General features: G+C 34.8%; 1 protein-coding gene and 2 long non-coding RNA genes across 19 annotated transcripts; 1 reads left to right on the top strand and 2 right to left on the bottom strand.

The window, feature by feature from the left end:
• Positions 1 to 14,855: 14,855 nt before the first annotated feature.
• LOC132622422 (uncharacterized) lies at positions 14,856 to 17,715 on the bottom strand. Its single transcript, XR_009575891.1, has 2 exons — positions 16,902 to 17,715; positions 14,856 to 15,300 (listed from the first exon to the last, which is right to left on the bottom strand). It is a non-coding gene; the product is annotated as an uncharacterized LOC132622422 (long non-coding RNA).
• A 21,190-nt stretch (positions 17,716 to 38,905) lies between these two features.
• Positions 38,906 to 47,784, top strand: LOC132623687 (uncharacterized). Of its 7 annotated transcripts, XR_009576331.1 has the most exons (10): positions 38,906 to 39,189; positions 39,714 to 39,842; positions 40,412 to 40,756; positions 40,830 to 40,892; positions 42,389 to 42,539; positions 42,916 to 43,130; positions 44,181 to 44,279; positions 44,393 to 46,427; positions 47,217 to 47,289; positions 47,429 to 47,784. It is a non-coding gene; the product is annotated as an uncharacterized LOC132623687 (long non-coding RNA). The 7 variants fall into 7 exon arrangements; XR_009576329.1 differs by lacking the exon at positions 39,714 to 39,842; XR_009576328.1 differs by lacking the exon at positions 39,714 to 39,842 and having other exon boundaries at positions 40,331 to 40,756; positions 44,191 to 44,279.
• A 573-nt stretch (positions 47,785 to 48,357) lies between these two features.
• LOC132622117 (uncharacterized) lies at positions 48,358 to 55,713 on the bottom strand. 11 transcript variants are annotated; one of them, XM_060336652.1, is made up of 6 exons: positions 55,162 to 55,713; positions 55,023 to 55,065; positions 54,779 to 54,907; positions 50,749 to 50,895; positions 49,034 to 49,068; positions 48,358 to 48,619 (listed from the first exon to the last, which is right to left on the bottom strand). In XM_060336652.1, the coding sequence occupies exons 3-6, from the start codon at positions 54,863 to 54,865 to the stop codon at positions 48,583 to 48,585; spliced, it is 306 nt and encodes a 101-aa protein (XP_060192635.1). In that variant the 5' UTR covers positions 54,866 to 54,907; positions 55,023 to 55,065; positions 55,162 to 55,713; the 3' UTR covers positions 48,358 to 48,582. The 11 variants fall into 11 exon arrangements, 1 of the variants encoding a protein (XP_060192635.1); XR_009575818.1 differs by adding an exon at positions 51,963 to 52,522 and having other exon boundaries at positions 48,385 to 48,619; positions 49,034 to 50,895; positions 55,162 to 55,693; XR_009575816.1 differs by adding an exon at positions 51,963 to 52,522 and having other exon boundaries at positions 48,385 to 49,068; positions 55,162 to 55,670.
• Positions 55,714 to 72,089: the final 16,376 nt, after the last annotated feature.

The raw sequence follows: 72,089 nt of genomic DNA, 5'->3' as shown, positions 1-72,089 counted from the left end.
TCCGCCTCATTTTTGTATAAATCCAAGCCTTGAGTTCTTCTATTTCATTATTCACAATTCCAAGCCCTAGCAACAATCCAAGACATCAAGGTAAGTCAATCCAAACCCTTCCAACTCAATTCTAACATATATTCTAATAATCTAAGCAAGAAATCATTGTTCCTAAACTAGGGTTTTCAAGAAAACCAATCTCAAGGTTCAAGAAATCAAGATTTAGGGAATCTTCTCCAAAATTCAAGTCTTTAATCCAAGATTTTGGAGCAATTAAGGTATGTATAACTTCCATCCCCATGCTCCGTTTCTTGATATCCATAAAGTTCAAATCCTAGGGCAGTAAACCCAACATATTGGTAGCCCATATTTATGTATTTATGTACATAAATTTTATATCTATATTTGTTATTGTATTCCTAATCTTCCATTACGGTTATTAGGAACCCTAGCTTAATCCATGAATCATGAATTCTTCCTCATGTGTTCTCATTATGTTTATATGAAATTTTATGATTTTATGTAACAAGTTCCAAGCATGTTTTCAAGTCAATTATATATATAACTATGAACTATTGTTATTACTCATGAATCAAGAACATGTTTGTTAGAATTTTACAAGATATTTCATGAAACCATATTACAAGATATTTCATGAAACCATGTTACAAGTTATTTCGTGAAATCATGATTACAAGTTATTTACAAGTTATTTCACGAAAATCATGGGCTTCTTAGCCAACTATATCATGTTCATATTTTTGGGAGTTGCTTAGTTAACCGAGAAGGCTCAGATAGCCAGAAACTACGTAGCCACCGTAGGATAAGGGTTGTCAGCAAGGAGGCAACACCTTCATTATGCAGTTTGGATCCTTACATGCTTATTATTACTTAAATCTCATATCCCTGGCAAGGTGTGAGTGTTCTACTGGTAGGACGCAAGTACCAGATCATGTTGTCGGTTATTCTATAGCATTCCCCACATTACAAGCAGTTTTATATACATGTATTTCCATTTATTTACTGTTTTCAAACTTTACCCACGTTTTATGCTCATGTTCAAGTTACATTCAGTTTCAGTTCATGTCCTATACCTATGTTGTGCCATGTTCTTCATTTCAGCACGTTTTACATACTAGTACTATTCACCATGTACTAACGTCCCTTTTGCCCGGGGCCTGCACTTCGTGGTGCAGATACCGATTTTTAGGAGCATACGCCTGCGCAGTAGGATCACCTCAGTTATGAGCTTATTGGTGAGCCCCACTCCTCTCGGGGTTCAACATGGAGTCTGCATTAGTATTCAGTTTATGGTAGTCCAGGGCCATGTCCTGGTAGTTAGTATTCAGACATGTTTTAGAGGTTTCATAGACAGATATTAACTCACAGAGTCAGTTATGCTTTCATGTTTGCAGACTATTACATTTTCATGATTCATTTAAATTGCATCATATAGATTATATCGTTTTGATGCCCATGTTGACAAACAAGCCATGAGGTTCGCTCTGACACATGCAAGCAAGGCCCGAGTGTCGTGTTACGCCCAGGCCATGGTTCGGGGCGTGACAAAGCTTGGTATCAGAGCCCTAGGTTCAAGTGTCTTAGGGAGTCTATGAAACCGTGTCCAGTGGGGTTACTTTTATATGTGTGTGGTGCCCACACATATAATTAGTTGACCACCAAGACATTTAGGATTGTCTCGCTTCTTTCAACTCTAGATCGTGCAATAGAGCTATGTTCTCAGAAATCACTCGGACTCGTGTGTTGTTTCCCGTTCTGCTGAATACGCCACGTCTCAATGGATGCGGAAGATGTAAATCTAATCATTATCAATGTGTTGCTTTCAGATAGAGTCATTTGGAATTACTCTAATTCGTGCCATGAAGATTAGAGCAGTAAGTAACATCGAGTTCTTAACGTATCAAATGTGTAAGCGGCAAGAAAGAAATTCGAGACCCAAGACTTGCTAAATAATGCATGGCGTGTTTATCAGGTGTTAGTACCATTTGAAAGACAAATTTCGGCATGGTAGCACACGTAGGTTATATATACCCTAGAGAGTAAGTTTATTTAGACTCTTTGACTATGGAGCTATAGTATAAGGGTGATGGTTCATATTTAAGACCCCACGAGGTAGCGTGTTATAAAGTTAACGCAACAGGCATAAATTGTCCACGGTAGTTTTGAGCAGGAAATACCCTAAGAGCCAACCACCTGTAATACTAGAAAGTCTCGACTTTTCAAGGATATATATATTTTTGCCATATGATCTATGTACATGACTAGGAAGGAACTGATGCGATAAGAAAACCACAAGTAGACGATATTGAATTTTTTTAGGGTTAGTTTTAAATTACTTAAGCTTATTCAGATCAGACCTAGAGAGTATGACGTTAGTAAGTTACTACAAGAAGCAGATATTACTATGAGATAAAAGATATGACAATTCCCTCTTAGGTCATATGATTAAGTATTTATCCCTGATGTGTATAGTATGATATAATTTTGAAAGTGTATAGGGAGTTTGGGGCTAGTTGTTACAATAGTATCATATAATTTTTAAAATGTATAGGGAGTTTGGGGTTAGTTATTCAAATTCCTTGTTTGAGGCAGATGAAATTTTCCTAAGTGTGATCCATGTCTATATTTCAGAAAGATAGTATATAACCCCAGAATATAGTCAGACAAGGAGGAAAAGTTAGAAATAATCGTATGCTTCACTTTAGTAATCAGAGAAGAATTAGAGAATATGATGCTAGCAAGTGGTTAACAGAAGCATAGTGAGTAGTTTGAATGGATACAGTGAATTAGAAATTTTCAGCAGAGTTAGTAGAAGTACGATTTGAGTTACTTAGTCGAGTTAGCACTACTAAGCGGGTAACTGTCTGAATACACCGAAGGCGCGCTAGAACCCAAAGGTTTTAAGTTAAATTCGAGGTATAGACATGGGTGAAAGGAGAAAACCATCTAAGCAGTAAGAGAGCAAGCTACAGAAGAAGAGCCTTTAAGGGTTATCAGAAAAGAGTTTTCCCCAAGACTGACAAAGCTAGTATGCCAGCTATGTACATTAGAAACCCGTTCATTTAAGTAATCCAGTTTTCGCAATAAGTAATACTTGCTTGAAGTAAGTCGAAGAAATGAGTTGTCAGTATGTTGGAGGAAATTAGCAAAACCACTAGATGACCACTTATTGCTAACTCTAGGGATCCACAGGCTTTAAACGTCAGCTTTTAAACTAAGGGGGAGATCGTGTGATAAGGTGCCAATATGGATTATGTGTTTCGTAAGTTGATAGGAGTTAAGGAGATTATGTCAGAGGATCACAGTTTCATGTAGCCAAGATAAGGTGCGTAGAATGTGATTTTTGTCATGCTGTTGAGATCAAGTACTAGGTAATTATGTTATGAGATAAAGTTCTAGATCGAATAGCGGATTTTAAGGGTATAACGGTTCCAATTCCAGAATAATTCATGCACTATGTAGTACCAATGCCCAACGTACTCTACACATGCCTAGCATACCTCTCTTATGCCCTTGTTAAAGCTTTACACTCCATATTTAAGATACAAGAATTAAGACTTCATACGATAGTAAGCTATACAAGGGAATGTTCTTTTATGTTTCTCACATCAGATTGTACTCATGTCCAAGGTTAAAGACCGCATTCATGTCTCACGTATTTATCTTGATTTATACCCATGATCACGTTCTAGCTCCTAAGTGATTTCTTATTATGATGTTGACGTTGATAAGGATCGAAGGGAAGGTAACATAATAGTTTAAAGACTAAGAATCCTATGGAATGCACACCTATTACTTGGACAAGAGGAAAATGCCCTAGGTAAATGACTTATTTTGACTTCAATGGTATACTACCTATGTTTTCACGTACTCATGTCCACGATAGACTTATTCGAGCATCCACCTAAAGAAATAGTATAAAATGATGTTGGCAGGCAATAATGAGAGTAAGTCATGATGGATGTCCTATCCATGATTCTATGTAACACATGCTTATGTCCTGTTTTACAATCATTACGACATGATCCCTTTCTCCTTTTGCTAAATATCTATGCCTCGTTATGTTCAAGGTGACTATCTACCTATGTCTTAGATGCTCGAAGAACGAAGTATCCATGCCTATAATCCATTCTTTCATGAACCTTTTTATAAAACAAAAAAAAAACAAAAAAGGGGCGTTTACTCACGGTGATAAGAGTAAGCTATGTTGAAACATGTCCTATTCTTTCGGTATATCTAAATCCTAAAGGTAATGTTTTATCCATGCCTATGTCTCTGACTCAAGAGTGAAGCCTACAAATTGTGCTCCACGCAAGTCACACTTATGTCTTAGTCATACTCCAATACTCATAAACTCAAGTCCATACGCCATGGTATGCAGGTACCTATATAAATGCCATGTTTCTCATGTACCCATGTCCCATGTCCTACTACTCACGTATTCATATTTCATGCCATATTAATCCTATTACCATGAATGTTCCATGTTATGTCCTTCCGTTTGATGTACGTATGCCACGTTTATGTTCTAAGACAAGTGCCTCCTATGATTCGAACGAATGATTCCTCGCTCTCAATCCTTTATGATCCGCGCACGATAATAAGCAAGGTATGCCAAGGTATTCCTATCTATGTTTCAGAGCAAACAAGAGTTCCCTTCCTTCACCCTATGGGGCTTATCTCAGGAGTATTCTACTCAAATTCGACGTATTTATGTCATGCCTATGCTAGACCTTTATGAATATGTAGGTAGGATAATGTTCCTATTATATGACTTAAATCTGTCTCATTCGCATCGAGTTGTGCTCACATTCAAAGCCTAAGTCGTACTCATATCTTACATGTCAATTGTGATGGTGATATACGAACATCTATGATCAAGCCTCTAACTGTTCAGATCTCATCTCCGCTCATCATACAAATCCCCTGTTGTAACAATCATGTTTCTGATATTTAGATCTCATGTTATGATATCCATGTTTACACGTATTCATATCTCATGACAGTTTAGCACTCATGTATTCATGCCAGACAGTTTTCATGTATTTATGTCCCATGTCATGCTCTTCATGCCCGGATAATCATGTAATGTTCGTGCCTATTTTTCAGTACTCATGTCATTCGTGCCTACAGATTATCTTCCAAACTCCATGTATAGTAATCATGTAATCATTCAGTTAATATCCGTGTGTCAGGCCAGCTCAGTATTCATGTTAGCCACATTCAAGATTCAGAAATCACGTTATGTCACATCATGCGTAATAAGATACCCTGTGAGTTGTGTATTGGTACATTAGTTAGCTGGCAGGCGTTTGAGAAATGTTGTGAGGGTCTGAATTATGAAGGAAGTCCTGCCATAAAATTTTCTAGATTCCGTAGTTAGCAGTGATTCTTAATCTCTATTCATAAATCAAGGACAGTTGTTTCACGATTCTCATTCAGGTAGGTACGACTCAGTTTCATGCTCCCATGTATGTTTCTATGTAATGACATATTTAGTTCTCATGGTCCATGACCATGTTCCCACGTAATCATGTTGAGATTTTATGTTTCATGTCATGTTTCTTCACATTCATGTATTCAAGCCATGTCCAGTCCCATTCTTAACCAAGACCCATCATTCGAGGACGAAGGATCCCAAGGGGGAGATATTGTAACATCCCGTAAATCCGAATTAGGTATGAATGTATAAATTTAGTATAAAGGTGATATTTTAGCTATACGAATCTATTTGGGATGAACTCAGGTGACAAACAGTCGTTTTGAAGTCAAACCAAAAAGTGAAGTTCTTAAGGCCTTCTAAATTTGTCTAAGTCTAGGACAGTCTGTACTTATGGCCTGTTTTCGGGTACTTGAGTTAGGCATTTGTGAAAACTTCCTTCTTGAAAGTTGTAGACCTTTTAAATACCTTTCCAACTGTATATTATGGGGGTCAAGGGGACATCTGTACAAAGAATTATGGCCATTTTACTGAAGGATTATAGTGCAGTCCGTTCACTGATCATGTTATACGAACCTGTTATAGGGCCCATATAATTTTATAAGGACCGTATAACTCGTCCGTACTTCAGGACGCTCCAAATCGACGTTCTGTTCAGCCATGATAAATATGGTCATATTATACGGACCGTATAACTTTATACGGACCGTATAATATGTCCATATAACCTCCGCCTCACTTTTGTATAAATCCAAGCCTTGAGTTCTTCTATTTCATTATTCACAATTCCAAGCCCTAGCAACAATCCAAGACATCAAGGTAAGTCAATCCAAACCCTTCCAACTCAATTCTAACATACATTCTAATAATCTAAGCAAGAAATCATTGTTCCTAAACTAGGGTTTTCAAGAAAACCAATCTCAAGGTTCAAGAAATCAAGATTTAGGAAATCTTCTCCAAAATTCAAGTCTTTAATCCAAGATTTTGGAGCAATTAAGGTATGTAGAACTTCCATCCATATGTGGAAATCTCTACGTTCTTCCCCATGCTCCGTTTCTTGATATCCATGAAGTTCAAATCCTAGGGCAGTAAACCCAACATATTGGTAGCCCATATTTATGTATTTATGTACATAAATTTTGTATCTATATTTGTTATTGTATTCCTAATCTTCCATTACGGTTATTAGGAACCCTAGCTTAATCCATGAATCATGAATTCTTCCTCATGTGTTCTCATTATGTTTATATGAAATTTTATGATTTTATGTAACAAGTTCCAAGCATGTTTTCAAGTCAATTATATATATAACTATGAACTATTGTTATTACTCATGAATCAAGAACATGTTTGCAAGAATTTTACAAGATATTTCATGAAACCATATTACAAGTTATTTACAAGTTATTTCAAGTTATTTCACGAAAATCATGGGCTTCTTAGCCAACTATATCATGTTCATATTTTTGGGAGTTGCTTAGTTAACCGAGAAGGCTCAGATAGCCTGAAACTACGTAGCCATCGTAGGATAAGGGTTGTCAGCAAGGAGGCAACACCTTCATTATGCAGTTTGGATCCTTACATGCTTATTATTACTTGAATCTCATATCCCTGGCAAGGTGTGAGTGTTCTGCTGGTAGGACGCAAGTACCAGATCATGTTGTCGGTTATTCTATAGCATTCCCCACATTACAAGCAGTTTTATATACATGTATTTCTATTTATTTACTGTTTTCAGACTTTACCCACGTTTTATGCTCATGTTCAAGTTACATTCAGTTTCAGTTCATGTCCTATACCTATGTTGTGTCATGTTCTTCATTTCAGCACGTTTTACATACTAGTACTATTCACCATGTACTAACGTCCCTTTTGCCCGGGGCCTGCACTTCGCGGTGCAGATACCGATTTTCAGGAGCATACACCTACGCAGTAGGATCACCTCAGTTATCAGCTTATTGGTGAGCCCCACTCCTCTCGGGGTTCAACATGGAGTCTGCATTAGTATTCAGTTTATGGTAGTCCAGGGCCATGTCCTGATAGTTAGTATTCAGACATGTTTTAGAGGTTTCATAGACAGATATTAACTCACAGAGTCAGTTATGCTTTCATGTTTGCAGACTATTACATTTTCATGATTCATTTAAATTGCATCATATAGATTATATCGTTTTGATGCCCATGTTGACAAGCAAGCCATGAGGTTCGCTCTGACACATGCAAGCAAGGCCCGAGTGTCGTATTACGCCCAGGCCATGGTTCGGGGCGTGACAATTTATTTGTACCCAAGATGTGGAAGAATGCAGAATAAGGGCTACAGGGGTCACTCTTGAAACTTTTAATGGTTCATTTACACTTAAGGTGCTATATTCTTCTACTTTATTTTGTTATTGTGTATTTGGGATTTTTTGCGAAATGAGGAAGAGATTGAAAATTCGGATCTAAAAGTGGATGCATTACTAGCATGTTCCAATAATTTGCTCTGATTTCATAAAGCTCGCTTGAATAGGGCTTACAGAGATATAGAGCAGAACAAGGGCCTGCAGCTGGAACTCCACTGGTTTATTTATACTTGAGGTATATATTCTTGTAAAATTTTCTCAAATAGCTACCTTTTAGCTGCTTCTAACAAGCCATAACTACAAGTTCATTATTTGCAATTCGTAGCTGGTTTTTCCTATATTTAGGTCCTGGACGCGTCGCATAAATATAGCCAAAATACAGACTAAATACACGGAACTGTTGAGCAAATAATGCCTCTATTTAAGGAAAAAAATCTTTTGCAAACTAAACAGAAATCTGTTTTTAATGTTCCATAAATCATGCAGATGTCATTCTCTTCCATATCTAATCACATATCTCATTCAACATCTAATCATTCACATAAAATTTGAATTCAAAAACTCTCTTCATATTTTTTCTGAAAATATAACTAAAAAAAAAAATCTCTTTTTAATGTTCCATAAATCACGCAAAGCTTGATTTGTTCATCAACTGAATTGCATAGTGACAAGTTGAGATTGTCTCCTGATGCTATGACCATCGGTTTTGTGTTCGTTATTAAAAATATTCAATGAAATTACATTATTAAAAATCAAAATGTTCGTTACAAAAAATATTAGTTATTGAGTGCAATAAGCTGATATTGAATATTATTTAGTATCTTTAATAAGATGGGAAAACTTGACTCCATAAAAAAACTTTAATCCCTAAGGGTGGCTTTTGATTCATTGTATTTTATCTGTATTATGATTGTATTTTTTAGTGTATTCTAATTTATCCATAAGATTTGAATCGTAATGAATATATTTACAATATATTTCACTTGTATTTTGTGTGTATTTTAGGAGTATTAAAATTGTTCTTTAATTTTTGAAGTATATTGTACAGAAAAATGGATTTTATGGTTCAATAATGAATTCAAGTGTACCATGAATCTATAGAGAAAATGCATAGAACTCTTCCTGGTTCATCAATAAAATATAGTGAAAACATGTAGGAAATACAAACTTGATATTGAAATGCACTTTGTAATTTTTTAGCAGTAACTATACAAGAAAAATATAAATGTAATAAAAACAGAATTCAAATCTATGATTAGACTATAAAACAAGCGGGATCATTACCAAAATACATAAAACTTCTTCTAAAATCTTCATAAAAATAATGACGCAACAGTGAAAAAAACAACTTAAAACATAAACTGTTCTGTCTACAAATCTACTCCTGAACATCTACTAAAATCACTGCATCATAATCAACGGTAGCCTTGACAGGGTATTGGTGGTTGCTCGTTATCAATAAATGCATTCAGGGTTGCCTTGTCGATTTGCGTCGTATCTCATACGGAGAAAATTTGCATCAATTTCAGCTAGAATGCGTCAAGATATACTGAAACTTTACATTAACAAAACATGAAAAAATAACAACATAACAAATTAACCACAATAAATAACAACACATTCAAGATATACTAAAAATATACTATAAATATAATGCAAATATATCAATGTCAAATGCACTGTGGTTGTCACTACAACAGTGTGTGACTGTGCTATAAAAATACACTTCAAATACACTAAATATATACTACAAAATATACTTTGATAAAAAGTAAACACAAATTCAAAATCGCATAAATTTACAAGTAACAAATTAGGTAGAAAAAATATATAATAGACAATTAAAAACACAAACTAATTGAAATAATAAAAAATAAGACAAAAATATACTTAAAATGTACGCAAAATATAGATCTGTTGAATTGAAAAAATGAAAAATTAACTGAAGTTCATCAGAAAATACGATAAAAAAATACTTAAAATGCAAGTAACAAATTAGGTAAAAAAAAATATATAAAACACAATTAAAAACACAAAAACTAATTGAAATAATAAAAAATACGACAAAAATATACTTAAAATGCATGCAAAATATAGATCTGTTGAATTGAAAAAAATGAAAAATTAACTGAAGTTCATCAGAAAATACGATAATAATATACTTAAAATGCAAGTAAAATACATATCTCGTGAAGTGAAAAATAGGGTAATTAATAAGAAAAATACCTCTCCATCATCTTCCTCATCAACAGAAGGTTTCGGCACAAACAAGTTCAACCATTGACTTTGATGAATATTAATCCTGGTCCCTTGTGATTCTGGGAATAGTTGCCTCGTCAGCATATTAGTATTATTACTATCACCAGTACTGCTTTCATCTACTTCAATATCCATGTCAGCACGATCACTCTTTAGTATGGAGAAATTGAGTGTTGAAAGAGAAAGGCATTTTTTTTTCACACAAACAAGCAGTTTAAACTTTCATAGCAGCAGAAGTCATATTTCAACACAGAAGACACCATTGAAATACAAAATAGCAGTGGATGTATCTAAAATGCAGCAACAGAACACCAAAAGGAAAATACAACCCAACAAATAAATCATACATACAGCCCTTTGCACCTTGGCAAGATCACCTTTAGGAACAACAGTTGGTGGCTGATAGTTGATACCACACTTGAATCCAGTAGGGCACCAGTCAACAAATTGGATGGTGCACTTAATTAGTCTTGATGGTAGCCACAACAGCATTCACATCCTTTGGCACAACATCACCACGGAATGGTGATGATGATGATGGGATGAACTGTTTGAGTCTTCTATGTTTTAGGCAAAAAATAAAAGAAAATCTTATATATTTTAGGTAATGGAGTTGAATTGGGACTCTAAAGGTTGAAATTAATGAATAGTTAATACAGAGTAAAAAAAGGAAGTGAACCAAATCAGTAACTGATTTGAAAAGCACGAAATTAGGGGAGGTTGGGAGTTAGAAAAGTAAATTCAGGAAAATGGAAGAGAGAGAAATGTGTGCAGCTAAAAAATAGGTGATTAAAAAAGTGGACAGCTATAAGTTGTAAAAATATAATATTATAGCTACTAAACTTAATTATTAAAAAGTATAGTTATGTTCCATAAATATGTAACATAGTAAGTTATGCCAAGTATAGCTATAAGTTCTGTGTTATTGTTTTATTAATTTTGCAGTTTGGTAGTCTTTGTAATGAGAGAAAAAAATTAGAACTATTAGAGTAAATATGTCACAAGAATGTGCCAAAAAATTGTCGTGGTTTCAGAGAACTTGCTTTGAAAGGATACTATGATAATGTTAAATTTGTCACGGCCCAAACCTCTGGCCATGACGGGCACCCGGAACTAACCTACGGAGCACCTCTGAACATGCATCTCATAACTATCTCTAGGTGAACCACAAAAATAGCTCATGGGTATCATGATCTATAAGAGCATATGTCACAAGATAACGGCACATTTCTATATAATCCTCAACAATTATGCTCATCGTCACAATCCTACAAGGCTGCCAAAATATATATAACAATATGAACTAATAAGGTTATGAAGTGTCTAACTGTACACATATATCTACGAGCCTCTACATAGAATACAAGTGACCATAAAGACCAATACGAATAGACTGCAGATCCGAAGTAAGAGGAATGTTCCTGAGAATCAGCTGATAAACATCTACGGATCTGATCCGTTTCCCTGCCTGCCTGCGGGCATGACCGCAGCGTCCACAAATAAAAAGATGTCAGTACGAATAATGTACTGAGTATGTAAGGCATGAATAGTAACATGATAAAAGCACGAAGAATAGTGTAAGATAAAAGAATCGTTTATCCCTCATGATACCTTTTAAGACATTCATCATGCTTATTTAACCTTTTCTAAAAAAAAACATTTCATATATCCACATACATACCTATATAATATTGGTACTCGGCCATAACAAGGCTCGGTAATATCCGTTCCCGGCCTTAATAGGACTCGGTAATATCGGTACCCGGTCATAATAGGGCTCGGTAATATCAGTACCCGGTCATAATAGGACTCAGTAACGTCCGTACCCAACTGCAGTGGTGCGCGCGCAATATATTTCGTACCCGACCATATAGGCTCGATGTCACACATGACTATACATAAATATTTATGTGTATATATATATATATACACACACACACACCCATATATAAGAGTACATAAATAAAAGCACATCATTATCATTATCACTATATCTTTCCTTAGAGGACAAACTATCGTAGGATGAGATCAATAGTGTTATAAGAGTATCAAGAACGATGAACTTGAATAGCATTAGAAATTAAATCATCATCATCGCTATATCTCACCTCGAAGAAACAAGTATTATGAGGTGAGATCAAAACAATGGATAAAATCAAGAAACTCATGAAACAAACTCCATAATCTGATAATAACATCCAATCCATAAGCTTTGGAATTTCTAGAATGGGATCATCACCATCATTATTATCATCATAGAACTCATCTATCATAAGAACTTTGAGAATCATGAACTTTTAGTTTTTTGGGAATAAGGATGTTATGGAAAGCATGTTTAGGTTCATAAGAAAAGAATCATGCCTTTAGAAAAAAATGGATTAGCCTTAACATACCTTGTCGTCTCCTTAACTACTCAATGCTTATCCTTCCGAGTTGTAAATTTACATTTAAGAAAATTCATACTATTGTTAGGCTTGTCATCGTATGCTTATTTTAAGCCTTCAAATTAAACCCTTTTTAGAATCTGCCGAAATTCGGGAAGCATCTCCCTTATATCTTCTACTCCCTCCAATCTTCAAAACAACTCCTAAAACACAATAAAACATCAACAATTCCATAATTAAAAGATTACATTCAAACTATACTTAATTTAATCCCAAAACTTCTTTTCATAATCAATCCGTAACAACTTCATATAACCCCTTATACACTCGTATACGACAATTCCTCAACATCATTATTATCCCTCATAACAATATTATGCTCAAAACATATTAATAATTATAACTCAAAATATCATCAAATGTATATTTGGACTTTTCCTTCCATTTTCTTCTCCTCAAATCTTAACAAAGTTACCAAAAAAACTCATAAACATGAAACTAAGATGAAATCTTACCTCAAAATTTAAGAACACTTCAATTCCATGGTTTCTCCACCTTAAAAATACTCACCCCAACATCTTCAAGAAGAGGAGACAAGTGTAGACCACACTTGGAAACCCTTAACCACTTTAATCTTCACTTTGATCCTTGGTTTGGTCTTGGAAATATGTTGGAATATGTTTGGATAAGTTTCTAGGACTTCCTAGGACTTGAGGCTATGTTAAAAATGAAATAAAAATGACCAAAATTGTCATATAGACTTGTAGGAATATATGTGCATGTTGTAGAAGTTGGAAGAATATTCTAGAGGATTTAGGATAAGTTTAAAGAGGTTTGGATATTGGATAAATGTTGTGGGAAGTTCTAGAGAGGTGTGGAGGTGAGAGATGGTGAGAAATTGATGAAAAATGATGAGTTAGAGGGGGTATTTATAGGTGTGTGGGTCGGATTAGGCTCCATTGGGCCGAATTAGTGGGCCTTAAGTGAGTTTCTAGAGAATCGCGTAGATTCGCAAACTTCTGGCAGTCCGTCTTAAAACGCTCATAACTCCCTATTCCGATGTAATATTAACGAACGGTTTGTTGCGTTGGAACCTACATTCGTCGAATCATTTTAGTATTTTAAAACACCTCAAAACTCCTGATATATCATGAGATATACCTCTCTAAAGTTGACCCAAAACTCTATCCAAAATTCTGCCAAATTTTTTTCCAAATTTTCGACAAATTTATTTTCTTCAATTTGCTTGATCACGGAATCTTTTGAAACTTTTTATGCATGATATTTATCATTAATTATACTTGATAAGGGTCATGTCCTTTGGTTCCAAGGTTGTCCTTCCCGGTTACGACTTACGAAACCATAATTCATCCTTTACTTCTTTGTTACGTACTTCCCATGGCTTGTTCCTTTCAAAAATTCACGGGACGTTTTTGATACTCCATTAATATGGTGAAATACGTGGCATGCTCATGCTCTGAAAGTGCGAGGTGTAACATCCTTCCCCCCCTTAGAAACAATTATCCTCGAATGTTGTAGCTTGCGAGCTTACAATGCTATCATTAATTTCTTGAAATGGTTATCCTCCTTTAGTTCCTGATCTCTATGCTCTTATACTATAGGATCATTAGTCTTCTTTTATATTGTTATACCCCATTTAAATGGGTTAAATTAGGTACAACATATTGGAGATTCCTATTTTTTGCTTTATTTTAGGAGTCGCCACCTAATTAATTTAATGGTGAATTAGGACACCTATTTTATTAACTAAGGTAAAGCCTAAATATACTTTTGTTAATGGTCTGCTTAAATTTCAATTCTAGGTAAGGGTTCTAGTCATCCTAAAGGAAAGGGGTTAGGCATCCTCTAGGATCCGTTAACTACGGTTTACCGGCCAAACTTAAGTTTATTAATTAAGGTTTAAATAAGGTGTTAAAAATTTAAGAAAATGATTTGTAATATTACTAAAGTGAAAATATAATAACGTTGTTTAAAATGAAACTTAGAAATATATTAAGGCTTTAAACAAAATGCTATTTAAAATAATACTTGTAAATGCTATTAAGGCTTTAAATGAGAGTAATGATGATGCTATTTAAAGTAATACTTGTAGAAAATATAATGATTTGCCTATAAATAATAACTTTTAAAGAGAAGATTTAGTAAATGTAAACTTTAGATAGAAATTATATTATATGAATATTACCATGTAGAAAAGCCTAGGCATATATTGTAATATGATGAAAGAACATGAATTTCCTCCTCTATTCATCACTTTTATTTAGCTACATTTGGCGAAGGAAAATACATGTAACTGGACGAACCTTAAGAAAATGCTTATAGAGTATACTTGAGTTTATTTTTTTTTGCGTATTAGCGTCGTCTTCAAGTTTCTAAGATTGCAAGAGTAAATCATGATTCCCTTTAACTTAAATATATAATTATGCCATTTTGGAAATTGTAAAAATAAATATTATAGATGCCATCAGTAATTTTGATATTCCAAAAAAAAAAAAGAAAATAGGTCCTATGGAATTGTTGATTATCCTATCCATTATACTAAACTAAGTTCCATACTAATCCCATTATAATTTATCTAAGTTAAGTAGGCATAAGAAATAAGATAAAGGTTAGTCAAGGCAAATCAAAATACACAACAATGAAATAAAGTAGAGAAGGAAAAAAAATGGATTGGCCCATTTCTAAGGCCACTGTGGCGAGTTGCTGCTGTTGATGGGCCACGGCCCAATATTTTTTATTCCGTCTCTTTTTTTTTGCTGCGCGGACAGAGCTGGACACGAGGGGAATCATGTTGGGCTTTTAGCCCAACTCCAAATGCGGAGGAAAACGAGTCTCTCGGACTCTAATGCGATGATCATGCATAGAACGAAAGGAAAAGAATTAGTATCTAATCGATGAAAAAGTTAAATATATAAAATATAAACTTAAGACAATTCAAGAGGTTATGTATATATGTTGTGTATATTCAAGTATACCTCATGTATACACACCCATAAGGATGTATAGAAGGTCAATATCGAAAAGCTTTTACCCCCGCCTTCCCGATGCTGCACAAGTTCCAAGGGATTTCATGAATCCCAGGCATGGCTAACACTGAGGAGGGTTCAAGCTTGATCCGTAATGACCAATCTAACCTCCCTATTAATGTATTCTCATGAATATACTTTAAAATGCATGGATAGACAACCTCACTGCCTGGGCAAGATTAAAACATTTATGAGTGTATTGAAAATATTACAACCAATCAACTATGCCAAACACAGAAATTCAATTCTGGAAACATCGAAACAGTAACAGCTAGGCTTAACATTACAGCATCTATTATTTTTTTAAAACCGATGATTTCCCGAGTATAGTCTCAACGTTATATTACAGCAACCAATAATTAACAAAGAGCAGGCACAATATCCGAAACAGCACAGTAGCATAGGGGAGTTCCTACAAGCATTAAACATGACTCCAAACAAACATGATAGCCAAGCAGATAGGCAGCACAGCAAAATTCATACTCGTGTACTTTCCAGAATTCAAACACACAACTTTAGAGCATAATAATGGCCTAAAGACACTTAAATAAAGCTATAAACAAGAAGAAATATCAGCTAGAATGAGAAGATGTCACTAAACTAAGGAAGTGTGATTATACTAAAATGAATCATTAATTAATAAGTCCATTATCTAGGCCACTTAGAGAGTGATCACAACCGGTCCGATATGCATAGTTATTTTCAGCATACTGATCTTAACAAATATTAGGCTCAACAGTGCATGGATTTTAACTCATTTTTAACCTATTTAAGATATAATTCCCAGATGTACAAGAAAGTAATCTACAAGAAGGTTATCATGCTCAGCAAGACATCCAACCAACTGTCCTAGAGGATTCATATTAGGCATGTTATGCCCTGGATAGTCAAGAATGATAAAGACCACACCGGAAACAAAGAAGCAGCATAATGGGAGATGCATACAACAGTCAAGATCACCAGTTGAAACAACAAGGATGAGAGGCCAGTGGTCTTTAGTGTACACTTAGAGAACAGAAGGTTTCACATTTTGTATCCTAATATAAAATATCGTACAGCCCCATCTAATGATGTTTTGACATGGTTCAAACGATGGCATAGCAAGTTTAATGGATTTTCGGGAGAACCAACAATTAACTGACTGATTTCATGGAAACTAACAGATTGACCAATTACTTGAACAAATGGTAAATGACCAAACTAATTAGGCATACTCATATGAACTAACACCAATCATCAGACAAACCAGTTAATCCACACCGTGGTCAGCAACCAACAACTTAACCACAATAATCAAACCTAAAGCAGATTCATTGAGACTAATCGTAAACTAACCTAAACAAACACAACCAAAACATTAAACATACAGACATACACACTAAATTGAAGGCATTGTACTAAAAGGAAGAAAGTTTACCTTCTTCGGGTGCAGCGAAGTGAGGCGCGAGCTTTCGATATACCTCGAATCACTTCGAACCCGCCGAGTTAGTATGTCCTCGAGTCCAAACAGAACCAAGTGCGGAAACAAAGAATATGATTTAGATTTTTTTATTTTTTATATCGAACCATGCTACCACCGCTAAAATAAACTAATCTTTCTAGGGAATTTTCAGGTGGCTTGAACTTGTGCTTTGTTTGGAGAGGATTTTGCGGCTGAAAAGAAAAAAAACTTGCTTCAATTTTGAGGGGAATTTCTCGGCTAAAAAGAGTTCTTAAATTTTTAGGGGGATTTTCCGATCTGTAAAACTTGTTTCAAAACGAACCCAGAGACGATTATTTATAGGAACAGATTAGGGTTTGCTGGGGGTTTGGAATTTCAAAAAAATTGGGCCCGCCTTTTTCGATTCAACGTTAGGATTTTTGTAGCCTTTGACTATCTTGATCAGAATACCCAGATAAAAGGATAAAACCATTAAAATCGGTACTTGAAAAAATGAAGAACGTGATTTGAATTCACAAATGGACGAAGTCCATTAAAACGTTTCAGATCGAAAGAACAGAGGGAGAAAAGGAGACAAACTCTTCAACGTTGACCCTGGTCGAGCATTAAATTCTTTTCCCTAAATCGACCATGCACGGTCTGTGGGAACGAAAGGGGTCTGTGGAATCGCCATTTTTGGCCGAGGAGAGAGAGAGAGAGAGACGAAGAAAGAGAAGGGAAGAGGAAAGATGGGGGGAGGCGGCCACTGCAGGTGAAAGAACCCTAGGGTTCTTTTGTTTACTGACCCGGGTCGGGTCATTGGGCTGGACCGGGTCAGTTCAAATAATGTGTTGGGTTGGGTATTAAAATGGGCTGATGAATAAATGTAGGCTGGGTAGTGAATTAAAATGTGGGCTGGTTTCACCAATTAAGCCTTAGTCCAAATACTTTTAGGATTTAATTATGGACTGAATTAACACGGACTAAAATATTACCTAATATAAAATACGTAATTATTAATGCTTAGACAATGACATTGTGATAGTCGTGCAAAATATTTTTTAAAGTTCAACAATAAATGATAGATATTATTTAATGGTGCGAAAATAAATGCAATGCGTGCGCATAAGGTGGTAAAAATGCTGAAATAATTATAATGCAAATTATAATAATATTGGTAGTGATAATAATAATAATAATAATAATAATAATAATAATAATAATAATAATAATAATAATAATAATAATAATAATAATAATAATTGATAAAGACAGTAGCGACAGTAGTAATAATAACAGCTAGTGACCGTAATAGAATAACGGAACACCGGTATTAATGAAAGTTAATAGTTATAGTAAAATATAAATAATTATTCCTTAAATTGCCAAAAATACTAAAATCTAAATAAATATTTAGGGAAGACGGGACAAAATTGGGTGTCAACACATATTCCTTTAACTCTCTATCAAACTCATCCCTTAGTTTCATATCCTCATGTCCTCATGTATGTAACCGGTGGTCAACTGATATCTAGCTATCGTCCTGTTCTCATTTTGGTAGTCTCGACTCATGATCCCGACGGCTCTCCGCCGATTTTGCGACTATTCTTAATTGTTGTACTCTTTTGCCTTGCTCCTTATTTCTCTACTAGTGGACAAACTCTATTGTTTAGATATGACACATTTCCTTACTTGCTTCTCTGGTGCTACTTTATATTATCCCTCTAGTACGAATTTATCCTATATACATACAATATCATCTCTTTCTAATTTCCTTAGCCGAATTCCTTGCTAGGTCTTTGGGAAAATTTTCATCATGGTTCCGCCTGTAGTAACGCTGAATAATCTACAATAGTATGAATTTTCTTAAATGTAAATTTACAAGCTCGGAAGGCTAAGCATTGAGTAGTTAAGAAGACGACAAGATATGTTAAGGCTAATCCCTTTCTTCTAAAGGCATAATTCTTTACATGCTTTCCATAATATCCTTATTCCCAAAAAAATAGAAGTTCATGATTCTCAAAGTTCTTATGATATATGAGCTCTATGATGATAATGATGATGGTGATGATCCCATTCTAGAGATTTCAAAGCTTATGGATTGGATGTTATTATGAGATTATGGAGTCTGTTTCATGAGTTTCTTGATTTTATCCATTGTTGTTGATCTCACCTCATAATATTTGTTCCTTCGAGGTGAGATATAGCGATGATGATGATTCCATTTCTAATGTTATCCAAGTTCATTGTTCTTGATACTCTTATGACACTATTGATCTCATCCTACGATAGTTGATCCTCTAAGGAAAGATATAGTGATAATGATAATGATGATGATGATGTGCTTTTATTTATGTACTCTTATATATGTGTGTGTTTGTGTGTATATATATATATAGTCATGTGTGACACCGAGCCTATGTGGTCGGGTACGAGATATATTGCGCGCGCACCACTGCAATTGAGTACGGACTTTACCGAGTCCTATTATGGCCGGGTACCGATATTACCGAGTCCTATTATAGCTGGATAGTCCTATTAAGGCCGGGCACCGATATTACTAAGCCTTGTTATGGCTGAGTACCGATATTGTATAGGTATGTATGTGGATATATGTTTTTTTTTTTTTTTTAAAAAGGTAAAATAAGCATGACGAATGTCTTAAAAGGTATCATGAGGTATAAACGGTTCTTTTATCTTATGCTATTCTTCGTGCTTTTATCATGTTACTATTCATGCCTTACATACTCAGTACATTATTCGTACTGATGTCCTTTTGTTTGTGGACGCTGCACTCATGCCCGCAGGTAGGCAGGGAAACGGATCAGATCCGTAGGTGCTTTATCAGCAGATTCTTAGGAACACTCCTCTTACTTCGGAGCTGCAGGCTATTCGTATTGGTCTTTATGGTCACTTGTATTCTATGTAGAGGCTCGTAGACATGTGTGTACTGCTAGATACTTCATAACCTTATTAGTTCATATTGTTGTATATATTTTGGCAGCCTTGTCGGCTTGTAACGATGAGCATAATTGTTGAGGATTATATAGAAATGTGTCGTTATCTTGCGAATGTGCCCTTACAGATCATGATACCCATGAGCTGTCTTTGTGGTCCACCTAGAGATGGTTATGAGATGCATGTTCAGAGGTGATCCGTAGGTTAGTTCCGGGTGCCAGTCATGGCCCTCTGGTTGGGTCGTGACAAAATTCCACAGAGTCATCAATGTTTCTTTTTCCGCTGTTAATTTTATAAGACTTCGGATCTTAATGTATACTTTTTTTTTTTTTTTAACTTCATATTTGATTTGGCTGTAAGATTTATTGTTCGTGTTGGAATCCATATGGTATTTAGAGGCCTGAATGGCTTTGTGATATTTAGAGGCCAAAAGAGTTGGAGAATTTATTAATGGTATTTAGAGGCGTCTATCGGAAACAACCTCTCTACCTCTCATGTGCGTACACTCTACCCTCCTCAGACCCCATTTTGTGGGATTACACCGGGTATGTTGTTGTATTTAGAGGCATAAATGGCTTTGTGATAATTTTTAAGAGACCATTTAAGAATGCCATTGAAAGCTTATGCTCCTGATACTAAGTTTCCTTGCAATTCATGACCTTTGAATGCTGACTTTGCTAGAATGTGTGTTACAATTTTGTTTCAGTTTTTCTTCTACTTAGGGCTTCAATGAAAGGTGTTAGATTATGTATCAGAGTAAATGTATCCCTGACTTCCTTTTCAAGTGATTATGTTGTTGGTTACATATGTGTACATGGGTGGACAATGAAACAATTACTTCGGTTTTTCACTCTCTTGGAGATGAATCTCCACACCGCAAAATCGACATCTGGGTGCAAGAAGAAGCTCGAGATAGATAATGACCAGAAATTCCGAGAACTGATCAGAGAGGCATTCTGACAATTTTGCTAAGAAAAGTTTTACAGTATCTGCAGTTTCTAAACCATCTATTGCTGCTTAAGTCTTTGTGATATAGTCTCTTTATTTTATTTTTTAGTACTGTTGCAAGACTTTTACTTTTTAAATAGCTTAGTTATGCTCCTAAAGGTTTGAGATTATGTTCATTGTTCTCTAGCAATGTTAAGATTTACACTGGACTTAATGCATGCTAGCTTAATTATTTATTGTCCTTTCCTTTTTTGAAAAAAAAAAAAAAAAAACTTAGATATGTGCTTATATCTCTGTCGATCTGATAAGATGGGGTGTTTGGTGTTTCATTACATATACTTTATTGTTGACTTAATTTATAGTAATGAAAAAAGCAGCTGAGGAGAGGAAGTCAACCGTGAGTGAAGAAGCTCCGACAGAGAAGAAGTCAATGGTCAGTTTGTTTAATTTCATTTCTCTTTTTAAGTTTCTTTTCTACTTTTTCTCTCCGTAGGTTTATATTTATTTTCCTCCATATAGTGTCACAGTCATGGATCGGAAGTAATTCCATGGACTAAGGAACTAGAGGATTTGGTCATGGCACACGAAATTTAGATGCAACTCAATCCTTTAGGAAATGATAGTATAGAGTTGGTAAGCTATGTTAAAACAACTGTTGTAAATTGACCATGATTTTCATTTTTAAAAAAAAAAGAAGGAAAAAAGGGTGACTTAACTGATGGAAGATAAAAAAACTGAAGCTGCTTTTAATTATTGTTAAAGGAAGAAGAAAAGTGTCTTTCTCACCAAGAAGGAAAGTGTTGAATCTTAAAATAGTCTGTGATCTGCTGGATAGCTTACTACGAAAGAGGCATATCGAATAATGCCATCTCATTTTTTTATAATATTTCATCTACGGAAAGAAATGAGAAATTCGACATACTTTTGAAACGACATGTGAATTTAAGTAATGTTGCAGGGACAAATGATTGATTATTGAGCGAGATCTTTGCAGAAGCTATTAGGTTGTATTCTCAATGAGTCATATAGTGCTATGGAAAGTTCAGTTGGATTTATGGAGGTATATTTTTAAATATGTTACAGCTGTATAGCTTAGTATGTCCGTAAGGTTTTTCTCTGTCCTTTTTTGTGCTACCATAATTCCTTTTCAATCATACATATCTTCTGCTTATCTCAAGGGTGGATTCTCCAACATATTTTACTGATTGTAGGCTTATCAATTTGTGCAGATATGGAGGTAAATGTTGTCCAAGATGATGCATAAAGGCTAGCCAGATGTTTTGATCGATAATTGCTTTGCCAAGTATCATTTGATGAATGCAAAGACGGACAATATTTTAAGTTAGATTAGTTGAAATCATATAATAAAGTGTCGTGAACTTTCTTCCTCAAATAATGAGATGCTTTGGTTTTAATCTTAAAGCCCTAGATAGATAAAGTTTGCAAGCTAAAAGAATTACTAATTAGTTTTGGCAGAGTATGGGGCAATGAGTCGGAATTCTTTTCCGATAGTAAGATGGAGGAGTTGTACTGTAATGTTAAAGAAATTAGAAGACTTATATTTGAGGTCTTGGCTTTTACTTCAAGTGGTTAAAGATGGGAATTAAACTTATATATGTTGATATTGCAGAATAAACTCAGAGATGATCCTTGTTTCTGGATTGATGGAATGCTATTATCCGAGGTGATTTTGATTGTTCAGTGGCAGGGAAAACTACTATATCGCCTTCGTCGCACATTAGGGACACAATATAGGGCACAAATTTATACCAACATTATACTGTGTATTTTATATCTTAAACAAATTTTATATATTCAGACACATACACACATTGATTCCAGTCGACGTTTATCTTTAAATGGAAATATTTTTCTATCTTATACCAATTTGCTACCACATTTTCAGGACTATGGTCCTTTCATCTTATTTACATTTGGAGTGTTCTCACTAGTTTAATTTTTTATAGAAATCTATGTTTATTGTTATTCTTAATATTGGGATATTAAGAAAAATATCATTTTGTAAGTTCAATGAGATTTGCGCGAGTAAATTTCCTAGTATATATATAATTACAGGACAAGAGCCCGGTGATGTGGCATGTCTCATTAATCAAGATTGATATTTATCTTTTTTCCATTTCTTTTTTTTGCTGCTTTTTTTAACTCCTTTTCCCTCATTTATCTATAGCCGCTTTTCCTTTTGCGACTGTTTCCGAACAGTCGCAACTCCTCTATATACACGTTCCCTAACTTCTGTTATCCTTCCACTATTACTCCTCTTTAATTTCTTCGTTACTTTTCTTAAACAGCCTCCCACTTAGAGGCGGATCTAGGATTTGAAAGTGGCGGATATCATAATTTTCTTCAATGTACATCTTGTTAGGAACGTGTATTTGGGTCGAGTTCATCTCTTTTTAGTTTATTCGGGTCAACTTAATAGATTTTTTTTTATTATTTGCAAATATGAAAATTACATCTCAAAAATCAAGAAACAAACATAATTAGCATCTTAAATAAGGAATCACACTCATTAACAACCAGAAGTAAAATCAACATTTTCACCAAGGGACTTGCATCTCTTATGTATATTAAAAAATGAATTTGCACAAGTAAAATAACATCTTTAATAAGGGAAATACACCAATCAAAGTAAGAAAAATAATAGAAAAACTCTTCAATAGGTAAATACGCCCCATAAGTAAATGTAGAATTAGGTAAACTACAAGTTCTCAAAAATAAATCATAAATTTCATATTTTTTCTAAGCAGTGCTTATGAAATTTCCATCACAATTTAAGTAGTAAAGTGATTTAAATTGAATTGAACAATTATAGAATAGCATAAATTTTTATAATACACTCTCTCTGTCCATTTTTATTGTCCATTATACTAAAAATATATGTCCACTTTTACTTGTAAGTTAAAGTTATATAGTTTGAAAAACCAAGATATAATTTACCATTTTATACCTATTTTACTCTTATTATTAAGTACTCTAATTCATTTCTCATTTTATTTATTACTTATTAGGAGTGTCCCAAGTCAAGTATAGACAAGTAAACATGGACGGAGGGAATAATAAACAAAAGAAATTATAAAAAAAAAATGAATTTTGATCTCAATCCAAAATTCCCATTGAGACCCAAGTTTTTCGATTTAAATACTTACAGATTTTAGATTAAGAGAAATGATTAATTTAAGGGATTTTAAAGTTTCTATTTGTGTATTCTCGCTAGAGATCACGGATAAAATAATAGGAAAGAGGAAAGATAATATAAATAATAAAAAGATAAATAGAAAAATGGGAGGGCCGAAAAGAGAATTACTAGTTCAAAGGAAGTAAAAAGCGCAAAGGAAAACAGGAGTCAGAAAATGTTCAAGATAGATTCAAACTTCTGTCTACTAGTCGTGGCACCTTTGTCTAATTTACGACTGGGAGTGGCAGTGTTATATCCCGTGTTTTCACACGTTTGGAAAAATTTGAATTATATTGGATTTTTGAGATATAAGGTCAAATTTGATATTTTGTTGAACATAGAAGTTATGCATGAAAGAATAGAGTCATGAAAGTGTGGGACAAGGCTAAGGGTAATTTTGGAATTTCGGGAATTACAAAATGTGATTCACAAGTTATTGGGCTAAAAAAAAATTAATTGAATTGAGGCCCAATTATGGGACCTTGGCCGGCCATCAAAGGCCTTGATCCAAGCCCATTTTTAGTTGTCATGTGCTTGGTCATGTGACCAAGCACTTCAACTATATACATAGAATAATTGTGATAAGAATGAAGCAAGAACAAACAAGAGCAAAAAAAAAAAAAAAAGAGCAAGGAGGGTTTCGGGTTTGGTGGTGGAGATTTCACTCCCACAAATCTTGTTCTAAAAAATTATTTCTTGTTGAATTCCTACTAAGTTAAGGTTCCTTTGTAACTTGGTATAGTTGGTTTGGAGTGGGAAGCATTAGAATCACCAAAGTGATCACATCTCCAAGTGAAGAAGACTTGAGGAAAAGGTAAGAATTTCTACCTTTTTATTGTGCTATGAAGTTTTGTTTGTGTTGTAGTATGTAGAAATGTGTTGATTGTATGGAAAAATGAAAGTTTGCAAAGTGGGTGTGTGTGGTGAGTGTGTAGCCGTGGGTATGTCCTAATTATATAGCCACAATGTGTTGAATTCATGTTGTATTCTAGTTGTGAATGTGATGGAATTTATGTTGAGAATGAAAGTGGAATAAATTTGATTGAATTGATAAAAATAGCATTTGGCCGTGTGGTATGGAGTGGTTTGGAATGGAATGGATTAAGTTGTTTAGTGTGTTAGTATGTTATTGTGATGTTTGTAATGTAAATGAAGTTAGAATGATATAAGTTTGTATTGAATTGGAATGTAGGAACTTATGTCGTTTTAATATGATTTTCCGACATCAAGGAAATGAAGTTGTTTGGTTGCTAATAGTGATAATCATTGATGAATTTGGAAGTTGGAAACATGTTATGAAGTTGTATGCTAAAGATTTGATGTTTTGCATAAGTTATGATTTTGGCGGAAAGTTGTATATTATGTATATCGAGTGTATATCTTAAGGCAAACGATATGAAATGTTCCTAGAACTATATGGTGATGATCTTGATTGTTGATGAATGTGAAATTATTGATATTAGTGAAAGTTTGGGTTAGAATGAAGGTTATGTCAACTTGTGAGAAAAATGACTAGTTGAAGGATATTTGTGTTTTTAATGTTCTTTGTTGATATTGATGTTGTCGTTTGGGTTGTTGTTGATGATTTCTAGCCGAGTTGAATTCTTGGGGTGCCATATGTATAGGGGAAGTGCTGCCGAAATTTCGGTAGCCAAATATGCATTAAGTTGAAACTTTGGTATTCATAGCTTACAATTGGTAAACTTGACCAATTGCAGTTTTTCGACGAAACGGGAAGTGAGTTTGGAAAGGCTTAAGGAGCGTGAAAGATATGTAAAGCAACCCCAATTCTTCCCTTGGCATGCCCTTAGTGTGTTAGGGTCGGATCCGGGCCTCGAAAGACTTCTTGGCCCTCGGAATCCGCAAGAGAAAATTTCAGTTTTTCCTTCAGTAGAATTGAACCATTTTGATACGCTATTTCTTGGAATTATGCAATTTTGCTATAAATTACTCGGAAAGTCATAGAATGTCTGTATAACCTTTTTAGGTGATACCATAAGCTTAGAGGGCATGATTTGAGCCCGCCGCCTTGTTTGTCCCGAGGCGGGCCCACTATTCCCGGTTTTGCCCTTAATGTACTAAAGCTTACTTTTTAAGCGATTTTTGAAAGAAATGTTTTGATTACCCTACTAATCGCCTAACGAATATTGTTTTAAATGTTCTATTAAATATTATAAATTATTTTGACACTCGGAATGACTTCAGGAAGGTTATATTTCTGTAATTTATTATGATATCTGAAATGCATTTATTATGATTCCGTCCGACTCCATTGGATTTGTTTGTCTTCGATACGCTTCATCGAGTCTTTGAAAACATTTATGATATTTTTAAATTGCATTAGTCTCACTATTCTATTCATGGATGTCCCAATGTTTCCCACACTGAGCCCGGGCCAGGGTATGTTGTCAAGCGTGATTCTCTGCATTGTTCGCCGCGCCCCGATGTGAGGGGGCAGGTATACGCGTACATGGGTCTGTGGAGTATGATGTGCCATGTCCGCCTAGTCTGATCTGATCTGTTATGGCCATTCTGATATGACATTTTATGATACGGGGCCACGCCCCTTTTTCTGATTCCTCTGTATTGTGGCACCAATGTTGGGAGGGTGACCACGTTCTGTCTGCCGAGTCCCGTGGCAGGGGCCGGATATGATATGACATATGTTTCTGTACACATTCTGTTTGTTTTGGAAATATGCATTTGACACTCTGGATTTTGTACTCATTTTCTGTAACCGTTATGATTTGACTTCTATGATTCCGCTTTACATATTCAGTACATATTTCGTACTGACCCCCTTTCTTCGGGGGCTGCGTTTTCATGCCGCGCAGGTACAGACGACAGGTTCGCTGATCCACACGTTTAGGATCCCATTTCTGCTATTTTGGGGCGCTCTCTTCTTCAGAGCCCATCTTTTGGTACAGTCTGTCACTGCTATCTGGATATGTATTTTGTTCTGGGTATGACGGGGCCCTGTCCCGTCTTATGATTATGATATGTTCTGTAGAGGTCTGTGGATACATCTGTGTGGGTTCTGTACATATGTTTGGGATATTTTGTTCTATGATGGCCTTAGCGGCCTATGTGTGCCAAGTCTGCTTTTCTGCTAAATTCTGTAGCATCCACTAATATTATTATTATATTATTTTGTTAATATGCTAATTTGGGTATCGGGTATGTATAGGTGCCCAGCTCGGGCACTGGTCGCGGCTCACGGGGTTGGGTCGTGACAGGCAGGATCGAATATGTAACCTAATTTAAGCAAATTACAATATAAGTATATAAAAAATTTATTAATCGAGAAGGTGCCATGCCACCCCCACCCCACCCTAAAGGGTGGATCCACCCCTGCTCCCACTCTTCTTCCTCTTTAATTCCCTTGAGCCCATTAAATCCTTGAATTCGTAGATAAGCGGCCGATGAGATGGACACGGTACCTTCGGGAATCTATTGTATAAAGTAAGCCGAAATTAACCGAGTAGTTGTAACAAGAGTAATTCAACAGGATCGTCGCTTAAACGGTTGTTTAGGATTTCTTAGCAAGGACATGGATCCGCTGATGTGGCATACTTCAAAAGCAAGCAATCGTATTTATAAATAAACCGGTAGTCTGTTTTATCGGGACTCCAAGCGTCGCTTCCTTCATAAATTTTCCAATAACTGAAACAAAAACGTTCCCTCCCAAAAACCTACTGCTTCTTCTCCTCTTTTTCCCTTTTCTGCTTCTCCATTTGATGGTTCCATCCAATTGTCCTTTCTTGCTTCATGTTCCAATTATGTTTGCACACTAGATTCTCTGGAATTCAGGTATTACATCAGCTTCCTCTGTAAACTCTTTGCTCAATTCAAGTTGATTGTTTTACTGTTGGGTGGGTGTTGTTGGTAATTATATTATAGATATTTTAGCTTTCTGTTCAGATTTGTATCACTAATTTGCTTAATTGAATCACTTATTGTCTAATTTACGTGTGCTCCTCTTTCAGGCCTTCAACGTTGCTCTCTACATCAAGTCTCGGTTCTCTCCTCAACAATGAGCAAACTAATCTCACACATTTTTCCTTACTAATTTCATCGGATCTTTTAAGATTTGATAAATTACTTTGGTAAAACGCTTGGGGTTGAATAATTCACTATTTCCTTTTGTATTCTCATTATTTATAGCTTTGTAGTAGAGACGTGGAGGAGTGCAGAATGAGGCCCTATAGAGGTCATTCTTGAAACTTTCAATGGTTTATTATACTTGACGTACTATATTCTTTTATCAGAGTTTGTTTTTCTTGTCGTATAGTTGGGTTTTGGGTGATGAGGGAAAATTAATTCGGACTTTAAAAGTAGATATATTACTGAATCCTAAAATTAGCCTTTTTTAATTGAATGACATAAGCAGGATATTCAGATTACAAAGGATAAGTTAAATTCCCTGAAGACATGGTATAGTTGAAGTAGGCACGTCAAAGTATTCAACAATTGGTTTGAACTTTGTAATTTCACAGTATACATATTTTTTATACCATCAAATTAAAACCACCTACATTATCAACACGTAACTATCTATAATAATAATAATTCTAATTTGGTGATCTAAAAGTGACGTTAGATTACCGGTTATAAGCGGTGAAAAAACATTAATAGGGTAAAAAATCTTTATTCTGCGAGTTATTTATAGAGAAAAATACTACCATTGTAAGGATTTTTTGCACCGTTATTTTATCTAAGTTGAGATTTTAAGTTATATACACTAATATATTTTTTTTGTACTGCAAGTTAATTAGTTAATATAACAAATTATCGACATAACCTGATAATGTAACAATTCTTATGTTGTCGGCGTATTACATAAACTCATAAAATCCTACTTGTAATCAAGGACTGTTGTAGTAGTTTGTGTTGTACTTTGTGTTGACTGTTGAGTCCTCTCAAACTTTGAACTCTGAATATTTACAATATAAAGGATTAATTACTGGATAAGTTTTCTGAATAGAATCATAGTTGTAGTAGTTCACATTTTGTAACAGTGGCCAACAAGGATTTAAAGTCCTTAAGCCATTATATTTTTTTCTCTATATAAACGTCTCAACCTGCATAATTTCTTATCACATTCTTCTTTCTCTCCCACTTCTCATTGATCATTAAAATCATTAAATAAATAATATGGTTTCAAGAACTAAGTTGTTTGGTTTGGTTCTTTTAGTGTCATGTTTTTTTTCGTTTGTCTACTTGAGATGAATTGAAATTAATGGTGAAAGGAGTTACATCTATTGCTCAAACAGATGATAATTTCATATGTGCAACTTTAGATTGGTGGCCAGAAAATAAGTGTGATTATAACCAATGTCCATGAGGAAAAGCTGGTCTCCTTAATCTGGTAATTATTCAATTTTTTTTTTAATATGTCCAAGTTTTGTATTTTGTATATAATTATTTCTTGAAGAGAAGATAAAAAATAGGAGATTTTCTATTGATTGATTGTGAAAAATAATAATCATGCAGGACTCGAAAAACTGGATTCTTGCAAACGCCGTTGAAGGCTGGTACTGTAGTTTATTGCTTTAATTTCTATTGTTTTTATATGTAATGTAAATCCTCCTCTCTTTTTTCCCTGTGATAATAATATGCACACACTACACATAGACCGACATTACTTGAAAATAATATCATTAAAACAAGAAATAGAGCCTTTAAAACACCACGGTCCTTAGATCAACTCATTTATAGTGACAATAAATACTACTTGCCTTATTAGGGGGTGGATGCAGCATACTAATAGCGTATTAATTTGATTCAGTATTTTATACATAAAATATAGATTTAATATTAGATATGAACTCATAATTTTAGAAGTATAAGAAATTGATTGAATCTGTCAAGATTAAATTCTGAATCTGCTTCTACTAAAATCTTGTTAATTTAGAATGTAAGAACATAATAGAAAAGAGAGAATATAATGGAAACGAGAAACATCTAGAGAATATAATGAAAACAAAAGAATTTGTTGTTTTTCAATACTCCCTCCGGATCAAAAAAAGAGTCCACTTAGCTATTTGCACACCCCTTAAGAAAATACTAATTTCTAGACAAAAATAGATAATTTGACTAAACTATCCCTAATTAAATAGGCATTGGGATTTGATCATATGACACTTAATAGGGGCAAATATGAAAAAACAAGGCTAATTCTTTCTTGATTTGCTAAGTGGACTCTTTTTTTTATCAAAGAAAAAAAAGTTAAGTGGACTCTTTTTTTTATCAAAGAAGAAAAGGCTAAGTAGACTCTTTTTTTTATCCGGAAGGAGTAGAATTTAATTTTGGAAAGCTGTCTTTTACTTTAGATGTTCTCATAGTTTCATGCCCAATTTTGCTTTTATTCTAAACGTTTGTGTCACTAGAAATACGTTATATTTGCAGTTTTTTTTTTTTTTTCCTTCAAAGAATATTTATAATTTTAATTAATTTGCAGCATTCAATCCACTAAGAATCAGAATAGGAGGTTCACTGCAAGATCAAGTTTATTATAAAGTTGGAAAATTCCCAAAGAATTGCTCAAACTTTGAGAAAATATCTGATGGCCTTTTTGGATTTGGTGATGGTTGTCTCCACATGAATAGATGGGATGAATTGCATGGTCTGTTCAACAAAACAGGGTAAGCTCATTAAATTCTTGAACTATTAATAAATTTTTTTTTGAATAATTATTCTAATTAATGCTAAGATTGTGTTTGTTAGTGTGACTCCTAAGGTGAATTTATGCTAAGATTATGTTTGTTAGTGTGACTCCTACGGTGAATCCATGCTAAGATTATGTTTGTTCGCGTGACTCCTAAGTTAATATTTCAACTTCTTTGTGAATTTATGCATAAGATTATGTTTGTTAGTGTGACTCCTAACTTAATATTTCAACTTCTTTGTGAATTTATGCGTAAGATTATATTTGTTCGTGTGACTCCTAAGTTAATATTTCAACTTCTTTGTGAATTTATGCATAAGATTATATTTGTTAGCGTGACTCCTTAGTTAATATTTCAACTTCTTTGTGAATTTATGCAGGGCTGCAATCACATTTTCATTCAATGCCTTACTTGGAAGAATACAATCAGATGAAGATAATACTCTTTGAGAAGGTGATTGGAATCAGTACAATGCAAAATCATTGATGAAATACACTATCAAAAAGGGATACAAAATTGACTCATATGAATTAGGTAAAAATACAAACAATATGGATTGTGTCACTTACAAAAATAAACATTAATTAGTGACAGACAATAACTGTTGTACATCAAGCAACAAATTTTGTAATACAGATTAGCGACGAAGTTTTTATTATGTTTATATACTTATAAAAGTATTAACATCAATCTTTTTTAGGTAATGAGCCTTGTGGAGGAGGAGTGGCTGCAAAAATAAAAGGCTAATTTTAGGATTAAGCAGTATTTAATTTTAGGATATATTTTACATAATAATAGAAACTCTCAAACTCCCGTAGAGTTTGTATTTTAAATTATAGAGGGTATTTTACTATATGAACATTATCGTGACTATATTTTGTAAGTCTAATTATAATAAGATTTACTTATGTTTATGAACACCAGAAGTGCTAATATTTTATAGGCTTGTTGAGGTTACAATTGAGAAGATACATTAGAGCAAATTCTCTATATTATATACATGTCACGATTTGTTCCTGAAGTAGAAATATCTTAAAGAGATTTTAAGCTATTATAATTTGATATGATTAAGACATGTTCACATGATTATATATGTTTCGTTCTCGAAGAATGGAAATTTTTTATAAACTTACAAAATACAAATCTATTCCCTGAAGTGAATGTGAGAGCATGTAGTAGAGCTTATAACTACGAACATGTGTTTGGTTATGAAGCTATAATGACTCATCTCCAGAAGAGATAAAATAATTGAGAAAAGATGTTTCAAATATTCTATATTTGATTCTCGAAGTAATAAATTCAGAAATTTGCTCACGTAGTAGTAGTCTTTGAATTGTACTCTCGAAGTAATAGAATTCTATTCCCGAAGTAGTAAGACTCTCAGTTCTACTCCCAAATTGGTAGAACTCTGAAATCTACTCCCGAAGTAGTAAGACTCTGAATTATACTCCCGAAGTGGAAGAACTTTGAAATCTACTCCCGAAGAAGTAGAATCCTAAAATTTGCTCTTGAAGTATTTAATATGTTGAAATCAACTCAGGAAATAATAAGACTTGAAATCCTACTCCTGAAGTAGTATAACTTCAAAATTATTCCTGAAGTGGTAAGAGTTTGAACTTTACTCCGAAAGTAGTAAGTTTTTGATGACACCAGCAATGTCTAAGAAATATTTGATAGTACAAAATTAATGATCAAGTTCCAGAAGAGCCTAAATGTTTGTTTACAAGAATCATGACACCAGCAGTATCCGAATAATATGTGATTATGGAGAATAAATTAAAGGCTCCTGAAGAGCTTATATACTATTATGTCATTCATTCTAGATTTTAATATACAAAGTTGTTATGATCGAAACACAAGTTGTAGTAAACCCGAAGTTTACTAAAGTAAATGGCTATCATATCGGAGTTATAAATGATTAAAGGATTAAATATTTCTAAAATCACAGTGGGTAAGAAATATGTATATAGATGATTACCCTCTTTATTCTCCAAATTGTACTACACAAATATAAGCATGATGAAATCACATGTCACGGTAAACCAGAAGTTTATTGGTTAAATAAAAAAATTCATGTCATAGTAAATCAGAAGTTTGCTAAAACAAACATGGCATGGTAAACTTGAAGTTTACTTGTATAAGTAGTTTTACTAGTCGGCCTGAGCGATCTGGCCATCCCAATTCAAATATGATGTGCAGATTGAGTATTTGACATATATTGAAGGACTAGAAGATTCTTGGAGAATTTATTTTTGTTACTTGTTCTCATGATAAGTTGATTATACTGGCTAATGTTAGGATTGAATTTCTTAAATTCTGAAAAAATATAAAAGGTGAATATGGGCCCGTTCACCTGTTATGTGATGTCTTAAATAGATGCATCGATAAGACGGTCACATGTGCGTTTATCGTCAACCCGCAGTTTGACAGATGCAAAGTTACTTGCTCAAAATAATTGAGCTGAGAGCACAATTATCAGATTATGCAATCAAGATAATTCATCTTGTTAATGCTGGTTTATATCCAAGTTGGTTTAGCATTGAATGCCTCAAATGGTTTAGCATTGAATGCCTCCAATGGTTTAGCATTGAATGCCTCCAATAAATAGCTAAACCATTACTTATGAGAACAAAGTTTCACACGTTGATCTAAAATATGATATGTTGCATACAATAACACTTATATGCGTCTCACCAATAAATTATGATAAATTCTCCCTTCACAATTGGTCCATGGTCAGGAATGAGATATTTCCATCTAACCATTTTTATGTGCGGTATATGATTAATTAATTTACCATGACGCACAAAGATGGATCCCCCAAAGAAGGATGGATATATATTAGTTTTTCTAACATAAGGGGGAGAGAATAAGCAATAAGCAAGTAAGAAATATGCTATGAATTATCATTAGTATTGATCCTCATTCAAAAAGTAATTCAGGTTAAATGCTAGAAGCATCTGTTGATCCAAAACTAGTTTTGATAGTTCAGCTGCAAAATGCTCATATTAATATTAATGTCCCTGAAGGACAAAGTATACGACATGCATGAAGCATGGTAAATCAATCGGTTCCGAATGAAATAATCCTTGAAAAGGGAGAGGAGCAAATGATCAAAATGGTCATAATGTGAGGCAATGTGCTCTTGAAGAGAATACGACATAACACTTCATTAAATCTTATGAAAGGTTTAGGTACCTAAAATAATGAAAGTGATGAGATCTCAATAAGTTATGTCTCACTGCGAACCGATACAAATAATTTATCATCGACGATATCTTTGGTACAATATAGCGCAATATTGTAAAAGATTGTGAGGATCAAAATTCTACGTCTATTAAAGCATGCTAACGTAGAAATTATTATCAAGTGAAATGACGCATCTTGGTAAGTGTCAAGCTTATTGGACCTACTGTCCAGACACTAGAAGATGTTACATCATTTAAACAGAAAGAGATGTTGTCACATCCTATATGAATTACTTGACAAAATTATATGAAAATTTCTGAAGAATTTTAAATGCCTGATCAAGCATATAGAAGTTGTAGAAATTTGTTCATAATTCTTATATGAATTAAGTTAACCAAGGGGAACACGATTTTATCACCTTAATGAATATTTACCGACTAAGGGTACAAATGACTCTATTTATCCTTATGTCTTTGTGGAAATCAAAATATGTCTATTGTTGGTGCAAGTTGATGACTTAAATATTATTGAAACTCTTGAAGAGTTCTTAAAAGTAGGATATTATCTGTTGAAAGAAGTTGAAATGAGCAACTTGCAGAATTCTTTGATCCAGAAGTGTCATATCTTTATCCAATTGATGCACTTATATATTTTGTTATGACTCTGAGGGATTACAGTCATACTATGTTACTAGTGAATATGCCCGCGCTTCGCACGGTTATGAATATTTTTCTTACAAATATAAAAAAATGTGTTGTAGATAAATAAAATGAAGTTATTTTTGTTTATATCAAAGAAATATAATTTTACAATATAAATGCACAAAAAATACAACTACCATGCTAATAAGCTAATAACAGTAGACTTTGTGAAAAGAAAAAAAAGATGAAAAAATGGAAAATGAAGAGGGCTAAGAATATAACACGTGTTGACCTCTCTCAATTCTAAAATACACAAATGACCCAATATATAACCTGCCATCAACAAAAAGAAAAGGAAAAAAAAAACAATACAAAATAATTACTCTCAGTAATAACTAAGAAGTAAATTCATTACTTAAATACCTGTCAAAATTCCTGAAAACCTCTTGACTCATTCGATTTGTCATATTATGCCTTATGAACTTATGCACGATACCTGCATATTCATCATTATACCACCTATATATAAATATTTTTCAACAAAACTTCAGATGTAACATCAAATTCTAGATATATTAGTGTCTTCTAATCAACAATAATTTTAAAAAGACAATTGCATCACAGCATAGAGCGCTGTATATAAGCAAAAACTGAGGCCTTTAGGGAAAAATCTGTAGAAACGGAGAGCTTAAAAATAAATAATTATGTGAAGAATAAATTATATCTTTACATATACTAATCTAGGAAGGCAAATAGGTGTAAATATATTACCTTTCCTGCGCACAATGTGAGCAAAGGGATTTTTCAACTCTTAAAAAACAGTTTGACAAAAGGGGTTTGAATAGTCCCTTAGCAGCCGGTTCATTAGCTTCTATTTAAGGAGATTATTTTGTTACTTTAATTGTACGAACCTAGAATTTAAGAAGATTCTTTATTATTTTGTAACTGTGTCATCTTAATCGTGGAAGCTGTTAAAATCTTCCTTTTGCCAGGAAGAAATAATTAAACATAATTTAATAGGCAAATGAGAAAAAAGATAAATCAGCCTTATAAAGGTGGTCACATCACATTTTTAATGCCTATCTTTATACATAGATATAAAAAAAAAATTCTTTAACATTCAAATAATCATTTTCCCTCTAATTTTCATCATTTAGAAATATTAAACTTCACTAAATATTTAATTAGGTGAAATTATTTAAATCCCCCAAATTAAGGAAATGCACAACCACAAATCTTGGCTCAAATGGACGTGGATTGTTTCTCTTTTCCTTATTCCTTTTCCTTTTCGATTTTTACCACCCTATTTTCTAGTTTCACTCAAAATCTTATGGGAAACTTCCATAATTCTTCCTCTTCCTTTTATATTTTATGTACCATCCCAATACATCCATAGTCATCCTATAAATTCATCACATATAATATAATGTAAAGGAGTTCAGGAAAAACAGAAAAAGAAGAAGAGAAGGAGAATATAACTCCCATTAATGCTTTTGTTATCCTTGTTGCACATTCTTTAGTACCAAAAACGAAAAAATGTCCATGAAATTTTAAATACATCATGCTCCGCCATCCTAAATCATTTTCATGCTCATATTCATCAATGAACGTCGACAGATCGAGCTGTGAAGGAAGGCTTCGGAGACACAATGGCGAATCGTATCTTCTCTAGAGAATTGTTTTCATATCTCTTTGCTAATCCTTTGAAGGCCAAACCCGTAAGAAAAAGAGGTGAGATTTGAAATGGAAGAGGATGTGTGCTTAAAGTCGAATGCTACTAAAGTAGTATTTATAGGTTCGAGGCAAGTTACAATTATATTTATGTAATCAATGATTGAAGTAATGGGTTTAAGTAGGTAAAAGAATGTGGTTAAATAGGTATAAAGGAGAAATGTGTGTGCGCGGCTCATCAGGAGGGGAGAAATGCCTTGATAAAGAGAGGAACGTGGGTATAATTAGAATTATGAAGGAGATAAATGCAAATAATAAGAAATACCATAAATGAGATTCGTTGAACTTTTTGCAAACTTACTGGACATCAAATAGTGGGTAAAACATTAACATAACAATAGAGAAAAAAGATAAAGAAATAGTTTTGCAACTGATTTTGGTAGTTGAAGAGGCCAAAAACAGTAGTAAATACCGTATGATTTCAGTTAATTTTAATTAATAAACCTTTAAAACGGTTATTTGACTTTACTGCTTTGTCTTAAAATCATAATTGATTATATTTAGCTAATAGATTATGTAGAATTTTTTAAAAAAAAAATCCAAAAAAAGAGAAAATAGATAAATGTCAATGGAGGCCATAGAGAGGTGCCACATAGGATTGCCTATTGCTAGCTTTATATTATATATTGATTTTACATGACAGGCAAATCATATAAAGATAATATCTATTTATAAAGCAATTCAAGAACACACTTGGAGTGATTTTAACAATATTATATGCCGATGCAATTCTAATCAAAGACTGAAGATGTAGCAGCATACATAGGCTAACTAAAGAGAGGATTCATAAAAAGACAAGGCATAATTCACCATCTTCACACACGATTTCCAAAAGAATGGTGATATCAACATGCAACGGAGGGGTTCAAGTGATAATATGGTTGATTTGTTCACCAAGTCTCTACCAACTACAACTTTCGAGAAAATGGTGCACAAGATTGGAATGCGAAGGTTCAAGTTTTGGACTGTGTTCTCATCAGGGGGAGTTAATACGCGTTGTACTCTTTTTCCCTTAGAAAGGTTTTGTCCCAATTGGGTTTTCTTGGTAAGATTATTAATGAGGCAATGGCATATTATTAGAAATGTCTACTCTTTTTCCTTCACTAGAATTTTTTCCACTGGGTTTTTTCTAGTAAGGTTTAACGAGACACATTATCTATCAAATAGACATCCAAGGGAGAATGTTATAAATATTATTTATTATTGTGGATGTCTATCTTTAGAAGAAAATTTAGGATTTGTGACTTTGGACCAAATTACTTTTCTTTTATAAATAGAGAGGTTCTCTTCATCGTATTGACATTCCTAACAAGAGAAATAAGAATTCTCTCCTTTCTTCTCTCTTTCTCTACAATGTTCTTCTTCTAGTTTTATTTATTTTATAACACAACATGTGCCATAAACTTTTATTTTTTTTAGAGGGGGTGCAGTCGTGGGGTGAAATTTTTTTTAAACTTTTTTTAGTTAAAAAGAAAAAAAAATTAGGGGGAGGGGGGCGGGGGCAGTGGAGGGGCAGGGTGGGGGGAGGGAGGGAGGGATGTGGTGGTTTAGAAAACCCAAAAGAATTTTTTTTTTAAAAAATTGGGAGGGGGTGAGGGGTGGGGTGGGTGGGTTGTGGGAGTGGTTGGGTTTTGGTGGTTGGGGGGTGCGTAGTGAGTGGTGCATGGGTTGCGGGAGGGTTGGGGTTTGGTAGTTGGTGGGTTGGGTGGTTGGTGAAATGCCACTTGTGGACTTGTTTTCCTTACTTTGATTAGGGAAGTCATTTTCCTCATTTTTATGGAGCTTGTTTTCCCAAGGAAAATGTTTTCCAAAATTTTTGACCAAACGAACATGAGAAAATTGAAAAACATTTTCCGGAAAATATTTTCCTCCATACCGAACACACCCTAAGTGAATAAGTTTAGATGTCCTGATTATCATAAAAAAAAACCCATTTGATTGCAGAAGACTTTAAACGATCCTATCATTGCTAAACAATTATACATTACTAGTCAACTCGTCCGCGCTTCGCGCGGTCATGAGAGGAAATAGTAAATTTAGATAAGATATTATACTACATTTGATGGAGATATAAGAGAGAACTTTTGTGCACGCGTATAAATACGTATATTTACTCAAATTAGCTCCACAACTCTGCATATCTTTAAGTTTATTTCATTCAAATCATAAAGTATTTAAATGATTATTGTGATTGATGATCATGCATATTGCTATTCCTGTTACACCTCTGGATCACTTAATATATGATGCACATGTTACGATGCAAGTTATTTTAAATTTTAAATTAATCAGATACTAAATATATAGCTTATAAATTTTGCAAGTCATCTATTTTCCTCTAAAATGCAATGAACCCGTGTAGAATACATGCCTGCGAGCCCTTTTGCTATGCTTGGGAGTTCGAAAAATGTGTTTCCATTCTAGTCCTTTGACAAATCAAAATCTTCTCTTTTGCTGCATTGATTATCTAGAATGATTTCCATATAATTTATCCTGTTAATTAGAAGGACAAAAAAATGATACAAAAAGCATGCACACCTAGTCCCTACTATTTTTAATTTAATTTATTTAAACTATTAATAAGTGAAGCTTTTTGGAACGACGAAGGGTACAAATGTAAATACGCACGTCCCTCACACTATGCTCTAAATATCCACGTGTGCCCTTTTCTGCTCCATCTTGCTTCACTTTCTTCTTCTTCTTTGTTATTCTATTCATTCTGTTTTTGTCTCTTCTACATGTGCTGATAATTGCTCATTTCTTTTTGTCTTTGTTTTATTTTAGTTTGATATTTTTACCAAGGATTTTGAGATTTTCTCTTAGGGTTTGGAAATTTGAGGTTTTCAGAATTTAATTAAGTTTTCATTTCAGAGGAATTGAAAGATGTGATACTGACGATTGACTTAGATGCTTCTCCACGGACAGAGATTTGATTCGGAGATAATCGTGAATAGGTAAAATATCTTCTCGATTGTTCAAATTTTGGGCCCATCTGTTTACATCTTCTCTGTAATTGTATTTTGTGGTTTTCTTGATTTCTCAATATGCGACAATGCAGACAATTTATTATTCATTTAGTTGGAATATAATGGTTGCAAAATTATGATTTCACGGGTTTTGAAAGTAGCAGCCGATCAAGGGAAGAAAATGGCACTGCTTGTGTCGACTCTAAGAGGCAATTTTTGCACTTTGTTTGTTCTAATGTTATATGCTTAGTTATATTTCTAAAATTGTTGTGAAACCTATAGTAGATACGACTAAATAACAAGATGTGATAGAAATAAAAAAAAATAGCCCATAACCTGGTAATGGAAGAACAAAAACAATGATCCACTGGAAAAGGCTATGAACCAAAAAAGGTAAGCAAGAAAGTTATACTCAATCAAATTTTTCCCATTTTATTCAATCAGATTACTCCGTGAAAGTTTATTGGAGAAACAAATTGGAAGATTAAAGCTTTTCTCTTTATTCGTGAAAGAGTCGCGATGTTGATGAATGAGATGGAGTTTTCTTGTGCCTAGAGAACTACTAAAGAAGCAGCATAGCCAGTAACAACTTTCTGATACATTCAACCTTTATTTGAAGAAAGTAGAGAGTTCAAAAAAAGGTATAAGCAATAATTCTCAAAACTCAGAAACAAGTGTAATTGGATCAAGAAAGCAAATATTTTTTTATCTCTAATTTCTCTGTGTGTACTTTGTTCTATAGAAAGTAGGAAGATTCTTATGCATTTAAGAGAGGGCTTAAATCTGTAGTTTCAGTAATGAAAACTTTTAAATTTGTGTTTGAGGCTGTAGAGGGAAAACATAGATGTGGATTTCCAGATTTCTGATGTTGATGGTTAAACTTCTAGGTCTTATTGGTCTTGAGATGGATCTTCCAGTTATAAATATAAGTACCTTTATTTATCTTAATCGTAAATATATCCTTTATGTTTTCTTTGGTTGTGGTTAGCTAAAATATTGTAGCATCAAGTATTGGGTATCTTAAACTTTAAAATATATATATATATATATATTAATCTTAGGGATAATTGTTTTCCCTAAGCCGTAAAGATTTATTGCATCTATTGATTAATGAATTTCGTTTGTCCAGTGTTATTAGCAAAACAATGACAACAAGCCTGTAATGGACGGAGCAACTCATAGTGCTTGTTTCTATTTGGTGACCTGTCAGCTTGAGGAGCTAAATATGCGCGGAAATATCTAATGAGAAAAAAAATGTGGACTGTGACAACGAGAACAAGTCTAACAATCAAGACAAGCCTCATCAAATAGGAGGAAAAGGTGAGAAGCACAACTTTCAGGCAAAGCAGATCAAACGGAAATCTTAACAAGAAAAGGAAGGATGAAGAAGATGCAAGCAATGAAAATCCTGCAATTGCAAAGAGAACTCATGCTTTTTGGTCTATAAAGTTTCACAGGGATTCCTAATGAACACTTCACATAGAGCTTCATAGGAAGCTTATTGCAGCAGTTAATTATTTATGCATTGGAAGTGATTTTCTTTAGCATCACTGTGGTTAGTCTTTGTGTATCTTTTATTATATGCATACTTCCATATTAATGGACTAATTTTTTCGTCATGTCCGCAGGAAGATTTTGACCTGATGAATGTTGATGGAGTTACAAGAGGGAATGTGGCAAGCCATCTCCAGGTATCTTTATATATAGTTTCATATGTTTCCTTTAATCTGCTTTATATTTTTACAAATGGGATATATGTATGCAATCCATGTACATTGTTTATGAATTTTGAATTTGGTTGGCTCTTGAACTAAGCATGGAGAGAATTATATATCCTTTCTTTTATTACTTTGCTCTCTATCCTTTCTTTTATTACTTTGCTCTCTATAATCAACTTTTAGACTTCACCATAAAATCTGCCTTTTGTCGATATCTTTTCTTTGAGGAACACTTCTAAGATGTTGTGAAGTAGTAGCCGTCTGTTCTGCTTAAACGATAGGTTTGTACTGCGTAACTCTCTTTTGAAGCTTTTCATTCTCAGGAAAAAAAAAAAAAAAAACCTCTCTTTTGAAGCTTTTTGTGTAGTGCCACTAAATTTTTCCTCAAGTTACACAAGTTTATTTGAGTCTGTGAATTCGAAAATTAAAGAAGGTAAGCATGAATCTAAAAACCGAGAGCACAAAATCTTGTGAGATTTAGGCAAAAATTTCCTAAGTTTACTGCCTAGAAAATAGAACCTTCTGGTGGTAAGTGTGTGATAGGGTGGTAATTATGTTTTGGTTTTTCTGCTTCATCCATTGTTATCCTCTTAACTGATTATTACATTTTCGTTTGATATGTTTGTTTTTAATTGTTCTACTACGATCGGCTTCTAGCCGCAAAGAAGTTTTAACATAGTAGCTTGCCCCTTGAAGCCTTTCCTTAACATAGCCACGTAATGTGCATACGAATCTCATATTCATATAAATATTTGTCCTGCTTTGGTCTTCTAAAGTTGAAGAGGAACATAATAGAGTACAGTTAGAGCTATAAATGATTAACAAAAAATCATGAATGTTTAAAAAGAGGGAGGCCAAATTTAAGTTTAAGCTTTTGCTGGATTCAATTCAAGAAGTCTTTTCCTTTTCTTCTTTATTATTATTTTTTTTTTTTATAAAAAGGTAATTTCTTATACTTGCACAATTTCATGAAGAATCAGCAATATATCTTACTAGAAAAATTGAAGTGGCTTGAAAAAAACTACATTTTCAGAGTTGTTTCCTAGAATTGGTTGGTACACCAATTCTCTTAACCACAGAAATTTGCTTTCCAATTACAATAACAATAAGTTGAATTTTGCCCTTGTAAAGAATAGTGATTGAAAGGGTAATGCCCTTTGGATATTTTACTACACTCCATCAGGCATATTCTTGAATCTGATTCTACCGGGCTATTATTCATTTCAGCCTAACATTTGTTGTTGGGGAAGAGATATTGACCCACATAATATTGGTCAGAAACAAATGAAGAATCACATGTTTTCTTATGTTCGTTGTTGCAACTATCAATATGTTGCTGATAAAATACTTACTTTCTGCCATTAACCTCTTCCTGCTTGGGGCTACCAATAGTGAATAAGTACCATCAATACTTTTAATACATTTTAGAGTGGATATAAAGCACCTTTAAACTTCACATAATTTGACAGGTACTCTTCTTTCGATGAGGTCGGGAGAAAATGACGATGCTGCAGACGAGAATGGATGGAGGTTGCTTGAACAAGTTTAAGATGAGCCCCTATACGTAAAACCACTTGGTGTCATAAGTCATTGAATGCTTGTTTAGTTGGTAAAAAAGAAGTATGTGAATCTATGTTTTAGTTGTAAATATTAAATTATAATAGGTTCATTACTGTTAGACCAACTTTGAGATGAATGCAATAGTTTTTTTTTATATGGACAAGAGTTAAGTAACTCTTTAGTTTTCAAGTTAATCTTAAGAGTCTGGATTGGAGAATTTACATTTTACAGAGCGATGTGATCTCTTAAATCAGCTACTTAGGAAATTCTTTAGTGGTATAACAGTAAAGATAATTTATACTTCCTTTATAGTGCATATGTCCATCATAACTGCTGTAAAACATATGAGTTTTAGCTCCTATAGTCTTATATTCTACAACAAAAAATGAACTATACGAACAAACAATATTAAATTAGATTGTTATTGGTGTTGCAGTTACGTCTATGCTTTGTGATGAGATGAGTTTCAGATAGCTGGTTGCTATAGTTCTACTGAGTGCCAGGAAAAGTACATATGGAGGGTGGTTTAGATTCTAAACAGCCAATTGACACTTTATATTTCCTCCTTTCACTCAGTAATCAAGTAGTCTCAGCTGTTGAACTGAACAACCATTTTGCTGATATTAGGTTCATCCGGCTACCAGCTATAAGGTATGTTAAGATGACAGATTTTACTTTGAGGTAGTGCTTTATATTTTAATCTTCGAGCTTTGAGTTGGTGAACAAAGGAATATTACTTTTCCAGAATGCCTCTGTTATGTTATATTAGTTTCTCTGTATGAAAATAACTGAAGGTTACGTTCCATTACTCTTTAACTCTGTTTTTACTTTCTAGAGGAGTCTAGGCAATGCTTTTGAAGCTGAAAAGTCCTATTATTCGCCTTCAATAGTTTTTGGCTATGTTCCATCGGAAGGTTAATGATTTGATTTCATTCCTCTCTTAGCTATTGGCCCCTTCTATTTGACCTGATTATTGGCTTGATTTGATCATTTTTTTCAATGGTTTACTGTTTCAGTCATGAGTTCTATGATTCTTTTTTGTTAGTACAGATAGGGGAAAAGAAGATGCTAACTACTTTTGCTGCTTTGTGTTGCCTGTATTATAATTATTTGTTTGGCTGCTTGATGTTCTGTTATGTTTGAGTAGCTGTAGAAAAGCATCAAAATTATTTAGAAAATGGCAATGTCAGTAACAAAACAAAAAGGATGCTTGCTGAAACTCTAATCTACGAGCTCAAAGTATGTATTTTTAAGGAATCTATAACTAGATGTGGCTGATGGCACAATGCTTACATTGAGCATTATGCTTTGAAGTTTTAAGGTTCTCTCGTTATAGTTCTTTCATATGAATTTTCTTTATTTAAATTTTGATTTTGAGTGTATCAACTTACGGGATCCTAAGTTTGCCCGCTACCTAAACGAGTCAGTTAAGCATTATGTTTACCTCAAGGTGAGATATCTTATAATGTGCATCAGTATAAGACTCTAGAGGTCCAAAGCTTGTCACAACAGTTACTTGGTGACAAGGGGGTGAAAATGCTTCTCAGAAAGTAATGGCAGTTTCATGAACCTGACAAGATATGTTCGAGTTAATTGCTCTTGGTTTGGTTGATATTATTTTACTTTTATAGTTTTAGAAGGATTTTGAGGTTTTCCCTGTGAAATTGGGTTTTTCAAAATTTAATTAAAGTCTCCTTTCAGAGATGTACAGGCAAATTGAAAGATTGAATCTGACATGAATATTGACGATTAATCAGAATCTTCTGCACTGACAGAGATTAGATTCAGATGTTACGGCGAGTAAGTATAATATCCTACTATTGGATATAGTTTTATTTTTCATGCATATTGGTTGTTTCTTTTTTCGTTTGATATCGGGGTTCTTCATCGTCCTTTAGAAAATGGCATCACAGGTGACAGGTGCTCTTGATTAGAGAAAGATCAGGCGGTGCTAATGATGCACATAAAATATCTGATAAAATGTCCTGCAAGAAAATAGTGCCTACTGCATCAGGAGATGGCTCTACAATAGTTGCTGATACCTTGAAATAATACATAGAGATGATATCGATATGCCAGATATGTTCTCTTACTTTCTAATACTACTTGGACCTCAGGGAGCTGCTCTATTATTAGCTAAAGAAATAGATAAGGAGAAGCTTATTTTTCTGTTGTTGCATGTCTATGTCTTAGTTATTTGCTTTGCAACTTGAACTATTTTGATGCGTGATTTCCGTAGGAATGTGCAACCGTGGTAGTATCAATTATCCTCAAGTCCAATAGAAATTTCACCTTAACTTCTATTTGCATACAAGCCAATTGTTTGTGGATCTCTTTTTCTTCTGAGATTAATTATGATTTGTGGGTCAATACTCAGGACATGTTTATGTCAAATAATAAAATGTATAATGGTAATTATTCTTGGTATAAAGGATGAAAATAAAGAACTGAAAAAGAATAAGAAAGACAATATTTAGACTACATGGGAGTAAGAACCTTTTACATTTACATGCTTGGACCATTTCGCTTATTAGAATTGCATTGAGAGTTGATAAAAGTGCACATAAATCCTATGCTGAGAATTTTAAAAATTAATTGAAGAGTGCCCGTGTCATAGTTCGTTCATGTTTTAAACGGTAGAATAGGGGTGTGCTGCAATTTTGAAAAGCTGAAAGACAAAAAGTGGAAGAACAATGCTCCACAGGAATGCTCAAAGAATTCTTCCTTCAATAGTCTTCACATAAGCAATAAACAAGATACATCCTTATGACCGATTAGGCTCTTACTGGTACAATTTTGCAGGTGGTGGTTCCTTTTAGGTATCAGATATTCTCGATAATTTGACTTTTTCTTTTTGGAATTTCGGAAGATTCAAGTGACCAAATTAATGATGCTATTGAAAGGGTCCCAAGAGTTAAGTTTGTTGCTGGAGCTTTTGAGTACCCTCCGAGTTATAAGTCATTGTTGGATATTGTTTGTTATGAAGTATGTTTGTATTGTCTCTTGTCATCTGTAACTTTATTTCCTTTCCTCTATCTTATTTTGTTGAATTCTTTAACTGAACTTGAGAATTCAATAAAGAACTAGATCGAGGAACTTCAAATTGCTTAAAATGAAACTGAAAATCCTCTCAAGGAAGAGCAAACTGAATATAGAGGTTTACATCTTCTTTTAGATTAGACTTCTAGTTGCTCTTAGTTTCATGAGAAACATTAGGAATTCATTATCTGCTGCAAGATAAAAGTCAATTACAGTTACATGCTCTTTTCTTTGCAGTTAGTTAGAGCTGCATGTTCTTTTTATGCTTTGTACCTACGATTAGATTTAGACATGGATTTGAATAATGTCCTCTAGCTCTATTGCAGAACACATTGATATGATTTTTTACTTGCTTCTAATAGTTTTCAAGCTTCTATTAGCTTCTGGTATGTTGCATGCTTAGATTAAATTTACTTGGACTGTGAAAGATTATTGTTTCCATTTGTTGTATCATAATTAAAACAAATTTTATAAGGATGCTTAATAACTAAGATTGGTAGATACGTTTTAGACTTTTAGTTGATTTGGACTGTGAAGGAACCAAACTTATGTTCAAACTTAAGTTGAGACAGTACCTTATATTGGGTATCTAACAATAAATAGTTTTATATACTTGAGAGATAGACGACTCAAACTAGGATGTGAAGTGTTTCATAATAACCGATTAGAGAGGAAGAGTTGATTGGAAACTCCCTCTTCGATTTACCATCTAACACTTCATATCTGCTGCTAATCGAGTTCATTTTGTGGGAACACGATCAAGGGATGGGTTTTTCTATCCACAATTGATTTACTTCCTGAAAAATCTTCTAATGAGCTAAGGTGGCAGAAAGCACAACTTACACAGGCAAAGAAGAATCTGAGATGCATTTTTGAAGTCATGATGATGATGAGAATGGTAGTGGGCAGGTAATAGTAGTACTGTAAATTTCTATTACTTGCCAGGAAAAATGATCATTTTGATGTTTTTTACTCATTTGTGCACATTTACACCATAGTCAATACTAATACTATAAGAAGTATCAATGAACCAATAAATTTGTGCAACGTAAACATAGCCATTTAGTACTTCTGCAGCATTTTGAGTGAGGTATATTACTCATGAAAGATGGGATATTTGATCACATTATTAATCTTGATTTTATCTACGATAAAAAAATTTATGTTTCTACATTTGTGGGGTGTTATAGTAGTTGCTTTGCAGTCCAAATAGAGTTGAGACAGTTAGATATTGCCAATATCATGTAAATGATATGTGACAAATGGTTAGACCTGCTATTATTTTGGCATGTATTAGCTGTTCCGTATGCGTCCTTGGTATTTGTATCTGCCTGATGAGAAAGAATGATCATTGAGGTTGTAAAGTGATCGCAGTACTGACACTTGCAAAAGTGAAGTTTCCTTGTCAGTGGATCGTCGGCAATTAAGAAAACAACCTCGCATAATGACAGGAGCTTCTTTTAAGAATGCCAAAAGTTTCTCATTTTATTTTTCTCCTGGTTTTTGCTGTGTTTTACCCTCCTTTTAGTACTTACGATGTCACCTGACCATACGCTTTTCATTCTTATCTTTCTGCCCGTGGTGCCTCACTTAATTCATTCTTTAAGAATGTAGATGGCCTGGGAGATTCATTCTGCTGATTTCTATTGTGTTTTTGCTTGAAGTCTTTTAAACCAATTTTATTTTTTTATTCTGCAGGTTGTCTATCAGTACTAGAAAAGACACGTTCAAGGCACTTGATGCGGTGGAAAATATTGTAGCAGATTTTTTTGTAAGCCTTTTTCACTTATATTCCCGTGATATGTATTCTAAGGATATCATTTGAATCAAAGAGCCTTCAAATATTGTGAAATTTTTTGTAACTAAATCATTCCCTTTATGGACTAATCCTCTTCAATATTTCTTTTCAGGTCATGAAAGAGTTTCATCCGGCAACAACTTACTTTTGTTATCAACCACAACTGCTGAATTTGTTATCAGTTACAACTACCAAAATTCAAATTCCATGCCACTCTAACATATCTCATACATATGTTGGTCCACTTATAATTCACTATTTCTGTCTTTCTAGCAAGCTCATTGTATAACTTTGTTCCCCAAACGAATATAATGTACTACTAAGCATAATATGTTAATATTTAGTTTAATCATGTTTTCTTTATTTCCATCTCATTAGTGTAACGCAAAATGCCCGTGCCTTGCACGGGCACAGGCTATCTAGTATTTTATAGAAATGAGAGTTGTGGAGGACGAACAGGTATGAACAGGGGCATTTTTGAAGTTATATTGTTTATCATGGGTATTTTAGGTGACACGTGTTGAGACAATTGGCTGCACTTCTAGCATTTATTTCCTCCGTGCATTTTTACTTGTTCACTTTTCACGTTCTTGCTGAATATTTATTCTCTTCTCATGTATAGACGTATGCAGTTCAATTGTAACTCTCCTACAAAAATTTATTTCCTCCGTGCATTTTTACTTTTTCACATTTGACTTTTCACGTTCTTTAAGAATTAATAAATCCCACGTGGACATATGTCATAGTACTGAATATTTATTCTCTTCTCATGTATACACGTATGCACTTTAATTCATATTTGCAAATAAAAAAAAGCCTATTAAGTTGATCCGATCCGATCCAAATACACATTCCTAACAAGATGTACATTGAAGAAATTTGTGACACTCGCCACTTTCAAATCCTAGATCCGCCTCTGGGTTGATTATGACCATTGGATTGCAAGCCAGTATTAATTTTCTTCAATATTCTCATTAATTCAATAAAAAAAAATATTATAAAGAACAAATTTGTCATATTTTAATTTTTATATTAATAATAAATAAATTAATAATTATTATAAATATGTACAACAAGCACAAGTACTGTTTAGTTAAACCATTTGCAAGCATTGTTATTGTAGACGTAATACACCAAAAATATAACTACTTGTTATTATAGACATAATACACCAAATGTATCCTACAGATACATCATGAGGAAATCCTAATTTAACAGTTGTAGTGTGCTGGATGAAGTTCCAATCTCAGTAGCCAATCTTCTGCATTACAAAAAACCATAGCATAGGGACATGTCCAGGAACCTGAGAAAAACATGTAAATATCAGTGAAGTCGGGATTGAGAAATCTACAAATGAAGTAGTGCAACAACTAAAAAATACTGGAATAGAATATTAAACTATTTGTCCAACAAATACTTGCTTGAGTAATCAATCTGGAGGTGCCTATTATGTGCTAACATATGTATTCGAAACATTGTCCATGACACATCCGTGTTTGTGCTCCATTATAGCTTTAAAAAAGTGGTAGACTCAAGACTTAGCATGCTCCAAAAGACTCCGGGCCATTAAAAGAGTTGTGTGAACACACATATATTCCATTTAGCCACTTCCTTGAAGGAGCTGTGTGTTTTGGAGCTAAATGATGCAGAATCCATTTCTTATGCACATAACAGTACTTGAAAATGCATGCTACCCAAACGGAAAGGAGTACCCTACCACACGTTCACCGAAAAATCAGAGTGAGGCCAGCCCTATGTCAATATCACAAATAGTTAGCCACAAACCAATTAAATAATATGCAAAGCATCAGTAAGGTGAAGGTGATGTGAGGTGCTAAAGGACTATATAGTAGTACTACCATTTCAACGAAAAGATCTAATTTGTGCGCCATCGCCTTTTTGAAATACAGGATATAACCCAAGCAAATGTAACTTAATTATTTATGTGTTACATTTATATAATCAGAGATACACACAATACTAAACATAAAGAACAGAATGAAAAATTAATCATAAATTTATAATGTACGTACAGTGAACCCCTCTTCCCCTTCCAATTTCCCCCATACGTTATATCTTATTCAACAATTCCTCGAAGCTATATTCCTCAGGTAAAATATGTTTTTTTCCTTAATCTTAACCTGATAAAGATAAGTTACGACATAACGCCAATTGTTTGCGTCAAATAGAACTGTATTGCAGTTGCAACTTGTAACATCTTATGCATCTCTTGAGACTTGCAACATCTTATGCATCTCTTAAGCTACTACCTTACTCCCTCTCCCATTTTCATTTTACTTCTAATGAACTTACTAAAAGCCTCTCACAGAAAACATTGCTATGTAGAAAAACAAAAGACAAAAGCAGGTTATACTGTTACACATTCCAGGAATGCATGCTTTTTTCACATTTAAATAGTTTTCTATATAACAAATTGTGGTACAAATGGCAAAACATTCTGCAACAAATACGAAATACTACACACAAATTTCAGTGCTGTGGGTTCTTCAATGGCATATGTAACTTTACCCACACCAGGAATACATAAAAATCAAAAGTGTATATGATCTATCCTACATAAAATATTATATCAAAATTAATTTGCAACTAATTCTTTCAATGGAAATGAAGCCAAAAGTTCATTAACTATGCATACGAGAGGGACAATGGGCATACATCACATGGCATTACACAGGGACAAAAAGGTGAATTCAATTCCCAAAATAGGAAATCTGAGTTGTTTAAGGCACATCACTGATAAGCATTAACTTGACACGTGAATTAAAAGAAAAATAACAAAAAAGGTATGTAACTATCATTTGGTCTCACCAGTCCTGTTCTGTTTCTTTCTGGAGGGATATGAGAGAATTGGCCAAAGATTTTGCCTTTGGCTTATCACGTGTGTTATGTAACTGCACAAAGTCTATTCCATTATCTTTAACAAAATTTGCACGTACAAGAATGTGTTTCAAAATTTTCTTCCCATAATCAAATCAATTCATATCCAAGTTCTTCAAATAACATAGTAGTTTATGAAGCAACCACTTTATCACTATCGCATTCAAACTTCAATACACTCAAACAGCACTATACTGGAACTGAGGTAACCGAACTATGTTCTAATATAGCACAAAGTATCATTCATGAACCAACTTAATAACATAGTACTGGACAATTAGTAATAATTGAGCAAAACGACTTCAAATCAATTCACTAAGATCAGAAGGGATTACATATTCTGTAAAAATGGAATGCAACATGACTTATCTAGATCGGCTCCTCAACTCCATTCGAGTGCAAATAAATGGACAAACTACATAGCGTCAAATGCATGCTTTATTATCTCCGGTCTTCCATCCTGGACAACCAAGCCTCCCCCTCCCCACACATACACACACACAACAAAGCAAAGGTCAGGAAATAACTGCGAACCTGTTCATACATATGAGGATTAGTGATGCAATTCAATTCCCTAATATCAAGCAAACTCCATCTGTGAATATCTCCATCCTCTATATATTTTAGAACATTTTCAACTCGATCTTGAAAATTATAGTTTAGCAAGCTGATAGCATCCCCCTGTGCATTAAACAAAACATATATCACCGCTTTAGGGGTCAGTCACTTTGAAAAGCAATCTATCTAAAAATAAGTATCGCCAATGACAACGCAATAGAATGCACCTTATGGATCCAACCTCTGAAAGCCTAAAAGAGAAATGTTCATAAACAACAACAGAACTACTTTTCTCAAAGTTGACATCAAATGTTATAAGTCATCTTCTTCTGCTTTAATAATTAATCCCCTTGGCATTAGCTTGTCCAAAATGGGAAATGCTCCACAGAATGCGACCAGCAGAAAGGCTCTACTCAAACAGAAACGGTAACGTAAAACGAATTCTAGTAATTTCTTAAGTGTCCTCTTGATGCTGCTTCACTATACATATTAAATTTCCTATAAGAGGAAGTGAAGAACAGCTCTACTCCTATACTTAAGTGGTAGCAGTAGTATTGATTCCCTTTCAGCAGTGTAATATACCTCGTATTCCCTTTAATTTCCACAAGTGTACCAACTCTAGCCAACAATTCACTATAATACACTGTTCTCTGTTTTCTCCCTCTGTTCTGTTGTCATCTCTTCTCAATTTACTCTTCTTGCATAAGAAGGTTATGGATTAGAGGGTCAAGTACACTGAGGAAAGGAAGCTTGTCGGAAAATAAGGGCGAATATAATTTGATCATTATAAAGAAATCCAAAATCTTTTTAGATAGAGCCGTTCATTAGTTTCCAACCGCGGGAAATGAAATCCGATACATATGAGCTACTAAAAGAATCTACTGATATGTACCCTCATCACCAAAATATTGACCAAATCACTTCTTGACGATTTGGGCAAATTTTCTTTCAAGACTGTTCTCCCGGATAAACACTGAACATTATCTCTCTGAAAAATTGTATTCGCAGTGTTGCTACATATGCAGTTCAAGTATAAATTTTGTTCTAGAAAATTGCAAAAATCACGTAAAATATGAGACCAAAATTTGGTCAGTCTGACCACCATGAACTGAACCAGGTCAAGTTTGATGCTAAAGTAAATGATTGTCACGAATATATATAGTTATAAAGTGCTTTAAGGTCAAATTTACCAAGAAGGTTGTTGTCCTCGGTCATTATCCTTTCTCTTCATACACCTGAATGAGCACACCTGGAAATTTGCTCTTTTTTGGTCGGGATAGTAGTGTTTCTTGGAGTCTAGATTGTCATCACACCACCAACAGTCTCAATATCAGGACTTAGAAAAGTGATATCAAGAAGCAGCAAATCTTGAACCTTTTGGCACCTTCTCCACTAAAATAGCAGCTTGAACTGCAGCTTCATATGCTACAATAAGAGTGGATCTTGTTTTAGTAAGAGATAAGCATTGTTGGGCATATTAACTTCTATGCTAATTCTATTATCAAGACAAATTTCCATATAAGACTTTTCTACACCTGAATGAGCACACCTGGAAATTTGCTCTTTTTTGGTCGGGATAATTTGCTCTTTTTTGGTGGGGATAGTAGTGTTTCTTGGAGTCTAGATTGTCATCACACCACCAACAGTCTCAATATCAAGACTCAGAGAAGTGGTATCAAGAAGCAGCAAATCTTGAACCTTTTGGTCACCTTCTCCACTAAAATTGCAGCTTGAACTGCAGCTCCATATGCTACAATAAGAGTGGATCTTGTTTTAGTAAGAGATAAGCATTGCTGGCCTTATTAGCTTCTATTGTAATTCTATTATCGAGACAAATTTCTATATAAGACTGTTAGAGATTAGTAAAGTCTAAGTTTCTTTGAAAGAATGGTCTGAGGAATAAGGAGGTTAATCATGAAACGCTTCTAGTTTAGAGAATGAGAATCATATGAACATCACATTTCATTGATCACTCTAACATTTAGTTTCAGAGCTTACTGGTAATTTAATAAAGAGGGAAAAGGGATTATGTGTGAAAATATAAATAGCAAAAGAAAAGAGGAAGTAAACTGAGGATTAGCGGATAATTAGCAAATTACTATCTCAAATACTTTGTTTATTCGATTTATTAGATAGAATATATATTACATCGATTCAAGTATGAAGTTGAAAATTCTTAAACAATGATATAAGAAATCTAAAACGGAGAATCTAAAATTGTTTTCTCAAGCTCATCTCTATTAGAAATTTTAAATCATCAAAAATCCAAGCCAAACAAACCATCAAATTTTTCATAAATTAACTGGATGTATCTATAACATCCCTTATATTAAAGAACTACTTCTTCTTAATAGTGCTTAGTAATCAAGAAACATCTAATAAATAGGGGTAACTTAGTTAATTATACCTTCTATTTATTGTTTTTTTTAATTGGCGTGAAATGAGCTAAAGCGACACTTATTTGGGAAGGAGGAAGTACTATTCACCCCTCTAATGTCTTAAGCAATGTACCAAACTATCATGAAGTATGCCTATGATTGCCAATATTAAACTCTTGTCGAGCTCACTAACTGGTCCAGAAATGGACATGAACCATGCACATTTTCCTAATCAAAAAGCTTGAAAAGTAAAAGACACACTGTGAAGGTGACAACCATTTCTTTAAAGAGATTTAACCAAGCCTCTGTTCAAGCAGTCTTTAATAAGTACAAGCATGTACCATCATTGTCCTCAAACTGCTTAATTATGTTGCATAGTTCGGGAGAAAGCTTTAAAGGCGACACAATTATTTAAAGCGGAAGAAGAAGTAATGCTAGGACAATCGAACTAAAATCTTGGAGGCTATAATACTTGTACGTGTTTGTTTCCAACAGGAGATAAGCCTAGAAAGTTAGCTGCATAACATCAATGTCAGCATATGGTTCACAACCGAAATATACATCCAATATTCATTCACAGCATGATACCTGCTAGAGCAATTCAAACCTCAAATCATAAATAAAGAAAAGGGAATATACAAAGCAAATTTCATGCCTGCGAGATAGTCTGGAATAGAGAAAGGGAAGGAAAAGAGAAACTTCCACAGAAAAGCTGCTAGAGCAAACTTCCATGGTTTGAGGAACTTCCATGAAAAAGCCTCTAGTGAATAACTGTTGCACTTGAGTTCTAGATAATCAGAAGGCAGAACAGATGAGCTCGTAGCTAGCTTCAATTTCTAATCCTTTATCGTACTTCTCTTAATCAGATTTAGAAAATATTTCAACACCAAAGTCTTTATTAGGATATTTTTCGACACCATAACTCATCATATCAAAAGTTGTAGTAATTTCTCCTGTGACAACGTTCAGAACTTGTAAACCAGAACAGGTAAGGAGGGCAAAGCAACTCCTAAAGCTTTTCGCAAACGTCAAAATAACAATCCATTAAAAATCTATAAAGCTTAAAAAAAGCATTTTTGGACTACTTGAAAATTTTAAAATTGTCCCCGCTACATCTAAAGTAATGTTATACTCCACTGTCAAAATATTTGAAGACATTTCTGGTTTATTTTCATAAAATAAACTTGTTAACAATAGGGCACATCCATAATGAAACAAAAATTTAAAACTAATCATGTTTGTACAAATCAACAACAGTAATACACAGAAATGTAGACAACATATAAGTGAATTTCATAAAAAACTTGAGCATGATGAATTGATTTTGGTAGTAATAACTTTACTAACCCCTAAAATGATACTGATCTCCGCCATCGAAACATAAACTTCATAATTCTAGACTCTAGAGAGTTGCACAAGGCAAGAACTTCAAACTTAAAGGCTTCAACTTCATATGAACACAGAAAACTCAAAATCATATCCATCGGACAATAACCAACATTATACTCTAAACACAGAATAATCGTACTTTTTTAAAAAAAAAAAATAAAAAATGATGTATGCTTAATCCACAGAATTAATAAGATAATGTATGATTTATTTAATCCATAAAATTAAGTTTGATGTACCTGCAGTATAAAGACATTGCAATTTGTCCGAAAAATGGGTAGAATTTTGGAATATGAAGCTTCCTCTGCTCCATCCCTGCATCTCATCTTTGGAATTCCTTCCTTTCTCCTAAAAGTGAATGCAAAGGCCTGCACATGAATAATTACAAATTGGAAAAACACCCACATCAAGAAGAAAGCGGAAGGAACACTAAATTTCAATAGCCAAGAATAAAAAAAATAAAACAAAAATTGAAATACAAACCCTAAATAGGGAAGACGGAGAGCATCAGGAAGAGCAAACGGACCTAAAATCAAAACTAATCGAATGAAAAAATCGACCAAAGAATACATAAAATCAAAAGGAAGAAAATAAATCAGAGATACTGGTGGTTGTTAAATACCACTGGAATTGAGGAATATTGCCAAATCTCAATGGAAAAAAAAACTTGAACATAAAGATTGAAAGAAGCAGGTGGAAGAAAGCAAAGAGGGCAGAGAGAAGATGGCAGCTCACCGTCCGTACAATACCAATTGGGAAGACAAATGAATTGATTATAGTAGTATTCTATTAAGCATGTATTGCACTAGTCTTGTGCTCAATTAACTTAGATGCTATTAAACGTTGGTGTTTGCTGCTTTATTCTGTGATCATATCTAAATGTTGCAGCAAACATTAAGTATTCTCATTGATTAATGTCACCTATAGTTTATCAAAATGCCAGGGACTTGTGAGAAATTACACGTTCGTCCTCTTTAAACTTTTGTCGCTAATATTGTTAATTCGGCAACTCTCATCATAGTTGTTTATCTCTCTATTCATACCAAAGAAATCTGATTAATTCTGTCCATAATTGCATATATTCTTTTGGTGCATATCCTAAGTCTTATATGAAATCACGTTTTATGAATTAACTGTTTTTTTTTTCTCCCATCCTTTTTTCTCTCCGTCTTGGGTATGGCATCGTAGAGCAAATGGGGAAGACCAAATGAGAATAGAACCTTGCACGTTACAAGGACAAAAAATAGGCCAAGGCTTTACTCACGACTGAAGAATTTCTCAGTAAGGCCTGTTTTATTGTACATAGTCTACTTCTTACTTAGTCTAAAACATAGGTATAAATTAATCATGACGGGCCCGTCGGATTGTGAAGTGATATTGTTTACATAAAAGTACATTTAAGTTGGAATGTTCAGCCCGCGCTCAGCGCGGGCATCACTATCTAGTCACATTCTAAAAGGGAGTATACTTCCTCAAATATGGTGTTTGCAATAAAAGTATTAACTAATTATTGTTAAGTGAGGTAAGAATAATAAGTGATTAATAAAAGGATTTGTGTATTAAAGGGTACTCTAAAACTTATGATATCTCAGTGTACTTGGCCATCTCTCGCAACTGTCCAACATCCTAATCCTATGCAAATGGAATTGTAATACAGATTCAAAATCTTCAACTAAATGAAGGTCAAATCCTACCACTCTATTCTACAAATAGAAATAAGGTAAGCGTTAAAATAAATTAAGAGACATTAGGAGCAACATATCTTTTGTTAAACTCTCTAGTTTTTTAGTTCAGAGCCAGCAAGCTCTGTTCCTCCTGTCCTTCCACTCCTTTTTTCTAGTGCTACGTCACGCAGACTTCAACAAAATTGCATAGGATGCTTGGAACGCCATAGAACCATATTCTAAGCCTTTTTATACGTTGTGAAACAGTTATGCTCTACACCACCTGATGTTTCATTCACGTTTAGCAATGAATATTGGTAGTATATACTCCCTCCGGATCAAAAAAAGAGTCCACTTAACCTTTTTTTTCTTGGATCAAAAAAAAAAAAGTCCACTTAGCAAATCAAGAAAGAATTAACCTTGTTTTTTCATATTTGCTCCTATTAAGTATTATATGATCAAATTTCAATGCCTATTTAATTAGGAGTAGTTTAGTCAAATTACCTGTTTTTATCTAAGAGTTACTCCTTCCGGATCAAAAAAAGAGTTCACTTAGCCTTTTTTTTCTTTGATCAGAAAAAGAGTCCACTTTGCAAATCAAGAAAGAATTAGCCTTGTTTTTTCATATTTGCCCCTATTAAGTGTTATATGATCAAATCTCAATGCCTATTTAATTAGAGGTAGTTTAGTCAAATTACATATTTTTGTCTAGGAATTAGTATTTTCTTAAGGGGTGTGCAATTGGCTAAGTGGACTCTTTTTTTGATCCGGAGGGAGTAGTATTTTCTTAAGAGGTGTGTAAATGGCTAAGTCAACACTTTTTTTTGATCCGGAGGGAGTATAATATATGGGTATCTAAGCGATTCAGTGTCCAATGACTGGCCTTTGATATTCTTATTATGAGTAGAATTAAATCAGTATTATAAGCTATTGAAGAAATCAAAGAGTCATTACCACTATCAGTTTTTCTCCCGCTAATTAGTATAATATTTAATTTTGTAATGAATACAAACATTATGTTAATCTGTAGACACTTTAAACTGTCGAGAGAGAAGAATAACAAACGGTTGTAGAGTGGGTGGAGAATGTGCAATTAAGAGGTGTAATTAAATAGAATTAAGAGAGTGGCTTTTGAATATTATTAATACATAAACATAGTAACTTTAAAATGAGAGAAAATCCAAAAAAAAAAAAAAAAAAAAAAAGGAGAAACAAGATAAATAGCTTTCTAGGCATAGAGAAGTGCCACATCACTTTGTCTATGCTTAGCTTTATATTATATTAGTAAAAATGTCCGCGCGATAAAACATTAGTAAACTTATAAAATAGTTCTTCTTTTTTTGGGTTTTGTAAATTTAGTCGAAAGAAATTAAAAATCATGTGTATGCATATAAAATAAATTTATAACCCAATTGAATCACAAATATAAATCATTTCATTTATAACTTGAAGATCATCTTTTTTCTACATATTTTTATGTACATGTTAATCCCGAATTTTTTTTATGTGCCATGTTACGTACAAAATCTCTAATCTCTTGACGTATATCGATAATTATGTACTGCAATTTTATAATAGTATCATGTAATTCATTTTCAAAACAGGCCTTGGCACTTTTCTGCATTTTGCACTTGCACCTACAAGTCTGCTTAAGTCTTTGCTTAGTTCAGGATGAATAACCTCCAACCTTAGAGAAAAATACAACAGAACATGCAACAACAGTAATTTTTTTGGCACTAAAGATTCCATTAGCCTTGGACCACTGTGGAGAACAGGAAATAAAAAAAAAATACAACACACAGAGCGTATCAACTAACCTTCCTAGAGACCTACCTTTCATCATATTAAACTCCCTAAGCTATAGTTTATATATGTCTCTACAGACTACAGACTCTAGGATCCACCTAATTCAATTTTAGCAACTAAGTCAGGAGTAAACTAACCGACCATCATATTCGTAAGCACCATGAAATAGTTAACACATCCCTAACTTAAAAGGGTGCTACTGAGTCATATCATACATGTTAAAACAAAATCATGTAGGTATAATAATAACTATTGTAGGCACTAAAATTTAATCGGACTTAAATCCACAAATAATTTGGATCATATTCTAAATTCAAGATGTCTTGGTCCAAACAAATAGTATGGGCTAATATAATCGGATTAATTGATTAAGTCCAATTGTTATGGATTTAACTGAAAGACTAATTCGATTGGGCTAGTCTATCTTGTCGGACTTCACATGATGAGCCCACTCTATTAGCCCAAGGTCCATGCCACGTGTCAAATGACATGGCGCGCCAAGTCAAGTCAAGGACCAATAAAATCATGCCACGTGCATAAGTGATGCAGCATGTCAAGTCAATAGAAGAACCAATCAAATGTCGCCAAGTGTTCAAATGACATGGTTCAACCAATCATATACAAACCCTAGCTCTCCCCTGCAACTATAAATAGGGGTCTTCATAAAGCCAAAAAAATAAAATAAAAAATATACATAGAGAAGCTCTCAGCCGCAAGTCTTCCACATACTAAGAAGTCTTCGCTCCAAGTGGTGAGCCGCAAGTTTCCATACCTCTACGTTTGTGATTAAAGCTCGGCTCCGCATTCGTAGTGAAATATCAACAACAAGTGATCTGTCCATTCAAGAATAAGCAAAGCCCTTGATTGACAGCCGTATCGTGAGGAGAAGAATCAGAGGATTACATCTTTTTATTTAAGATCTCATAAAGATTGTAACCCCCGCACAAATTCTTGAAATCAAATATTACTCTTTGTCGCTATTTTTCTTGTCTTGATTATTATTTTCAGGAACGAAAGATTAGTCGTTACAAATTTGGCACGCCCAGTGGGACAATCTTTACCTCTCATCTCTTCTCTCCAATAGTCGAACTTCAAAAAATACTAAGATGGCTTCCAAGAAGGTCAACTCGAAATCCACATCCGCAAACACTACCGGATCCAAATTCTTCGTTGCTGTTGAAAACATCCTAGATGTTACTGAGGGGAGCATCGGACCTGTCACAAGGAACCAAGCCAAATTTCTAGGGCAACGAGTTCAGCAAGCACAACCCGAATCTGCTGTCGTCTTTGGTCCGTCTTCAAAAGACGTGAGATCTTCCGCAAACACCATAGAAGAAGGGGAGAATGTTGCCAAAATGGTGGAGAGGGCTCTTGCCCAACTTAGTTTATCTAAGCCCAAGAAATCCTTCAGGAAAGCTGGCGATGATGTCTTGAGCACTGGATCTACTCCGTATAACATGCCCGCATCCTATGTTCGCGAAAATCCGTGTTATTCTTCTTCTATGATGGTGATGCATGCAATGATGACGAATGCTTCAACTGTTGAAGAACAACTCGCGAGCTTGACAAAGGCAATTGGAGACTTGACCAAATATGTGCAAGATCAAGATAATCGAATTGTCAAGTTGACAGACAGGTTTGATAGTGTGATGGAGGGGGATTCGAGTCATGCCCCTGGAAAACGTCCTCAAGCACAAGAAAGGATTGAATCTCCCGCAAAACAGGTGGAACATGCTTCAGAAATCCAAGATGATTCCAATCAATCAAATAAAAGAGTTCATCATGGGGACCATCAAGGATAAATATGATGTTTCCGCAAAATCATCCCTTACATATGCGAAGCCGTACACTGCGAGGATTGATAGCTTGAAGATGCCTGCCGGTTATCAACCCCCAAAATTTCAGCAGTTTGATGGCAAGGGAAATCCAAAGCAACATGTGGCACACTTCATTGAAACATGCAACAATGCTGGAACATATGGTGATTACCTTGCCAAACAGTTTGTTCGTTCCCTTAAAGGTTATGCTTTTGATTGGTACACAGACCTTGAGTCTGGTTCCATTGATAGTTGGGAGCAAATGGAGCAGGAGTTTCTCAACCGCTTCTATAGCACAAGACGCACCGTAAGCATGGTGGAACTTACAAACACCCGCCAGCGAAAGGAAGAACCAGTTATTGACTTCATCAACCGATGGAGGCATGCAAGTCTAAACTGCAAAGATAGACTTAGCGAAGCTTCGGGAATAGAGATGTGCATTCAAGGTATGCACTGGGGTCTCACCTATATCTTGCAAGGCATAAAGCCTAAGACTTTTGAAGAATTGGCCACTCGTGCTCATGACATGGAGTTAAGCATGGCATCAGTCGGAAGTGAAGCGCCGCCGGTCTACGAATCCCGCAAAGGTAAAGATAAGCACGAAGTAAAGAAAGTGGGGAGATATTTTTCCAAGACCGAAAACAAAGAATCCATGAACGTTAATGTTGCGCCTGTGAAGTTCACCACTAAAGTAAGCAAGAAGCAGAGCGTAAAGACAACTTCTTTGGAGGATAGAGCGAACAGAAAACCAACTTTGAAGGAGATGCAAGAGAAGGATTATCCATTCCTTGATTCAGACGTTTCTGCAATCTTTGATGAACTTCTTGGGCTGAAACTTTTTGAGTTACCCGAGATGAAGCGGCCGAATGAAGCAGGGAGAACTGATGAACCGAATTATTCCAAGTACCACCTATTGATCGGCCACCCTATCAAGAAATGCTTTGTCTTCAAGGATAAAGTTATGGAGCTGGCCCGCGAAGGAAATATTTCACTTGAAGATGAGAAAGAAAATGCAAACCAAGTTGGTGTCACAATTAGCTCGCTCGATCCAGTCATGACCTGCAACTTTGTTGAAGGATATGGAGAGAAAAACATCCCGAACATGTGCCTGGCAGGAATGATTAAGTTTGGAGACTTCGAACCAATTAATGTGAATGAAATGTTTTCTCTTCTTACACCGAGCGATGTTGTATCAGTAGAAGGAGGACCGTCTGAAGAAGATGAAGACCAAATTTCTCATCTTGATGATGGGGGTTGGACTCTCGTAACTCGTCGCAAGCGCCGCAAAACAGGTTCGCGAAAGGATTCAGTGAAACGACAAACTAAGGGAAAGAACGTGAGTAAACCCGAAACAAAAAATCCAGTTGAGCACCCAAAGAAGGAGAAGATAGAGGGGTGTTACTACCAAGAACCACGTCGGCCAATAACATTGGGAGAATACTTGCCGAGTTGGTTTCACACCAAATTCGTCATTGATGATGTAAAAGCTTCATGTTGTACCGCTGACGAGAAGGAAGCAAAAAATGTGACCTCGTCATGTCCATCATCAGAAGACTCTGCAAAGTCATCTCCTGAAGTCATAGATGCGTGCATGGCCAAAATCACATTCACCGATGATGACCTTCTACTCGGCGACACACCTCATAATCGCCCTTTATTAATTATTGGGTTTGCACGTGAGCAAAAGGTGAACAGAATCCTAATCGATGGTGGATCTGGAGTTAACATCCTTCCTATTCACACAATGAGGGAGCTTGGAATCGTAATGGAGGATCTTTCCGCAAGTCATTTGATGATCCAAGGATTCAACCAAGGAGGACAAAGAGCCATAGGAGCTGTCAAAGTAGACCTCACCATCGGCGAGCTGCAATCTAGCGCGTGGTTGCATGTGATCGATGCAAGGACTTCATATAACATCTTACTCGGTAGGCCTTGGGTACATGAGAACAAGGTGATCCCCTCTACCTACCACCAATATTTGAAGTATTATGAAGATGGAGTTGAAAAGAAGATTATGGCCGATGATAATCCCTTCACTGAAGCTGAAACGCACTTCGCCGATGCCAAGTTCTACTTAAAGAAATGTGCCGCAAAAGTTGATGAAGTTGCGATAATTGATAATGCTGAGTTTATAAACAAAAATGCAAAGGTGGTTGCTTGTAAGGAGAAGGTAGCAGTTACGGAAGATCAAAGATCCTTCGATGTCAGTAAGTTGCCCAACACAAATGGCGCTTCTTCGAGTAAGAAAGTGACTTCTGTTCTCCGTTATGTTCCAAAGGCCAAAAAGGACGAGGGAAACATGTTGGGAGGACTGACCCTTCCTATCAAGCAGATTGACACAATAAAGTCATCCACGAAATTACTTGGAAGATTTGTGGCTAGCAGCTCGCCACAAAATGAAGCACTCCCTACGAAGCATACAGATGAAGGTTTCGATCCAAATGCTTACAAACTACTTGCAAAGGCTGTATACAATCCTAATGAACCATCAAAATTAGGGAAGCTTCCAATAGAACCTGCGGCGAAGCAAAAACGTGAAGGCTTGGGATATAAACAACCCCCACCAGTTCGTATCTCCATAAGAAGGGTAAGTAACAACTACATCACTGCGGAAGAGGAACCTCTCGCTTCTAACAAAAGGCTGTCTGTCTTTGACCGACTTGGAAAGTCGACCGCGAAAGTTTCTGTATTTGAGAGGTTAGGACCAATGAAGAATGGAAGCAAGATTCAGAGAAACCATAAGTGTGTGAAATCATCCGTTTTTCCCAAATCTCAAAATATCTCCACAGACTTTCGAAGTCTGATCCCTTCTAGGATGAGGCGACAAACAGATCTTGTGGTCTCATGTGGAGAAGTACTAAAAGCAAAGTCGCATGTTGTGGTCTACACCAAGGAGCGGGATGAAGATGAAGAAAGTGTTGGCTCTTCATATCACATTACTGTACAAGATGAAAGGGATACTTTAGCTCCAATAAAGGTTGATGAAGAGTTGGAGGATTTTTCTTGGTGTTACCATATATCTTTCAATGATGGCGAACCTCAAGAAGATGAAGACGCTAAGGATGCTCCGCCTGAATTTGAAGAAGGGGTAAAAACAAAAGTCGTCGCATTGAAAGAAGTCAACCTTGGCACTGATGAAGATCCAAGACCCACTTATGTAAACTCTTTACTTGCGGTCGATGAAGAGAGTGCTTACGTCGAATTACTTAAAGAGTATAAGAATGTATTTGCCTGGAGTTACAAAGAGATGCCTGGCTTAGACCCTAAAGTTGCGGTCCATCATCTCGCTGTCAAGAACGGCACACGTCCTATCAAACAAGCACAGCGACGTTTCAGGCCAGAATTGGTTCCCTTGATTGAAAATGAAAGTAACAAGCTTATTGAGGCTGGTTTCATTCGCGAAGTTAAGTTCCCCACATGGATTTCGAGCATTGTCCCTGCGAGAAAGAAGAATGGACAAATTCGAGTATGTGTTGACTTTAGGGATCTCAACAATGCATGCCCTAAGGACGAATTTCCACTTCCTATTGCTGAGCTTATAATTGATTCCACTACTGGATACGAGGTGATGTCCTTCATGGACGGCTCATCCGGCTATAACCAGATCCGCATGTCACCTAAGGATGAAGAGCTTACCGCATTCCGCACTCCTAAAGGTATTTATTGCTACAAAGTAATGCCTTTTGGCTTGAAGAATGCTGGAGCAACATACCAAAGAGCTATGCAAAATATCTTCGACAACATCCTTCACAAAAATGTCGAATGTTATGTTGACGATCTGGTGGTAAAATCAAGAAAAAAGAGTGATCACTTGCAAGACCTGAGAATGGTGTTTGACCTATTACGAAGGTACCAACTCAAAATGAATCCTCTGAAGTGTGTATTTGGGGTTACCTCTGGAAAATTCCTTGGTTTTGTCGTTCGACATCGGGGGATAGAAATTGATCAAGCTAAAGTAGATTCAATCGTGAAGATGGCCGAGCCAAGAAACATCCATGAGTTGAAAAGTCTGCAAGGGAAGCTGGCGTATCTTAGGAGATTCATCTCAAATCTAGCAGGGAAGTGTCAGCCGTTCAGTTGTCTCATGAAGAAAGGTGCTCCTTTCGAATGGGATCAAACTTGTGCCAACGCCTTTGAGAGCATCAAATCTTACTTGACGAAACCTCCAGTTCTAGTGGCTCCTGTGCCTGGAAAGCCATTGATACTATACATATCGGCACAAGAAAGGTTAGTTGGAGCACTTTTAGCCCAAGAGAATAGCGAAGGGAAAGAAAATGCCCTTTACTACTTGAGTAGGATGATGACGCCAAATGAGTTGAAGTATTCGTCGATTGAAAAGTTGTGTCTGGCCTTAGTCTTCTCGAGTCATAAGATGAAACAATACTTTCAAGCTCATGTAGTTCGTCTTATTTCCAAAGCAAACCCCATCAAATTTGTGATGTCGAAACCTGTCCTTAGTGACCGACTAGCAAGGTGGTATCTCCAATTTTAACAATTTGAGATCGTGTACGTTCCTCAAAAAGCTGTGAAAGGGCAAGCATTGGCGGATTTTTTAGCAGATCATCCGATACCCGATGACTGGGAATTAACTGATGAACTACCCGATGAGGATGCGATGGTCATTGAAATTCAACAGCCTTGGAAGATGTATTTTGATGGTGCTGCACATCGCGAAGGAGCTAGCGCTGGTGTGATATTTGTCACTTCTCAAGAGGAGGTCTTACCGTATTCCTTCACCTTAACACAATGTTGCTCCAACAATGTTGCGGAATATCAAGCACTCATACTTGGGCTTGAAATGGCTGTCGATATGAAGCAGTTACAATTGCAAGTCTTTGGAGATTCTGAATTGGTAATCAATCAATTGTTGGGTACCTACGAGGTTAAAAAGCCGGAATTGCGTCCCTATCATCACTATGCACAAAAATTAATTGGGTGGCTCGGCAGTGTAACTCTTCAGCACGTGCCAAGAAAGGAAAATAAGAAGGCTGATGCTTTGGCTGCTTTGGCTTCAACATTGACTTTGCCTGACCAAGCACAAATCACTATCTGCCAGAAATGGATAGTACCGCCGGAGGACGATGAGGATGAAGAAAGCAAACTCGAGCTTCTTGTGGCTGTTTCTGAAGCTGAGAAAGTCGATTGGCGACAAACCATGATCGCTTACTTGTGTTATAGCATTCTTCCAGAAGATCCAAAAAGAAAGACCGAAATTCATCGCCGTGCCCCTCGCTTCCTTTACTACAAAGATACTTTGTATCGTAGATCGTTCGAGGGAGTTCTCTTACGTTGTCTGGGGGAAGAAGAAGCAACTCAAGCTTTGCAAGAAGCACACTCTGGAGTTTGTGGATCACATCAATCTGGGCCAAAACTAAACTTTCATATAAAAAGGATGGGGTATTATTGGCCAACAATGGTGAAAGATTGTTTGGACTATGCGTGAAGTTGCAAAGCATGCCAATTTCATGCAAATTTTATACACCAACCTCCTGAGCTATTACATCCAACTGTTGCATCTTGGCCATTTGACGCTTGGGGGCTAGACGTGGTTGGACCGCTACCAAAATCTTCTGGTGGCCACTTGTATATCTTAGCTGCAACAGATTACTTCTCAAAATGGGCTGAGGCTGTCGCCCTCAAAGAAGTAAAAAAGGAGAATGTGGCAAACTTCATTCGAGTAAACATCATCTATCGTTTTGGTATTCCTAGTTATATCACAACAGATAATGGCAAACCGTTCTCCAACAAATTGATGACTAAGATTTGCGAGCTTTTTGGCTTCAAGCAACGAAACTCGTCTATGTATTGTTATACCCCATTTTAACCGGGTTGAAGCGGAGTACAACATATTGGAGATTCCTAAATTGCTTTGTTTTAAGGAGTCGCCACCTAATTAATTTAACGGTGAATTAGGACACCTAGATATTAACTAAGGTAAATCTAGCTACCTCCGTTAATAGTCTGCTTAATCGGTATGATTCTAGGTAAGGGTTCTATATTATCCTAAAGGGAAGGGGTTAGGCATCCTTTAGAATCCGTTAACTACGGTTGTCCGGCCAAACTTAGGTTAATTAATTAATGCTAAATAAAATGTTTGAGTTTTAAGAAAATAACTTGTAAAATATAGTAGTGCTATTTGAACTAACTTGTAGGAAAATATAATAACTTGCATAAAGGGAATGCTTTTAAAAATGAGACTTATAAATGTTGTTAAAACTTTTGAATGAGAATAGTAATGTTATCTTAGAATAAGACTTACAAAATATAATATTTTGCATAAAAAGGGGTTTCAAATGCTATTTATAATAGGACTTGTAAAAGGCTTCAAATAATAACGCTACTTAAAACGAGACTAACAATTTGCATAAAAGGAGATTCTAAAGTGCTATAAAGTTATGAATGTTGCTAATGGTTTAAATGGAAGTGGAATAATGCTATTCAAAATTAGTTTTACGAAATATGATAATTTGCATATAAATAGAAGAAGACGCGGGTTAAGGCAATGTTTTAATAAATATTTGAAACAGACCAAACGATGAGGTATGAATTGACTTTGCGTTTTAGAAATATAAATGAAATGCAAAATAGCTAATGAGTTTTCTTTATCCCCTTTTATTGTTCCTTATTAAATATACTTGGCTAAATATGTGTGATTAATTCGACCTGAAGAGTTTAAAATATACGGGAGTTTATATTAGCATATTAATGACGTTAGAAATTTTAAAGTAGTAAAGATAAGTCATGTTTCCCTTAACTCAAATACGTGGTCATGCTCTTTTGAAAATTAATTAATCTAATGAAGATGAATACTACAAGTATTATAGATAAATGTAAAATGAAAGAGGGTGAAGCTTATGGCATTTATTATTAATTTAACTACCCACTACTAAATTAAACCCCATTAATTTGCTAAGGTTCGTCTAAATTTTAAAAAATAAAATAAACTAAAGCAATATAAAGGGTTAGTTGCATAATACAAGTTAAATGCATAACAAATAAAATAAAAGGGTAATAAATATCAAATGGGCTGGCCCATTTGGGGATTGCTGGACCCATTTTTTTGTTAGGCTTTGGCCCAACAAATTCTTTATATTGGTTGCTGCGGATCTGCTCATTACTGGGCTTCGGCCCAGTCATTTTCAGACTGCTGCGGGGCTGGACACAGAGGAGAATTGTCGGGCTTTTGGCCCGACACCGGATTGCGGAAGAAGAACGAGTCCCTCGGACTCGTATATGATGGTCATGCATAAGAATGAAAGGAAAAGGATTAGTACACAATTGAAAAATAAGGTTAAACACACACAATGTAAATAAAATGGATTAGTGGAGTGTACTTGCAATATGCAAACGCCTATTAAATGTAAAGAGGTATACTGGCCATATTATTTGTTCACCAAAAACCACCACAGATACCACATAACTATCGATATACACTAGACAAACAGATCACTTGAAGACAATTAGGAGTCTTTAGAGATAGGGATACTCTAACTCAAACACTTATTCATACACAAGCAGTTCCCTGTACACAAACTCCTAGACTTCTAATTCGTTAAGATATAGCAACTTCCATCAGACAAAAACAATTCCTAATCATGAGTTATTTTAACAAAAACACCTTACCATATGCCATAAATCAAACCAACATATGTACCAAGTTCAACATTATTCTTTAATCATTATTCGAGGATTTCGACAAGATTAACCGATTAAACTGAAATATGCATAACGGATCGACTCAAGAGAAAGTAATATCATCATAATAGATCATACATCAATAGGGCAGTCCTCGGGGCTTATCTATTTCTATGATTTGTTTTACATGTATCACAAAGCATTTATGCAGGTTCATAATATTCAAGTAAAATCTCGAAAAGAAATCACAATGTCTTTTAGGAAAAACATGCCTCAGATAAATATTAGTGACTAGAGCAGGATTAGTCATGGTTTAAGCCTAAATCATTTTAGAACCTATCTAGACTACAAAACATGTAATGGATGATCCCAGGTGACGACTTCACAAACTAACACACATAACACAATAATAGGACATTTAAAGAGAATGCTCAAGACCAAATAAGATGATGATAAATAAACAAATGAAAACCCATGTGATTTGATCCATGTTACTTAATAACTTAAGCCCAACAAAGTCATATCCCTGTTTTGAACAGAGGTCCATGAATAGAGAAAGGGATTTAACGTCATTCACACACAATGGTATAACTAACTATATGGGATGATGCTCTCCATATACACTAGGTATACCATTATATTCATATTAGTATAGGTGTACAGAATTGAATATATTTGGTATATATGAGTATGTACCCTCTATATACTATAGCCATTCAATCATACAAGAGAAGAAGTGGGAAAGAGCAATCATGCTAAGTCACATTGCATGCTTTAACCAATACAAGCAACCTCACAGTATCAAACTAACTGCCAGTTTTATAGCCTATGATAATACCCAATTCTATGTTTTAATTTAATTGCTTGCAGAAGCAAACCAAATAGAACAACAAAGTATTTCATATCATAAATATAGGGCAACAGTCACCAGCTTCCCTCATTGCCTTAACAGAATTGGAGCAATTGTGGGTGCATTAAAACATTCTAACCAGCCGATTACGCTAAACACAGAGCTCAGTTATAACTATATCGAAGCAGTAGCAGCTGACTTAGCACTACACTCTTATCAAATGAAAACATCCATTCCCTTTAAAACTAGTGGTTCTCTTAGGATGTTATCGACATCATATCACAGCAACCAACAATTAATAACGACAGACACAATGATGGGCATAAAACAGCGGCAAAATTCAACTAATGACATGTTTGAGACATTATGCAAAAGGGACTCCCAAGAAGGAGGACACAACATTCAGCCAACATCCACCTGATATACATACTAAATCCATATTCTATTTGGCACACGATAGATGTATGGAAAACTGCAGGATGTACTAAGAAAGAGGGAAGGGTGAAAATATCTTAACCATATTTGCTTAAGAGAGGAAACAACATTGGGAAAATCAGCCCATTATTTAGACACCCTAGATCAAAGCAACTTCAGGATTTATTCCAAGACTAACTAGGCTTCCATTTAGATAAAAAGCAGAGGCTGAACAGATTCTTTGGTACGCAGTATAACATCAATTCCTATCCAGGGAAATAACAGGCAGCACATTGAAATCCTTACTAGCTCGTTTGATCGAACAACATCTAAATCTGCTTACTTAACAAACAACCTGTAAATCATGATTAACTAGAACACGACCAATATATAATGCACACTTAGCATAAACAGTCTGGATCAAAATGGCTTCGAAAGCATGTTTATATGAACAGACTAAACATGGTGTACCTCCTAATGAATGCAACAGCAAACTAATCACCACTATTAAATTAGTTCACATAACCACTAATTAAAATACTAGTCAAATTGATTTATATAATCTTTATTCCTTTTCAGACTAAAAATCAAGATCGAACACAAACATGAAATCAACACAGACAAACTATTCTAACACATATACATATATTAGACTACATGCACAAATCACATGGAAACAGCAAAATGAACTAACACAGAACCATTAATCCTAAAGTAACATGAAATACACCAAACAATAAGAGAAGAATCACCTGTTTCGGGTGCAGCGAAGTGGGTACGGGGTTTTCAGATTTACCTCGATGACTATCAAAACGGAGCTAGAAAAACCCGGATTCACAGCAACGAACAGACGAATAAACAGACAAACAATTGTGTTAATGTTTTTTGACTCGATATTTCGAATTGTCACAACCACTGCAAACTTATTATTTTTTTAAGAGAATTTCGGGGTTTTAGATCTGTTCTTGTAAGGAAAATTTTAGGTGGCTCAAGAACTTGTATTTTCAGAGGGGATTTTTCTGGGTTTTCCATCCGTCCCCTTTTTTATTTCCGACCACAACTATTTATAGGGCTTTTGTGTTGAAGAAGGAGAGAGAGGAGCGGGGGGGACAAGACGAATAGGGGAAGTGGGGGTTGCAGAGGAAGAGAGTGTGGGGAACAAAGTGAAGTGGTGTGACAGGCGCATGGGGTGTCAGAAGTATGGGCATGGATGGAGGCGTGGGAGAGAGAAACAGTGGGGTGGCGAGTGGTGGCGACAGATGAAGGTGGTGAAGTCAGACGCGTGGGGGGTAAAGGGAAATGGATGAGGAAAGGAGCGGCGGCGAAAGGGGAGGAGGGGGATGGCCGGAGATGGAGGCGGTGGTGAGGAAGTGGGTGGCGACGGAGAAGAAGGAAAGGAGAAGATGAGAACGGCGGAAGAGAAAGAAAAATGAAGGGGTTTCCCTTATTTTGACGAAAAATTGGATCGGACCCGGTCCATTTGTGGACCGGGTCAATTTTAGCCCGGGTATTAAAAGAATAGGCTAATAAATTAAAACACGGATCATTCTAAAAATTGAGGTAAGGGATATGGACTAGTCCAAAAAATATTAGGAGTTAATCGGACTTTGATTTGGGGTTCGGTAAGTCAAAAAATGCGGACCGAGTGCAAGAAATAGTTTGGCTTCTAAATTTGAATAAAAGACCCATTTCGATTAACGATGTACCAAGGGTGCCAGAATATCACTTGGTACGAAAATGTGCAATTGTAAAAGACCCGGATAATAAATTATATGCTGTTGCAATGACCATGCAATAATATTTTAACAATAAATAAACGCTATAATTTTAAATGTGCGAAATAAGTGTGATGTGTATGCGGAAGTTGATAAAATGCCGAGAAATGCCAGTTTCAATAATACTAAATAATCGTAGCGAATTACTAGCGGTAATAGTACTGCTAATAATGATAACAATAATGATAATGGTGATAATGATAATGTTGATGATAATGGTGATAAAATAATAATAGATATAATAATAATAGTAGATAACAAACATTGATAATAATTAATAATAATAAAGATGATAATAATTAATAATAAGATAACAATAATAAATAACAATTATTGATAGTGACAAAATGTTAATAAATTAATAATAACAATAATAGTGGTAATAATAATGATAATAATAATAAGAAATAATAATGATGATAATAATAATAAATAAATAACAATTATTGATAAAACAATGACAATAATTAATAATAAAATAACGATGATAATGATGATTAATAATTGATAACAAAATAACGTTGATAATAGTGATTAGTAATTAACAATAATAATAATAATGATAATGGAAATAACAAGAATAATAATAATTAATGACAATTAGTAATAAGAATAACAATAATAGTTATTATTAATAATAATAATAATAATAATAGTAATGATAATAATAATAGTTGTAACAGAATAATAAAACGCCGTTATTGATAAGAGACTAATAACTATAGTAAACATAATATATATTATTATTTTATTTTATTTTTTTGAAAATATTAGAAGCTCAAATATGTATTTCGGAGGAGAGGCGGGACAAAATTGGGTGTCAACATGTATTATGCTGCCGCAAATGGACTAGCTGAAGCATTTAACAAGACCTTGTGCAACTTGTTAAAGAAGGTCGTCTCCAAGTCTAAAAGAGATTGGCATGATAGAATGGAAGAAGCTCTTTGGGCTTACCGAACGACTCATCGCACACCGACTCAAGCAACTCCTTATTCTCTTGTTTACGGAGCTGAAGCAGTCCTTCCACTTGAACGCCAAATACCTTCATTGCGGCTCGCTATCCAAGAAGGACTCACTGAAGAAGAAAATGCTCGTCTACGCCTTGAAGAGTTAGAGGCCCTTGATGAGAAAAGGCTGGAAGCTCAGCAAAGCCTTGAATGTTATCAAGCTCGTCTTTCCAGTGCTTTCAATAAAAAGGTTCGCCTGAGGTCCTTCCAAGTTGGTGATCAAGTCCTGGCGGTAAGAAGACCTATTATCATATCTCATAAATCTGGAAGCAAGTTCACTTCAAAGTGGGATGGGCCATATGTTGTCCAAGAAGCCTATACAAGCGGTGCTTACAAGCTTATAGATGCAGATGGCTTGCGGATCGGTCCCATCAACGGGAAATTCTTGAAGATGTACTATCCTTGAAGCAAGATGATACTCCTGGCCCGCATGAGTTTAAACTGTGTACGGCCCCAAAAAAAAAAAAAAGTCCGCTAGGTTGAAAATCTCGAAAGAGGCGGCCTAGGCAAAATTTAGGACAAACAAAAAAAGTCCTCTAGGTTGAAAACCTCGAAAGGGGCGGCCTAGGAAAAAGTTAGGAC

Source organism: Lycium barbarum, chromosome 12, assembly GCF_019175385.1.
Source record: "Lycium barbarum isolate Lr01 chromosome 12, ASM1917538v2, whole genome shotgun sequence".
In the NCBI taxonomy this organism is placed as follows: Eukaryota; Viridiplantae; Streptophyta; class Magnoliopsida; order Solanales; family Solanaceae; genus Lycium; species Lycium barbarum.
This window is presented reverse-complemented; position numbering and strand designations above follow the sequence as displayed.

Bases quoted from the DNA above. Each gene is read 5' to 3' on its own strand.
- LOC132622117 (XM_060336652.1), bottom strand. From the start codon at position 54,865: ATGAGATGCAGGGATGGAGCAGAGGAAGCTTCATATTCCAAAATTCTA. The intron at 50,896-54,778 runs GTACATCAAACT...TTTAATGCACAG, and splicing joins GCAATGTCTTTATACTGCAG to GGGGATGCTATCAGCTTGCT. The intron at 49,069-50,748 runs GTTCGCAGTTAT...ATATTGACATAG, and splicing joins ATCCTCATATGTATGAACAG to GGCTGGCCTCACTCTGATTT.